Genomic DNA, 71,768 nt, shown 5'->3' on the forward strand with positions numbered 1-71,768 from the left:
AAGTTTTTGACAGGGATGGAAATGGACGTGTTGACAAAGATGAGGTGACACACATACTTCAAGTAAGTAGAAGACATTTGTCATCTGTTTAACAGAAGAAAATGTTTTATTCGTATATCAAATCTAATTTTTTTATATACATACTTATGCATACCGTCTCTGTCCACAGATCATCTCTAAAATAAAAAAACACGAAAATCCCCCCTGTGCTACTCCTGAACAGATTTGTCATCGAATATTTGAACTTGTGGACAAGAACAATGATGGTACAGTTTCCTTACGTTGCACAAAATTCTCAGGATGATTGTCTCTGCTGTACTGCAGCACAATGCAAGAGCACATTGACAGTGAGCCGGGATACAGATTTGCACCCCAAGACTGATGAAATCAACATTTTTTAAATGAATCTATAAAATGCTGCTGTGATGCTTCACAACCAATCCTTCGTTCCTGTTTTTTCATACACAGGCCAAATTTCGCTGGATGAGTTTATGGAGGGGGCGCAGCAAGACTCCTGGGTCATGGAGCAGCTCAGGCTGGACGTGAGGCCAACCGGCTGGTTCATTGAGCACCAGACACAGAAATGTTAGGAAGAAAAAGGACATTTGAGACGGGGGGTCACGGGGTAAATAAGCGGGGTGAACTGTCTAAGCAGGATTCTCCAAAAGCTTATGCACCTTGTGAAGGTCTGGGAACAGATCAGCACTCCTCCTGCCTTTGGTGAATGAATGTCAGAAGGTGCACTGTGCATGTGTTCTAGGGTTATGGTTGAGGCCTGGTGTTGTGTGACCTTAAGTGCTTTTGTGTTAGAGGACTAATGTTTGATTTGATGTTTTTGTTCAGTTTTGAAACACTTTGAAATAAAGCATATCCTTCATTTATATAATCTTTCCTGTGTCCTTCATTCATCTCCTGTCTACATCCTTTTTTGATGAAAGATTGTATGTAGATTTGTGAATAATTAATATTTTTGGCTGCATGATTTTTCAGTAACACATAATAAAAGCATCTGCTATACACATAAAATTTTAGGATTTTATGTGTATAGCAAGGATTTGTAAAATTTACAAATCCTTGACATGGACTTGGTGGCTAGACCCTGAATAGACCCCATTAATGACCCTTTTGAGACGTATTGATGAAATGTTAGAGTGAGATGCCACCTACTGGTTGTGCCTTTTTGTGCCATTGAGATACTGCTCTTTTCTTTGAACATAGTGGGGGGAAAATAAGTATTTAAAAAAAAAAAAAAAAAGATTTACAAAGACTGGAGAGATCTGTAATTGTAATCATAAATAAACCTCAGCTCTGAAACAGAAACAAAAATTACTTGTTTTATGAAGTAGATTGTGTATTTCACATAACAGAACAGTAGATCTTATTATTTGGTACAAGTCTGAAGACTGGGAATCTTCAGACATTGGTACAAAACAGTTACAGAGGTCAGATATTTCCTGTATTTGACCAGGTTTGCACACTGTGGCCAATCCTTCTTACAGAGCTCCAGCTCCCTCCATGGATTTTCTATTGGCTAGGCTAATGGGTTTTATAGTCTCTCCTTATCTGCCCCGGCTGTGTGTTTCAGGTCATTGTCATGCTGGAAGTCTCGATCACAACCCATGTTCCCATCCATCCTGTTCCCATGTCAGAAAAGCAGCCCCAATTCAAATCCGCTGACAGACCGGCTGCTCCACATTGATGACCCCTAATAGGATCAGCTAAAGGAAGAACACTATGTGGTGATGTTGATGGGATTTTGAGATGCTGTGCCACAATATCATATCTAAAAAAGCAGAGGTAACAATTGCTGCTGATGTCAGGCCAGCATATCAGGAGAATCCTCCGCAAACGTGCTGCTGAAGGTGAACAATCATTTTCAATGCAAATAGGTACCAACTGCTGCATCCCAGATATCACCAGACAAGAGTTTGCTTTTGTTTGTTACCTATCACATGCGCTCATAATGTCAAGTTGATCAGTGTCAGTCTGATCCTGGCATAAAACAAGCATGATTAAACAAACGCCATCTCTGTGTGTTTGCCCTGCTCTGGGCAAGTCCCTGCCCTAAGCCCAGGGTCCCAGTGTGGGCTCGGGTGGCCACAACCCTGATTAGGAACACACTGTTACGTAAGTGAGTGTGAGTGACCCCACTGTAAATATAAAATGCATTGCAATGGACACATTTCTTGCTTTAATAAGAGGCATTTATTAAAAACTGTGTACAAAAACACAATTGCATACCAACCTACACCAAACACTGACAAGCAAGTATGTAACCCCCCATTCTCCATGGATGCAGTCCATGTTCCACGGTCCAGGCAGCTATCAGGAACATTTGTCCATGTTGCATAATACGCAGAGGACCGGTGGTTCGGTACTCTTACACACACACTCACTCACTGTGGGATAAAATGTCATCCTTTTGCAAGTAAGAGTCTAGAATAGTCAACATGGCCCTGTTTATTGTGTGAGCAGGATTGTCTCTGGGTAAAATAGTAATGGGTGAGTCTTGAGAAGATAAGATCTAAAACACTGAACGCATGCACCAATTAGAAGAACGCTGCATATTCAACACACACACACACACACACACACACACACACACAATCACTCACAAATAATTCTGTATGGAAAGCATGGTCTGCATTATTGCTGTCCTTGTGTTTAAAAAACCTGGAGAGGAAGCGATCTCAAATGCAAAAAAAAAAAAAAAAAAAATTGTTTTAAAATTGTCACATAACATGCATACAAGGGTGATTATGTGCACCGTAATCTGAAACCTTGGAATGGGCGTTCACATGACAGAGGTAACAAATACAGCCTGGTTTAAAGTGCTTTTTTTTGCCCAAAATACTGTGATGAGTTGAAAGTCAATACTCAGTTCATTTGCAGGTCCAAAATGATCCAAAATTCCGGACTGGAATAAGTATTTAAAAGGAGGCCCTTCCCCCACCCTGGTGTGGGCAGAGCATGAGGGCAAAGCAGCTTCATGTCCGTAGTCAAACTCAGTGTTACTCAAAACTCTTGGGCCCTGATGGGTTTGTTGGGTCGTGTCACTCCTCTAGTCTTCGTTATACCATCATCCACTGGGAAGTTACCCAGAACAGGTGTTCATTTAGGACAATGCAGAAGATGACTTGGGCACAGGTGGTGGGAGTCCTACATACCCCAGAGCACACAGCAGGGGTGGGGTCAGACGGTCAGCTTCATTCGTCCTGCAAAAAATAAATAATTAAACAATACATTTTGTAGGCAATGACCAGTTGCACTCACTTTACATAATCCAATCAAGTGTCAATATAGAAGTTCAACTTGTGGAAAAACCTCAAATTTACATTTTTTGTATTTTATATATGACATACTGTTTTATTGCTTTGGCATATTGACATTGTTTTGCATAGGAGGAGAAAAATAAATAGGAATATTTTTAAAATGTTGCCCACCCCTCAAAAAAAAACAAAAACAAAAAAAAAACCCTACAGTCATGAAAAAATTCATAATTACAAGCAAAACAAGCATGTTAAGACAACAGGACAATTCTCAGTGTTAAACCGCTAAATAAGCTTTCATGGCAAATTAATAAGGTTTCTTTGCTAGGCAGACAGTGTTAATGTATAAACTTAGACCCAAGCCTAGAGGGCTGCACTAGATGTTAAAAGTTATTTTGAGGAATATTCCAGCTTGCAAGACCAAAGAGCAATTGCTGCAGAGTGTGAGAAATTATTCAGAATTCAACATTCAAAAAGCTGAATTCCATTGTTCTGTACATCACGCACACAGCTCAGCATCCGCCCCATAAAACAAGAGCGCACAGCCATTCAGCAGCAGAGGTGAGAGGTGAAAACACACACACACACACACACACACACACACACACACACACACACACGCACACACACGACATGAGCACTAACACAAAATACATGAAACCACCTAACTGGTGTAGACAACCGGCTTCATAAACACATTTCAACTGTCCATTCATAGGCAGTCAGACAGAGTGTCATACATTATTATTATTATTCAGAATTCAACATTCCAAAAGCTGAATTCCATTGTTCTGTGCATCACGCACACAGCTCAGCATCCACCCCATAAAACACAAGAGAGCACAGCCATTCAGCAGCAGAGGTGAGAGGTGAAACACACACACACACACACACACACACACACACACACACACACACACACACAGGTTCTCTCTGAAAGCTTTTCTGAGGGTTAGGCAGTGCGTTAGATGGGTGGGCTTCAACCAGGTGACACGGAAGGGGCACCATGCCATGCTGAAGCGTTTCCATGCGAAGCGACCAACCAATCACATAAAACCCCACCTACCTGCCCACCGTCCCCAACCAATGGGCTGCTTCTGTCTACCTGTCTATCTGCAAACCAACCAATCATAAAGTCACAACACAAAGCACAAGAGCAAGGACTAGGGAAGAGGACTTGGGTGCAAAGCCATCGGAAGGTTATTTTTGTGTGTGTGTGTGTGTGTGTGTGTGTGTGTATGGTGAGTAACTGAGTGTGTTAATCAGACATGTGAGGGTTTTTTTCTTTTGTTGTTGTCCCACGTTTCCTCACCTGTGGCCAACTGGCTCTGGGATCGGCGGCGAGTGCTGGTTGTTTTAGTGGTGGTGGAGAGGGTGGAGCCTGCACTGCTGGCCCTAGAGATGGGCAATGGTACTGGTGTGACTGGGGGAGAGTCAAACTGTTCATAAAAAAAAAAAAAAAAAAACAAAAAAAAAAACATGGAGACACGTTTGGTTTTGGATTCAGGTTTTTATATTTTATTGTTGCAGTAATCACGACAAAAAGAAAAATTGTAGCATAAATGTGGCCTCTACATAAGCGTGTGCATGAGCTTACCTCCACACTGTCATGAGTAGGTGAAGACGATGTTGAAGAGTTTTCTGTCTGCTTCCGTGAACAGCCACCAGGGCCCAACTCTATGGTGCGAACACGCTGTGCAAATTTCAGCGAACAGACAGACTCACTTACGTTACTGTCCAGAGGAGACACCTGGAAGGGCAAAAAAACATGACTTATAAGACACTACCACGAAGACAAAGAACACAACACTACTACTGCCATTATTGTCATAGCATATCATATACCACATACACTCATTGTTGCTACTTGTCTGCCTGGTTTGTCTAGTTTGTCTCGACAGGCACTATTTTATGTCAGCGTACAATGTCCCTTGGCATGTTTTTGTGTTGTGTGTTATTCCATGTCTTTTTGCACACTGTGAATCTCCAAAGCTTCAAAATCTCGTCTTTCTGAGTACTTGTATATAGTGAGGTGACAATAAAGTGGATTTGAAAGAGACGTTGAAGTGACATTTCTGAGTGTGTGTTTGTGTATGTAACAGAAAGCTATAAATTCCAATTCCACTTGACCACTAGATGGTATCAAAGACTGCTTCCATGAGCTGCTAAAAGCAGATGAGTTGAGATTTAAAAACTCAAGACGGCCAATATTAAAATGAATACATATACTGCATGAATACATAGCATATATTAAAATCACTTTCATATAATGCTTGCTTTATTACCTAGTTTTTTATTTCTATTATATTTGTGCAATGTTGTAAAATGTCAGACTATGGTAAATAACACGTTTGCAGTTCTGGTTCTTTGTCTACTGACCTGCACCATCATGAGTGTCTTGCTGTCCCCACTCAGGGAGTCCTGCAGCAGGTAGGTGAGGCGGGAGTTGCGGAAGGGCACATGGGATTGACGAGAGCGTAGCGCGTTGATGACGTCGCCCAGTGCCGACAGGGATTTGTTGATGCACTGTGCCTCCCGCAGGCGACTGCCCTCTGCACCAGATTTGGCGATCCGCTCCGACCCAGCCAGATCCACCAAATTCAGCTTCCCTGTAATCAATATTACTTATTCATTTTCTTTTTTTAATTAGGATAGTCCCAAATGTATGCAGAGCACAGAAACAAGGCAGCTTTTTCTCATAAAAGCAGGCATTGAGTCTGCAGAATTGTTTATGCAGCAAAGACTGAACCATTTGTACCATTTAAAACTAAAAGGTGGCAGAGGGTTTTTACCTGTGGTCCGATGGCCGGTGGAGGAATTGTACCCTGCAACGGTGATGATGAGGAGGGCGTGCGAGCGGGAACTGTGCTCGTTCAGATTGGTGCACGCAGTGGCTCGGTTCATGTGGCCCAGCTCAAACACCTGCAATGACCAGCAGGATTTTTGAGAACTACTTTGAACACAACAAGATCGTCAGGTTGCAGCCCTCCTATGAATGCAGCATTGTTCAAGTGGAAAATGCAAAGAGTATTAATACCAATTAATCTGAAGGGATTATTCTGTATGCAATCACCGGTGTATTCCGAAACGTACACAGTGCACGTGCTGGCTTTACCACATGTGCGAAACCCACACACACATTCACACAAACACAGTCCAAAATCTCTGGCTAATCCACTTTAGTCGCAGCACCCTCCCATTGTGCACACTTTATTAGTTTTAAAAATTAAAAATCTCACCTTGTTAATGTCCTCCACACTCTCCACAGTGAACTCTGTCAGTCCTGGCACGTACAGCTGCCCGCTGCCATCAGGACACATCTTAATGTCCAGCTTCTCGTTAAGATTTTCCCCCAGCAGGTTCCTGAGCGAAGCAAGGAACAAGGTTCTCTCATTAACGCACATACGCCCAAATTTCAACTGTCACATCTGGATTAAAAGCTCTTTACAGCCATACACAAAAAGCCTCCAGTGTGAACTCTCCGTTCCATCATCTGGGGGAACAGAGGGGATTATTGGCCATGCAGATGTGCTGCACTTACATCAAGCAAAGATAAACAAAAACGCAAGCGTTTTTGATAGAGAAAAGTGCTGCAGATGGTTGGAGTTATTAAGCAAAATCTCTTTTTAAATAAGTGCTGACCTACACAGCTTAGAACACACAAAGCAATTGGATCCAAAGTACACGCTCTCATTGGTCAGCACCCAGTACAAAGAATGGTGTGAGGTCAACATACAGAGTGCACTCTGTCGATTTAATGAGCTCCCAGCACGAGCTCGGAGTGTCACAGGAATAACAGTGTGGTTCTTGAGGATGAGCATGAATAACTGTACTCTCACCTTAACGTCTCATTGTAGATCTCCACCATGCTGACTGTGATGTTGTAGTCCCAATCAGGTTTCTTCTCAGATACCTCAGAAAAAAGCAGCCGCAGCGCGCGCTGGTTAATACCAGGGTCCTCTGGCACGCCCTACAGAAAAAAAAGCAGGGGGATGTTTCAGACGCACTACACAAGTGTCCAATTCACTAGAATCAGAATGAAAGCATCTTTGGTTTGTTAGCAGACATGGTCCTGAGATGACTAATGAGATGTTTGTGACATCCACTGATGGCCCCATGTATAAAGGGTATAATGAGTCCCTTCTTGTTTGTTTATTTATTTCTCTACATTATGTAATGTGACATTAGTAAACTCAACACACTAAGTCTATTTTGTTCAATTTACATGTACAGCATTTACCAGACACCCTTATCCAGAGTGACTTACAATCAGTGGTTACAGGGACAGTCCCCCTGAAGCAAATTAGGGTTAAGAGTCTTGCTCAGAGACAGAATGATAGTAAGTGGGGATGGACTTTTTGGTCTTCTGGTTAATGGGGTACTACCACCCCCTTTCCATCCATGAGGGTAATATGAGGGTACCTCCATTGTGTAGGTCTTCCCTGATCCTGTCTGTCCATAAGCAAATATGCACACATTATAGCCATCAATGCAGGAAGTGACCAGAGACTGAACCTCCTGGAACACCTGTCCACAAACACAAAGACCAGATGAGTGGATATTCCAGAGTTTCAAATCTGGCTTTTTAGACCAGCACTCACCTCCTCCTGCGTTGCCTGTGGGGGAAACACTTTGTCCAGTTCAAAAGTCATAAGCTTGCTTTTGTTGGACAGGTAAAGAATAGCATCATCATCTGGGTCAAAGGTCACCATATTTTTCACCTCTGTACCATCCATCTCATCCTGACGAACAGGCCGCACTCGGCAAAATACCCTGATGTTTCCTAAGAGGCACATACAACATTTGTCAAATTCTTGAACCGCACCTTTATCCACCTTTGCTCTAAGGCAGCATTTCCCAGAATGCCTCAGTGTCTCACCTTTGAGTCTCACAAGCTCATTGTGACATTTTTTCCGCAGATTCATTTCTCGCTTGTATTTGCGTAGCAGCTCTTGATTGGCGGTGCTCACCTCACCAATCACCTGGCAGATCTGTGGGAAAGCAGATGCACAGTGAGGTAATATATGTTTAAAAAACTGATTCCTACCATCTACATCAGCCATGGGTTCTACTCACCTCCTGCTTGGCCTCAGCGATGGCCTTCTCCAGCATGTAGGGGAAGTCTTGCACCTGCCTTTTTAAGCAGTTGTAGTCACAGGTGAGGGTTCGCAGGGCTGGCTGCAAGGTTAACAGGTTCATGCGAACACCTATCCAGACAGATTTAGAGATTAGGGATATGCACAGATTCAACTAATTTGTATTTGTGTGTCTGTGAAGGCAGTTTAAAAAAAAAAAAAAAAGATGGTCTTCAGATTGTGGTTTCGTGACATTTTTTGTATGCTTGCACATAGTCAATAGTAATTTTGCACATGTTGAATATTCAGTTATATTAAATGAAGATATTTTTCAGTAAAAACAAGTACGACCCTTTTTAATGTCAATATTATCAAGTAAAACATGTTACTGAATGAACATACAATATAGTGAAAATTAATTGACTGAATTAATGTTTGCACTGTTTGAGGAGTTGGGGGGAGGTTTTGGAATGATTTGTGGGCTGGGCCCAAAGCAGATAATACTATCAAATGCTATCAAAAGCATTTCTTGACAATGACCATAATGGGGCAAATTACTGTTACTGTGGCTCATTCTCATGCCCAACCCAAAATACGTCAGCATTTCCATTTGAATGAGACGATCCTGCCTCTGCTCTCCTTTCAGCACTGTTTGGGAATGTGTAAGATTACATATCAGGCCACCCTCACATCTAGTTTTCCAGTGCACAGAATGAATAACCCTACATAAAGTAAATCATATGCTTTAATGTGATGTCAAGTCACCATTTTAACAGGCTTTGTATTGTCCTTGGTTTTTAGCTTTTCACTTTTTAGCTGTTTATTTTTCACTAGAACCAGTAGTAAGAAAGTCCCTCAAAGATATTTATTTCATGCATTAAAAATGGAAGATAACTCGCTGTGTCTGATCATTGATTAACTTTCCTGGAATCACAACACTTGACAAAATTTGCCTCATTAACCACAGCCATGCTGTCAGACAGACTTGCTCACCTGCCAGGTTCTCATGGACGGCCTTCATTTCGCTTTCGGCCCTGATGAAAGCCTCCTCGATCACTCTGTTCTTCTCCTCCTCCAGGCTCTGCATCTCTGCCTCCAGCTGGCCCTGTGCTCTCTCCATCTCGCCCTCATAAATCAGGATCTGTCCCAAAAAAACACATACACGTGTCAAAAGTCAGGCTGGATACAAGTATAGGCTCTCACACACAAAAGAAACAATTCAGAGGATTAGGATCGCAGACTAACCTTTTTGCCCACTATGCTCTGGCTTGTACCAAAAGATCTTTCAACTACACACCATGACGCTAAATAAGAACTTAGTATGCTCTGATGTTAATACAGTGGCAGTAAATGCAGCTGTCTATCTCTCATAGTGAAGCACACAGGGAACAAACACTGGTGGGGTGTTGGTGGAATCAGTACACAAGAAGCTCTGTGGTAACACTACATCTAAGGGACTATGCAATTTCCACACTAAACTAGACCATTTAAAACCAACATTTTGGGATCCAAAGATGGAAAATGCTTTTATCCAAAATGACAAATCATGAAACAATGATCTAAAAAAAAAAAAAAAAAAAAAAAAAAAAAAAAAAAAAAAGGTGTTTATTAACATTTACTGCAGCTGTACAGCTTTTTTTACTACACTGCCGCATCTTTGATCCCTCATCTTTGACCTCTGTAAGCTCCAGAGCAAAACAGCCAACCTTTGACAGTCTACAGATGACCTCAGCATTGCCCCTGCCGAAGGCCTTGGAGAGCAGGCCGCACAGTCGGCCTCGGTCAGCCCTTAGCTGCAACGCAAGTGGAGAGAGTGGTTAACCGGGCCCGGGCCACCAATGAGCTACCACAGGGAAGGGGAGAACCAACCACATCACTACAAAAGGACACGGGAGGACCAACCAGACACAGTGTCGACCATGAGTCACAACACTCAGAAGCAGGACTAGCCAATCACTGAAGGCAACATGAATGCAATAAAAGGCAGGAGCAGTCACATCTCTTTAAACAAAAACTAGTTAATCTGCACAAAAATATTTTTACATCCCTGTATTAATTAGAAAGTGTCCTTCCTCACATTCCTGAAATAAAGCCCTTCAGACTAGAAACACAGTCCAATAAGGGACAAATCACCTAGGCCTAACACCATTACTACCGTTTCACCAGACAGGCACCAGTGGACTCGGCTTTGTGGCTTTGAAGGAGACTATACACACAACGGGTGCCTTTCAGAGAGTGTATCGGCTACAGGCCGTACCTGCTGCCGCAGCTGGCTGCAGGTCCTCTGGGAGTCGTGAAGCTGCTGTTCCAGCTCTCTCAGCAGCTGCCTCTGGACGTCCAGCTGCTCCTGCATGGCCTGGTTACATGCCTGGGCCTCCGCAAGAGCCTGCTTACACTGGGCAGACTCCACCTCCACCATCTTAGTCACATACTGAGGAGACAAGGTGGAGAGGAATCCATGGCGTTAGACTAGAATGTTATAGAAAACCACGCATGAAGTCTGCATGAATAATTAAACAGACACATACTGGACAAATTTTCTAGGGCAAGGGAACAAACCACAGGCTGTGCCCAATCACTGCACTTCTCAATAGGAGAAGAAAGGTTGAGTTGAGGGAAAGAATGAAGACTTATTATGAATCTAGGGCATAATAAATGTCCTTTTGAGGTGAACTCTTATTATAATGAAGTGTGATGCCTGAACAAGTTCTTCTGAAATCCATTTTTCTCTAGAGACACTTTTGTAACCTCCTCCTCATTTAAATGCCGAGCATTACGGTGAGCTGTTACGAGTGGAAGAGTGGCATGACACAGTAACATAACACAGAAAAACAGCTGACCTTGACCTGTGGAGGCATCGCAGCCTGGCGCTCGAGCTCCTGCTCGCATTCCCTCAGGCGGGAGGTCAGGTGTTGCTCCGTCTCCTGCCTCCGAAGTGAGGCCTCCTCCAGCTGATGTTCTAACTGAGCTGCCAGATCAGACTTCTCCTTAACCTGCAGCTCCAGCTGCTCTAGCTGACTCTCCCTCTCCCGGCACTCCTCCTCAAGGTGGGACAGCTGTCCCCGCAGTGCCTCCACATCCTGGGATGAGAAACGAAAGCAACTTAGTGTGTTCTACGTGAGTGAGTATGTGTTCACATGCGTGTGTGTTTTTATGGCTTGACTGACCTGACTGTTCAAACAGTTGCTGCAGGTGGATGGGGCTGGCGGTACTTGTCCAGCCCTCAGCTCCTGTTTGAGCCGATGGTTCTCTGTCTCCAGAAGCTCCAGCTGCTTCTCCAGGTCTGTCGCCCCCTAAAGAAGAGGAGGTGCAAACGATAAAGGAGATTCTGCACCAGTGAAACATTAAACACTGTAGAAACCAGGTCAAGATGAAGTCTTTAACCATCCAGCTATAATAAACCAGGTCAGGAGGATTCTCAGGGAACCGGAGCTGCTCTGATTTACTTTGACTAGAAACTATGATCTACGGTTGTCTTAAAATAAATAAACAAATAAATAAATAATAGACCAAGAAAGACAATGGCATGACACTGATTAGGAGGTCAGTGTGGTTATAAATACATTAATATGGTTCATGCTGTATCATTTACAGTGAAACTGTACTTCTCACTGCATTGAGAGAAGTACAGTATTGAAAAGACACATTACACACCAGCTCAGAGCGGAGTCTCTCCACCTCCTGGGTCTGGCCCAACAGTTTCTCCTCCAGCTCCCCGATCTGTGCAGAGAACCACGTTGAGAGATGTTAAGATCCGCACTGTATTTGATGGACGTTGTGGATGTGTAGCAGTGTGCAGCACAGCCACATTTGTACCTGTGTGCGTAACCTAGTGATGGTCAACCGGTCTCCTTCCAGACTGTTCCGTCCCTGTTCTAGATGACCTCTGACCTCGTGTGATGAGCTGTGCACCTCTGCCAGTGTTTGTGATCTAGTACGCAAATAAAATTCACCTAAAGTGCACAAATGGACAGAGTATTAGAAAAACTGGCTGAGAAAAACAAAAATCAGAGAATTTGATGTCCTGATTTCCCCACTTCCACCTGTGGCGATGTCTTCTGTCTGGTTTCCGTGGTTCTCCTGATGTCTTGGCTGCAGTCTGAGGTCCTGTGTCTGTCTGTGGTCTTGGGTGACCTTGTCTCTTTTCAGGCAGTGTGTGTTATGTGCACACTGGACAAGTAGCCGCTTACTGGCCTCCTCGTTGCGCAGGCGAGCCTGGAACTCACACACCCTCTCCTGAAGGGTCTACACACACACACACACACACACACACACACACACACACACACACACAGCGTGCTTTCATAAGTCTAAATTAAGATAAGTACAAGTACTGCTGCGATACTACAGTACACAGAGATACTACAAAAAGGTCAGACTCAACATGGCAGCAGGAACATAAAGGACAAGCAGAACTAAATTCAAGGCCAGGACTAAAAATCCTCTTTCAGAACAAGCTCTGATGGTGACAACAGTTCAGTGGGATAACGTTATCTCTAGCTAACTAACATCAAGGATTCTACAGCAGTGCCAGTACAGCAGCGCGTTTCAGCTTTACAGTGATGTGCTGTTGCATTTGTTCAAGTCCAGCATGGTTATATTTTTTATTTTCCTCTACGTTGTTTAATATGATTACGCTGGAAAAGACTGACAGGCACACCACTGCTAGCTGCTTAACATACAGCAAACACGAGTACGTTGAAACTTGAATTACATATGCAGACATCCAGGAACATGACCAGGTGACTTTCTGTGGTGGGCGAGTCAAATGAAGTGAGCAAAAAAGGGGCAGAGAGAATGAGTGAAATGAAAAGAAAAAATACACACATACTGAAAAAAATGGGGGAATAAAAACCAGAAGGATTTAGTTTAGCAGCAAAAAAAAAAAAAAAAAAAAAAAAAAAAAAAAAAAAACTAATTCAAATGCGGCAGCATGCTTTGGATTTGCATTGATTATGTCACAGAGGTCTCAGGGAAAAGGAAAATCTCAGGGTATTTTGATCCCTCATTCAGGCCACGTGTACACATGGCGTCTCTTAGTCAGGCGCAGGATGTTCCAGATCATGACACTCCCAGTCCAGCAGGCTCTGGCTGTGACCCATGGAATGCAGAAGGAACAGGAAACTCCAGTCTGCAGCCGGGATGGACGTTAATGCGGCTCAGTCAGGTGGGACATGAGGATGTGCATTTTTAACAGCCGTATGTGAACACAGCTTTGCCTAAAATTAGCTCTCAGAGTGTGAGAGTGAGTGTGCGAAAAGATAAAACCCGCAGTCAGAAGCTGTTATCTGCCTGACAAAAAAATGGAAGCAGTGCAGGAATCAAACAAAGCCACTTTACATACGACTTCTGCCCAACACCGCTACATTTTTCCCTTTACGCAGATGAACGAAAGAGAGAGGGAGGAGGACAAAAAAAAAAAAAAAAAAAAAAAAAACAACACACACCTCACTGACCTCAGCAACTTCTTGCTAAATTTCATGCAACAGTGACCATAAGGGTCACATAGCCTCAAACACACTAGTGCTGTAATCGCAATGATTAAAGTGGGTGGTTGGTCCCTGATTCCTGAGTCAGGATGGCAGGTCAGGAGGACTGGAAGGGAGGGTGGCAGGGTCTCACCTGTATGAGCAGCTGCTGATTGTCCGAGGATTGGGAGCTTGGCTCCGTGAGGTCGGAGGGCAAGCAGTGGCGATGGAAGACTGAGCTTTGCAAAGGCAGGAAGGAGGTGTCCTCCTCACCATCACTCATCAGGAAATCCACTGAGCTCGCTAGAAGGAAAATAAATAAATAAATAAATGAGCCTGCGCCTCCACCTCAGGCACACAGGTTCTTAAATACACATGGCGACGAACACACACACTCACAAAGTTGTGGTTACCCTACACGCTACCTGATCACACACCTACTATAAATCCAAGACCTCGAGAAACAGTGACTTCTAGAGAGCAGCAGGTTGAACTGTATAAACACACACAGCAGAGTTAGGGTCCTCTGGATACCATGGAAACAGCAAGATAACAGCTCTCTGGGTGACACATTAACCTTAAGTGTACGCACACAGTACACTAGAGGTAGTGTCTCCCAGACAATACAATCTCAGCAATGTGAGTTCTTAACAATAAAAAAAATAAAAAATTAAATTAAATTAAAAAAAAATTATGGAAAAGAGACAACCAGGTAAAGACACACAAGCAGAACAGATCTGGGAGGAGCAGGTGTGTCACTGTGGACAGGCCGAGAGTCGTACCTGAACAGCCGCTCAGAGGACGGCTTGTGCATCCGATGACACAGCAGAAACAGTCAAATCATGCGAGGCGAACGTGAGCGGCCCTGGACCGTCACCGTGTAATCACAGAGCAGAGGGCAGGATCGAGGCTCTCCGCCATCTCACTCCCTGTCACTTCATTTCCTCGCTACGGTCACACGGCCAAGCGTGTGTATGACTCCCTCGCCCTTCCCCTCTCCCTCTCTTTCTTTCACAGCGGCACAAAATTAGAGCCCTGCTCTCCCTTCGCCCCCTTGGGAAGTCAACATTAGCAGGAAAAAAAAAAAAAGAGTGTGAGTGAGTGTATACACACACACTGACAGAACAATAGTCCCACTGTTGGGAGAGCAAATTGCTACTTCTAAGCAGATTTACTGCACAGTACCTGCAGAAAACACAACACACTCATAGTTCAGCCAAACGAGACCAGCCACCAAGCAGGAACATGTCCCTCAAAGTTCCAGCCCTCGCGTTCACTTTTGCGTGAATATATACACGTGTGCACACACACACACACACACACACACAAATAGTCTCTCAAACTGTCATCAAAAGAATGTGGCAACACAGGTTTCCTAATGAGTCACGTGAGCACCTTACCGTCCAATGAGACGTCTTTCTTCCAGAGGTCCTGCAGGCAGGGGGCGTGGCCGAGGTCCCAGGTTTTACGTGTGCCAAACATGACCGCAGGGCCAAGCAGAGCGGACCGCTGGACCGGCTAAAGGGACAGCAGGGTAGAGAGAGAGAAAGAGAGGGAGAGAGAAGGAAAAGAGCGAGCGATTGAGGCAGGACGAGAGAGGATGGTGGATGTTAACCACCTTGTGTTTGCTACCACATTGTTTCCTAATGACACCTTCTAATGACAAATGAGTGCTTCAGATTTGCCCTGTCTTGTCACAAAATGACATGTTTGATATAGAGCTGCGCCATGATACGATGCTATGCAAGGGCCATGACCCACCCTCTTTATCAAAAGGGGATTGACCAGAACAATTTTCGGTCCATACAGAAAGTGAGCACGCCAATCAGACTATTAATGCGCTCTACAGACGTCTCAATCACACACACACACGCACACACACACACACACACACACACACACACACACACAGTCCTTCACAATAAAAATGCAGGAAACCTTCGACTAATTTCACCCATCATGCATCAGTCTGGATGTCCAGTGACAACCAACGGTCACCTGTAGAAACACTCATAGAGACAGCCTTCCAGGCTTACACACTCACACCCCCCAGTACCATGAGTGCTGAGCTCCGGCCGTCCAAGTGATTGAAGTACCGGTCGCGCTCATGGTCCAGGAAGCGCTTGTTGAAGAGCGAACCCATCCATCCCAGCATCTTTACCCACCCGACCCACCCTGGCCTCAGTCAGAACGCAGACGACCCAAGCGTCCCATGTTGATGTTGACTTGAATCTACCAGAGGACACACTTTCTCAGACCCGCCCCCGAGCCACATTAGCGCAGTCTGCACGAGTTTCACGTACCCATAATCCCTTAAGCCTGTCAGCAGATGGCCTTCGTCTCCCATCGCCTCTTCCTGTTACGAGCGGACAGGGCCTTCTCACTGCCCGGTCTCAAACTCTGAACACCACAACAAGCTATTCACCCACAACAAAAGATTAAATCAACCAACAGATGATTGGTTGGGTGTGCAGCAGTGATGTTGCTAGACAGAGATGAGAGGTTCTGGTGTCAGCCAATTACTAGAGAGAAGCGACACTTCTAATTTACATTCATTGCCACTAGGGGAAGCAAAGTGTGTCCATGGACTTAATATAAGACTATCAGGGTAATCGGCTTAATTAGGACATTCTAATAAATAAGGACAAACACAAAATAACGTATTGTATTTCTGACAATTATTTTATTCAAAATAACTGTCCAATGCATGCTTGCAATTTCTGCACAAATTAGTCATACACATATACACCTCAGGAGACTAGTAGAATCTCATTAGCCTAGTTTTGTTATCTCGTCCCTCACAGCCTTTTCTACATGAATCCTGGTTTCCTACAGCCTCTGCTCTGCTGTACTTGCTTCACGGTGACTGGCCTTCCCTGCTCGCTCGCCCACATGCTCGCTCGCTCGCTCGCCCACACACACACACACACACACACACACAGCACATATAAAAGCTGGCAGCTCTCGTCGTGCGGTGCTAACATGAAGACATGCAGAGTGGACGGTTGGAGGATGCTGTGCGTAAGCAGCAGCCTTGTCTCTTTAAACGTATAATGCGCTAAGCTCCGGGTGTGCACAGACACACGTGCAGCTCTCTCTCTCTCTCTTTCTCTCGGTGTGTGTACACCCTGCAGGAGGACAGCGGGTTAAGACCGCATGCAGCATGAAAAACCAGTCACCGCTACAAGCTACAAACACACGTCCACACACACACACACACACACACACACACAGCGCGAGTGGAAGCGGGACATGTGTGAAATGTGAGAGCTGCGTCGATGGGCGACGAGAGAGCTCTTGCTGACAAAAAGCATTTCATTACCCTCCCATCACGGTGAATAATTTAGTGACATGTGCAGTGTGTCCAGAGCCTCTTAGAGGAGGAAACTGCGGTCAGCCAGTCTGTCTGCGTGGCCATGTGCTGCTGTCTCGTTCGCGTACACGTACACAAAATGTGCTTTTCTATAGTATCTCTAATGCAAAATGTGTTCAGCATATTAACACTGCACTGTCCCCAACCACCCCACCAAGGTTAAACCTCTCCTGGCTACGCTGGCATAAACGCTGAGCTTTTTGTGTCAACATCTGCCGGCTCAGGAGCGTGACCGCAGACGAGAGGAGACGCGCCTCTGAAAGGACATGCAACAGCACATGGTGGGTGTGTGTACAGTAGACCAACCGCACGTTCTCCAGCACAGACAGACGTGGAGTACAGACACAAAGACCCCCTTCTACTCACCTCCCTCCCTGCAGTCGTGCAGCTCTGATCATCCCAGCATTGCTGCGGTACCCATCTTTACTGAGAACAAATGCCACTCGCACGCTCACACACACACACACACACACAGATTCAAGGACAACCACTGCTCTATGTGGCACCAGCTAGCCTCACACACACACACACACACACACACACACACAGGCACGCAGAGCACAGCTTGTTCCTCAACCACATACAGTGACACAAACAGTCTGCCTGTGCTCCGTTTCTTAGTAACAGTGGAATCTGAGCCAACACCATGCCCCCTCGACCCCCCCCCCCTCGACACTCCTCCTCCAATTCCGCGTCCCTCCCTCCCTCCCTCATTCTCTCGCCACCAGAGGAATAAATATTTCAGCCTCAAATGAAGCACAGGGCAGAAGCCCTCTCTTCCTGAGCCCCTGGTTACTAGTGACTGATGCTGCTGTGGGTGGGTGGGGGAGGCATTGAAGGAAGCTCCGCCCACCGACTGAAATAATAATAATCCTGACAATCTGAGAATGGTGCATTCTGTGTAGAGATGCATGGTACCCACATTGGCTCCGCCCTCTGCCTGAAATATTCATCTGTGCTCTGTGTGTGTGTGTGTGTGTGTGTGAGAGAGAGAGAGAGTGAGCAAGAGGAAGAGAATAGGGAGAGCAGGAGCTCCTCCCACTCTGTTCTGGCCCAGAAAAGAAGAGCATGGTGAAAGACGTGTCAAATACAGCACTGCAGCGAGCAGATGCCACCACTTTGAGTGTGACTTTGAACAAATCAGATGGCAAAGTTGGTAGAAAAGGTGCAACTAGGAACAGTTCACATTTAATAATACAAACAGCACTACTACCTTCAGCTAACTGACACTACTCTCATGTACAGACACTCAACACCAGATTAAGAACAAAGACTGGCTCTCTAATGCTGATACAGGTGTCATATATATATATATATATATAAATATATAAATAACAATCTTTAAATTAAGAGGTCAATGTAAAAGTTCTTCAGAATAGAACAAAACAATTAGGATGAGGCTGCGAAGAAAGCTCAGGGTGGCGTTAATAAACCAGTCTAAAATGAGTCACATTTCATTGTGGAATGATTACTTGTGAAAATGCAACAGACCCCACAGTTAATTTATCTGATGTCAGAAGTCTCCATGAAGCTCAGGAATGTGGTCCAGTCTTGATGGTGGTGTTGCACATCTATGAATAACCTTCAGACATGTTACCGTGGTACCTGTGCTATTATTCACATTCAACCCAAAGAGTTCAGGTGTACAGTCAGTGTCATTGTTACACGGCAGACATTGTAACATACAATGAGGTTGACACACAAGGGTGTCACAATAGGTGGCCTACAATCTGGGTGTGGCCAGGTGACTCTGAAATAGCAATTAAAGTGAATAATTGCAGGATGTTGATCTGTGCTTTATTTTAACAATGGGAGGTGGTTTGCAATTTGTGTGCGTGAGGCCATGAGGGGGAAGAGTGCAGGTCTGGGTTGTGAGCCACATGGCAGAACTGAATTAAAGTGGGATTACAGAGGCCGAGATGGATCATGATGGGGAGAAAGAGAGACATCTCAGATTAACCGAACACTCGTTATACAATCACTGATCCAGCGAACTGTGTCCGGGACTTTGGCAGGAATACCGAGAAACACCACAAACCATTACAACAAGGAACAAAAATGGAGGACCACACCAACTCGCTAAACTACATGAGTCACCATTACTGAGCAATGAGGCTAGTAAAGGCCCGAGGAATCCTTAGTCCATGGGAGGGTCCAAGTCCAAGAAATACAAGTCTCATGAGTGGAGTTCCACGTTTGGGACCAATGTTCCCTTTTCTTATGCAATAATAATAATAATGTAACAAATCTAAAAATTATCACCATGTGCTTAATAATAAAAAAAAAAAAAAAAAAAAGCAGTAGTTGATTAAAATATCTAAGTTATAATATAAGTCATACGTTATTAGATTTTATTTGGTTTAGAATTTAAAATGATAATTGAAACCTCATCATGAGATCTCAGTCTCATTCCAGCTCAGTACAGAACTATTTACCAGCCAGAAGACCACTTTCTTAAACACTTACTGCATGTTCCTATTTTCACTCCTTTCCCCTCACCTGAACCACCTTGTTGCAGTCGGGGACATTGTCCAGGTCGCCTGCCGACTTCACGCCTCTCTGTCTAGCCAAACAGCTGCAGACGTCTGCTTCAGCAGCAGAGTCTCCATGGCAGAAGACCTTGGCTCTCCGTCTCTGCCCAACTTTCGATGCTTCGTCGGGGGGCTGCCCCGGCCTTTCCTCTGCCTCTGGGGCATCAGAATCCAGGGTCCTGGATCTCTTAAACAGGCTGTGGATCGACAGCAGCACGAAGGTGCACAGAACGTACATGATCCCATCAGAGTGGGAGAGGGTCTCCACGTCCTCCCCAATGTGCTCAGTCACCAGAAAGAGACCACCCAACACACATTGTGAGGGTCTCAGCAAAAGAGTCCGTGAATCCGTTCTTGCCGTGAAATGTGAATTCAAAAGTTTTTCTTTTAGAAGATTTTTTTAAACCTCAAATTGTCCAGGACCCGTTAAACCAGCAATTTTACAATTAAAAAAGTCATCGTCCTAGAGCACCTTTACAATCCAAGAGAGCGTGTTGAACGTGTGCGTCCTGCTGAAGGGGGGGCACACACTGTCCTAATGCTCATTTACGGTAATCCCCAGGCTCTCTGCAAATGAGATGTCCTTCCCCCGCTCTCTCGCCTTCGTTCAATTTACCGCCGTGTGAAGGGTGCGAGGACACGCGGCGTTTATATACACACGCCCCTGCTCACCTGTGACTCACCCGAACCGCCAATCATCCTGTAAAACGCGGTCGCTAAAGTGGCGCACGTACAGCACTGCACGGCGTGGCTAAAGTTCAGAGCCTCTGCCCTCTTTCCAGAGAAGTTGAAAAGATAAAAGAAATAAAGATAAACACACAAACATGGCAACGAGCCACTGGTTGGACTTTTTTTATGGCGTCCTCTACTGCATTAAGTTCTCCATCGCATCACAAAATGTCCCGGTCCCATAACTCCAAGAAGAGGAGGGGGGGTTGGTCTCCACTCATCAGCACGCATCTTCAGAGAAAAATAAAATCCCGTTCATTCACTTGTACCTCTCCGCCACGGCCATCTGTCGCCTCAAAGCCCAGATACGTCCAACGCTGCGGCGCTGATGTAATATTTTCACGTGATTTTTTTTTTTTTTTTTTTTTTTAAATGGGAAATAAATAAAACTCAGTAAAGCTCCCGTTACATCTGCTGCTAGCTGCCGTGCGATTGGGTGCCACTGCTGAGAGCTGACCTCAATACTGCTGGTCGTGCCAGGCTTTCTGGTCACCTCGCTACGTGACAATATGGACTAAAGGCATGGCCATGGTGAGCCATGGGAACGTCTCACAGCGGGACGCCACCCTGCCAATCACCGCAATTCAGTGTTCACAACGGCCACTTTGTGTACGCCGGACCATGCTAAAAACATAGCTGAGGTCTTCAGCGCGGAGTCCTGGGGGAACAAAAGGGCCTTCCAGCTCATTACCCCATTTTGGAAAAGAAGGGCCCGGGCTGTGGAGGGGGGAGGCACCGCGGAGTTTCTATACCATGGGCTCACTGAACGGCAGATTTACACAATAAACTGCAAACTCAGAGCGCTAAATACAGACCAAAACAACCTCAAGGGTGGATCGCCCCAAAAAGATACAGAGTTAATATTACACAAAATGATGTGACGAGATTAGATAAGAGCAATAAACCCGCAACTGTTTTAAAGACTTTTGTAAGGCGGCAAATAGAATTGAATATGCTCATGAAAAATATATAACATGCAGCAATGTAAAAGCTGAATTGTTTTATATCCTACACAACTCTCTAAATTGATTGCCACTTTATTCCAGACAATAAAAATGCCAGTGGAACAGTAAAACTTAAATGCAAGATCCCTTGGATCCTTTGTACGTTTTCAGTGAACAATACAGACACCGGAGTAAATGTCAGGAAAACCTACCAAGACATTGGAATCAGAGCATCTTTAATTTATTCATTCAATTAAATAAAAAGTTGCTTCAAGAAAGGTTTTTAGTTTACTTTTGTGGCATTCGGCAGACGCCCTTTTGGCAGATGCCTGCTTAAGTTACCATCGATGAAGAGATCAATTCCGGTTCACTAGGAACCCAACTATGAAAAATCTATTTTATTCACTCTGTTGTAGATTCTGTACACAAGTTTGACAACAAGAAAGTTACAATTTAATCTAAATATTCTCTAAAGAGGAAGGTCTTGAGCTGCCGTGTGAAGGTGCTCAGTGACTGAGCTGTTCTGACCTCGAGGGGAAGTTCATTCCACCACCGAGGGGCCAATGATTAATTTCAGTCTCATTTTTAACATCATAAAAGGGGTGTGGGCACTGTTCATATACACAGTTATTGCAAGGAATCCAGCCCTTCACACAATGCCAGTGGGCTGCATATGTTCACGTATGAGTAGAGCAGTGACTAAAACTGTCCTGCTGTTCCACTTGTGCCACCTCCTCAGGGTCACAGCTGCCATGAATAGTAACACGCTCATAATATTTAGGCAACAGAGGGTCTGAGGTCAGAAACTGACCACTGCCAAAATGTTTACTGAAATTGTGCTAGCCATGCAACATAATACTGAACACATGAAGAAATAATCTCTATAGAAAACAGCACAAGTTAATAGATTACTAATATTGCCCGGCTATATGAAGCGCCAACAACACACAAACTACGGATCCCATAATGCAGTCCTTCAATAAACAATGGTGAGTAATTTAAGTGCGGATTACAGCAATAGTTTTTAGGTAGAGGAACGGTTCTTACAAACATTCTGCTGGTAAAAGTTGCATTACACACTATAACACACAGTCTTTGATGATGAGTTATTGAAGCAGATCTAAGCAACGTTTGAATGGAAATTGTGTACGATAAATTTCTCAAAATATGACCAGTAGTATCGTACTGCTGGTACGATACTTCAACATTTAGGATCTCATTCCTCAGAAGCTTGTAATGAAGTTGGACCTGCTGGGAATAAGCTCTCCACTCTGCAGCTGGATCTTGGACTTCCTAACAGACAGGCCTCAGGCTGTGTCTATAGGAAATAACACCTCCAAGGTCCTCAGACTGAGCACAGGTTCACCACAGGGATGCTGCTCAGCCCACTGCTGTTCACTCTGCTGACACACGACTGTGCTGCACAGTACAGTTCAAACCACATCAAGTTTGCAGATGACACAACAGTAGTTGGGTTCATCACCAACGACGATGAGTCTGCTTACAGAGAGGAGATAAAACATCTGGTGGATTGGTGCCGGAGCAACAACCTGATCAATCAATGTCACCAAGACCAAAGAGATGGTGGTCAACTTCAGGAAGAAACAGAATGTCCGCACCCCACTGCACATCGATGGATCCACTGTTGAAAGTTCCTGATTGTGCGCATGACAGACGACCTCTCGTGGAGCCTCAACAGCATCTCCACTACCAAGAAAGGCCAGCAGCATCTGCACTTAGTCAGGAAGATGAAGAAAGCAAACCTCCCTCCTCACATCATTCTACCAAGGAACCATTGAGAATGTTCTCTGCTGCTACATCACTGCCTGGTACATATATATTTTCTTTCATGACTGCACTATGTGAGAAACATTATTTCAAGACACGGTATAGAGTGTACACTGTTGTGCTGACAAACCAATCTGTAATCTTGGATCTGGCAACACTGGTATGTATTTCTAATCAGTGCTTATTTAAGCAGATGAGCATGTGATTACGATCTTGAACTACCTTGGTCTGCTTACAGGAGAAAAATGCAACTCCTTTCTTTAAGGGATTAACTATTAATACGGAACACACTCATTTACAGTGAGCGGGTGAGAGAGAAAGAACGTGCGTGTGTGTGTGTGTGTGTGTGTGTGTGTGTGTGTGTGTGGTGGGGGTATGCTATTTCTTATAGAGCACAGCACACACCCTTCCCCTTACTGCTCTCCAGAGCTATTTCTGGAGAAAATTACAGCATCAAGAAAAGAAGCTGGAAACAGAAACTAATTACAGGCTTGAGAAACACAGCAGTATTTCATGTCACAAGGACAGTAGGAGACCACAGTGTATGAGTAGCACATTCGACTATGAACCTGAAGGCCACAAAGTCACAGGTTCAAACCCCACTTACTACCATTGTGTCCCTGAGCATCTCCAGGAGCACTGTAACTACTGACGTTCCTCTGGATAAGGGCATCTGATACATGCGGTAAATATATATGTTTTACAGAGATCAAATTTAAGATGGCCAGATCATATATATTTAAATAAAATATTGCTTATTAATTTATACAAAACAATGACGTCTCTACAAGCACGCATGATCACTGTATTAAGTTTAAGCATTTAAAAAAAAAAAAAAAAAAAAAAGAACTCATCATATTCACACGTCATACCCACGTGGGCTCCAGGCTGCACGACGGGGCTGAAATGGAGCCGAACGGCGCCCCCTGCTGGACACGCAGGGAGTTTCCAGCGGCCATCCTCTGGTTCCAATCACCGGCCTGCTTCTCCATAACAAGCAAAACCACCGAGACTTCAAAAAGGTGCACATGACCCGGCCTCTCCCAGAGTCAACATGACGAGGAATGTTGCCCCATACCTACATTTTCAACCTATGTTAAAGCAGCCAGGAGCACGAACGGTCGACATGACTTTAAAAACACACACATACATGAATAATTTGCAAAAAACGCCGCTATTGTCCATCCGTGCACTGCTTTACTAGTACTACACAATAGCCTGAAAAGGTTCAGCAAGCGCATTGTCCCGGCAAATCATGTGTGAGCCCTCTGGCTGAATTTCCACTCCATTATACTTCTCTCCTTGCCATTAAAACACTGTATCTTTAGCTGGACAAAGCAACGCGTCGAAACCAAATTCCTCGTGCTTTAACATGCTTGGCTAATGACCCTGATATGTCAAAAGACCTAAAAAAAAAATAAATAAATGTTATTGTGACTAAATTAAGGATAGCTAGCAAACATGAGTTTCCAGGACCATTTTACATCCAGTTAGTGGAGGTAAAAAAAAAGAAAGGGCAAGGCAGGTTAAATGACTTCTAAAAAAACCCCAAAAAACTCTTATCTGTGTTTCGGAAATTAACTTTGGGTCAACACGGAGGCGCCCAGATGCCGAGCAATCCTGAGACCGGTCAGGAAGCGAAACTCGGGAATGTCCGCTCGGGAATGTCATTTCCGACACGGAGAAGCTTGAGGGGGGGGGCTGGACTGGGAACGCGGGTTCACCGAGGGTCCAACCCCCGAAATTCCCAAACACCCGTCACATTTCCTGTGGAGTTCTACAATGCTTTTCCCAAGTACTTTCGTGGTAAAAAAAAAAAAAAAAAAAAAAAAAGTCTTTTTTTTTCCCTCCGGCTTTATGATGGCAACGAGTCGAAGCTGTCGTGCATTTCCAAACCGCGACGATCAGCTGACCCACAGAATATATATTCCAACATTTTATCAGAAAAACGTGGAACCCCAACGCACCCCCGTAAATCACAGCTGTCTATTGAAAGGCGGTCGCGCCTTTCAGCCGCGTTCTCTCAGCCATTCTAGAATTCTTTTTTACCCCCCCGACACGCACATAAAAAGCCCGGTTTCAGCGACTCCGAAGCTGCTGGAAACGAGCAAAATAATAAAAAATAAAAATAAAGAAACGGCGGCCCGTCGTGTTCTGTTTTCTCTCTTTCATAAAAAAAAAGTCGGATGCGGGTCGGCGGCGTGTGACAGGTTACCGACGACCCTTCCCCGCGCCGACGCGTCCACGCAAATACTACTTATTTACGTCTTCTCACGCTTTTAAAACGTGTTCGTTGTGCAAGAAAAGCCGCGAACTTACTTTCGGAGCCGGTGCGTGTTGCTCGCCGAACTTTTCCTCCGACGCGCTTTTTCCACTCCGCCGACGTTTTCTTCCCGGCGTCCCGGGGTTATAAAGCAAGGTGAAGTAAAAAAAATAATAAAATAAAATAATAATAATAACCGCGTCCGCGCGTCGCGCCGTGCTGTACCGACGAGATAATTTCCCGTAGAAAAGTTTTTTTTTTTTCTTTTGCGTGGTTTTTAAACGCGAAAACAGCTGAAGAGGCGCCGGTGACGTCACGCCGCATCCAATTAAACGTGTGCGGGAGAGACCCCTCCTCTTCTCTCCCGCCTCTCCCTTCTTTCTTCACGTAATTACTCCTTCAAACTTTAATCCGTAAATATATATATATATAAAAGGACACAGCTAATTCTTCGTAGCGAGGAAACGTTGAACACAGTTGGCCTGTGCAATTCGACTGGGAGGTCACGATATTATCCACACAGCGTCTGAAATTACATTTTCTTTCACGAGGGAGTGGAGTGAAGTCGAATGATCGTGTTTTTTTGCCATCCGAAGAGGGAAAAAATCATTGAGCAGATGTAGTACATAACAAGGCAAACTCAACGAAATGACTGTATGAACGACTGGTTTATTAAAAAGTCCACGGAATCATGTCAAATGTCGAACCATTCAGTTCTATGCAGCTGAAGCATAAAATGGAGATTTTTCCATCAATTCAATTCAACGATACAGACAAAAGCATCTTTAATCCATAAATAAAATCAATATAATTTCCTATTGTAAATCTCAGCATACTGAACTCTGTCCATCACCAGGGTAAGGTTTTGGAGATTGAGACCACAATAGACACAACATTTTCTCTACATACTGGCAATTTAAGTAAAATTTTACACGTGAAGTGATAAAAACTACTCATTATGTAATGCCTTAAGAACTGAAATGTCCAAAATTCACACTGTGGTCTGTTCTGAACCCTTGTTTCTGAACTTACTGTTAACATCACATGGCTTCTGATTGTAGGTTTTCTCTGCATTGTTTCCAATTCCCATTCTTTTTTTTCTCCTTTCCTGCCTTTCTTTAGATGGAAGCAACAAAAAAAATGTAGGTTCAAGTAATCCGGTTCTCTTCCTCTATTTCCTACCCAAAGAAGACATGCTAGCAGACATACTCACAGTAGTTAGATATCTAGACCAAAACATTTCAATTTCATAAAAATCATCAAAATAAAAATATGATGTTCCTTTTATTGTTGCCAGAGAGTGTCCTCACGCAGACCTGTTGGCTTATTGCAAACTGACCTGGAAATGCAGGAGAAAAATCATTGTAAATGATCGGTACTTGTGTGGGGTCGGCGAAAGGGTGCACAAGGACAAACCACTGACATTGATTTGAACTCCATTTTAGTCTGGAAATTTCTGTCTCCGGATACGGCTGGGTCATTCAGTTTCCGTGGGAGATTAGTGCAAATCATGCTACATTTATTATACAGAACGCTTCATACATCAAACACCTGGAATATTACAATTAGGTCAAATTACTAGTACTCTTCATGCCTGTGTTTTAAATGTTTCTCACATATTCCGAAATCCACGAGAATAACATATCAAATTCCCAGAGTGCCTCATGGGACATGACCCCGGATTTGTGTTACTATTAGGTTTTAGTCCTTGGTATTCTTACAGAGCCAACAGAGCCAACAGAGCCAACAGAGCCAAAGGACCTTAGAGAACTTGTACGTTCACTTGTGCCAAGTTTAGGTCACCCACTTATTCTCTGCGTGCTTCACTATGTGCTGATTCAGCCCAAACATTCCTATTTGTGTCTGAATGTCTTATAAAGTGGAAAGCACTATACAGGATTAATAAAGTTTTCTGATTCTGATTCAACAGACAGCAATGCATAGCTGAAGTTTGCAGGTTTTGTTCAGCAGTGTTCGCAAAGGGTGATCAAAGCTCCTTTACAAAGCTCCATTATTGTTTTCTGGAAGAAAACTGAATCTGAACTGAGTATTCCAAGGCCTTGGAACCGCCCCATGAGGTTCTGTGTTGCATCGAGCAGCTTTTGTGTAAATGCTGAAATCCTGTAACGGTTGCATATTACATTGAACAAAGTGTGTATCTTACAGCTCTATACATTCAAATGTACGCATGTATATATAGGTATTCTTCTACAAATAATACACCAGTAGTAAAGTGGCTGAGGCCACTCATCGCTAGAAGAAAACACAGAGCAGCAGACCTGGAGATAAAGGCCCGATAAAGCCAGAAGGAAAAAGGGCCTGTACAATTCTAACGTGGAAATATAGGGGCAATGTCAATGATCTGGGGATCTGGCTGGGCAGGTTGTGGTAGAACATTCCTCTCATCTTTTCAAGGGCATTTCCAGACCTCGTCTCTTCGATTACTTGTCCGGTGGAGCCTCGGTTTCCGCATGGACTTCCCCCTCGGCATGGCCCAGCTCAACCGTAAGGATCTCCTCGCCCTGATGGCGGGGGGTCATGCGGATGATCATGGTGCTGTCGGTGGTTTCAGACACCATGTCTTCATCCTCCTGTACCAGTGGGCGGGGTATGGGGGATCGGCGGTGCACAGGAGAGGGCGGAGGCATGGGGGAGGTGGAGCCAGAGGGCTGAGGAGAGGAGGTGAGTATATGTGAGCTGACGACAAACCCAATTTCCAAAGCCTATGCAACACGAGTGTGCGTATGTGTGTTTTTGCTTGTGTGTGTTTAGGAGGACATGTGAGTGAGTTGCATTGTGTTGTTCGTACCTCTAACAGGGGTCCCGCCTTATATGTCTCCTTCAGCTTGGCAAAGGTACCCTTGATGCCCGATTTTTCTGTGACCTCCAGGGCGGCTTTGAAGAGTTTAGGCGTCTCTGGCCTTGGCGGGATCACCTCTGCCGCGTCTTTGGCTGCACCCTGACCCTCCTCAGGCTTCTTATCCTTGGTCAGCATCTTCCTGAGACCGACAGAGAAGAAGGCATGCTTACTCATCCAGCAGGCACAGGCTGCTCAAACCAGTTTCTGTGCTTGCACAGACGCATAATGTGCCATCGTGTAAGAAGATAATTGAGGATTTAACACAGTAGACATTAGTAGCCATGGTCAGCAATAACACACAAACCCAGCAACACACACGCAAAAAAAAAAAAAAACAGCTCACACACTGCAAGGCTCTTGGTGAATTGGATCCCTGGGTAAGCAGCTGCCTGAATCATGAGACATGTCTAACTTCCCTCATTAACTCCTGTCTTGATAGCACAAAGCCCCAACTGAGCTCCAGAGCGGAGGCACAAAGAGAGAGGCTGAGGCAAGGCAAGATGGGATAGAGCTAGGTGATTTGGTGCACCATGTGACCGGTCACATGACTGTGAGATCTGGAGGTGTGACGTTGAGCATTACAGAGGATGAGTCCGAGTGGCTGGTGTGTAGACGGTGTGATTCACTCTAGGATTTGTGTGTGTGTGTGTGTGTGTGTGTGTCTGTGTGTGTGCGTTAAGGGTTAGCTAGGGCTCTAGGTAAAGGTCCAAGGCCCTCCCCCTCACTTGGCCTTCTTGCGCAGTAGCTTCTGCGACTCGGGGTAGTGCACCAGGATTGCCGCCAAGTCCTTCTTATCCAGGATGAAAAGGTTAGCGAAGCCGTGAGCCACGACGTTAGCCGTGCGCCTGTTCCCTCCTCCCACGGCCAGTAAGCTAGAACAGGCACAAGGATTTCCTGATGTCATGAACACGATACAAACACTGTATAATGATACATGCTAAATGATGTTTGGAGAGACCTAAGCATATTTTTGGTTGAAGAGAAGCTGGACAAACAATACAAAATTGGCCAGAATTCAATATGACATCTCAAGTCTACTTACAAAATGTTTTATGTTGCGCCATCTAGTGGTGTTGCATTTTTTGTCTACTCCTTGGATGTAAGACGATGCCACTTTTTTCTGTCCGACGTATTTTGATAGGAAATGTGTTATGTCATATATTGGTAATTCAATATGAATGACCAAAATTCAATATGACATCTTAATTTCTATATCAATTACAACTCTAGTTACAAAATGTTTTATGTTGCGCCATCTAGTGGTTTTGCATTTTTTGTCTACTCTTTGGATGTAAGACGATGACACTTTTTCTGTCCAGCGTATTTTGATAAGAAATGTGTTATGTCATATATTGGTAATATAAATTGGTAATATAAATTACCAATATATGGTAATTTAGAGGTTTTGACTTCTTGCATGAGCTCACCTAATTTCTCCAAACACAGAGCCTGCCCTTAGAGTAACAAACACTGTCTTCCCATCGGGGCCGCCCACCACTTGTACCTCTCCGGCTTTGATGATGTACATTTCTCGCCCAATCTCACCCTAGTTCACATGAACAGACAATGTGAGCCTCGGGTGAGACTTAAACTAATGGAGTAATCTCAGAATGAAACAGAGAAAACAGGCCATGTCTACCTTTTTACAGACGTAATCCCCTGGGAGATAGACCACAGACTTGAGCCTAATTAGCATGTCAAAGATCATCTGCCTGTCACAGCCCTGATGAAGAGGAGCAGAGGTGAGGGAGTAGGCATTCGGGCCAGCTGGGTCTCACAAGCTGCTTTATATTTTGTGGTGTGAAGATTCATCACCTGAAAGAGGGCCACTTTACTGATGATGCTGTAGTTCACATCCACTGCAATGTCAAGCCGCATTTTGTCTGGCAGCTGGTTGAGCAGCTCTCGCTCATCTAGAGGGCACGGAAGGAGAGGTGAACATTAGACAGAGTAATGCAGCAATTTTTTTGCACCACTGGGTGGATGCTGAAAAGTGGACTTACCCAGCATGCCCTGGGACTGCCAGGTGTAATCATACCAGATCTTGACCCGGTTCTGGACCTCTCGTGGGATGCGATAGGTACTCATGTACTTTATGGTGCTGTCCATACAGGCCCGGTAGTATGACTGGCCAGCAGTAGCCGCTCCAATAACATCTCTCATCTACAATGATCACATGAACACAGAAGATCTGACAAAACAGGCTACATCCTCAAATTATGCTTTTTTGTGATTTTCCCCAAATCCTCATTTAGACCTAATTTTGTAATTTACACACCAGTTAACAGAACAGTTATGATCATTTAGTTACATTAAACTAAACAGTAGTACTGAAATAACCAACCTGACCAATCATGATGGAGAACGCAAAGACACCCACAAAGTAGTTGACCAGCTGAAATGTTATTTCAAAAACCGTGGTGGGATCTGGTAAACCACCAATAGTAATCAGGGTCTTCACAGCAAAATAGTAACAGCGGATATAGCTGTAGAAAAGAACAGAAAAGAGTGGGATCTCAAAGAGAAAAATGCTTTCCTCACTATAGCTGCTGAAATGAACATGACCTGAACATTCACAGAGTATCATAATCTCAGAATGTAGGCTTCTTATTCTGTTGCATTGCATTTGCTGCTCACCTGTTACCTTTACCATTATACACCCACTTGGTGGAGCCCAAACCTTCATAGTCAGAACCCCAGTAAAAAAGGCAAGCATTGCAATGCAGGGAGTACAGCAGGTAGGCCGTAGTCCTGATCACTCTGTCAGAAAGGAGAAAAACAGAAAAGGACAATTAAAAAATCTGTATTATTTTTAGACAAAATGTCCAGTCTGTAACCTGTTCTTGTGTCACCTGTAAATGTAGGCTTTGCTCATCACCGCTTCCAAACGATCGTTAAACTCAAAAAATGCCATGTACTGTCCAAGAATGATGAGATGAACAATCAATCACTATTGATCATGTAATTTTCCAGACAGATCCAGACAGTAAATGAATAATTATGAAACAAATACCTTAAGCAGGCGAGGGAAGCGCAGGAGGGAATTGACACCAGTTTTAAAGTACAAAATGTCCAAGGGCAGAAGACTGAGTACATCCATCTGAAGCATTCGAAGAGCATGCAGAAATCATTAGAGAAGTTCCACTCATGCTCCTATGTGCGTTGGCTGTCTTTCTCACCTTGAATCGCTGGGTACTCATGTAGTTCTCTCTCATGTCTTTTTTGTCACACTGAAAAGTGTTAAAAATTTAATGGGACATAGTATATTAACAGACTACATTCAACTTAAGTATTGTAAGGTCACTAGCTGAACACACCACGATATCTCCTCCACGAACAAACTGCAGTCTGGGCTGAAAGATGACGATGTCTATAATGTAGATGGCATCACAAAAGTAGTCTGCAAGGAGCCACCAGTGGATGTTTTCTGGAGTCTGATATGGGAATGCCCAGCGAACTGGGATGAGCCAAACATTCCAGTTCCAGGCACACGTCACGAAAAACAGCCACAAAACGTAAATCAAATCTGTGGGTCACATTCAGATAAATAAAAAAATTATGTCATTTTCTGATGAGCACAGCATTAAGGTCAAAATATGTAAAGTTATTGAAGAATATTTCTTTCAGGGATCGTACACCATGACATTATGATATTATGAAGACTTGTTATGGACTTGTTGTGGGAACTTATTTAGACTCACTGGTAAAGGGGTCGATACTTGATGGGAAGCGGTAGTCCACGATAGCTCGAAGCCAACCTGGCATTTCAGGAATTTGGGATTTTTTGATGGCATAGCCCCAGATTTCAAACAACGGTGGTTCTTCTTCCTCAGCCGGTGGTGCTTCTTCTTCTTTCTTCTCTTCAGGTGGTGGGGGAGGAGGTGCCCCAGGAGCAGCAGGCTTCTTAACTGGAGCTACAGATAAAATAAAGGAAAAGAAATGAGAGCAGCATCACAGGCTTCTACAACGGATTCCCCATACCAACACAAACAGTGCATGAAACATGGAATGGATGAATGGATGATTGATGGATAAACGGCTGCTGGTGGAGTTTGGGTTGGGTGAGTTGGAACTCACAGGATGAAGGACTCTCCTCTTCTGACTCATCGGGATCTATGAGTCTGTCTTTGGCACGACCCGTCCTCTGTTTAAACAGCTGGACCAGGTCTTGCAGGCGCTCGCTGACCACTATACTCTTTTGGCTGGCCGCAGAAGTGGGGCGCTCCATCCTGTTGGACACATGGTCACATTTTCAGATCATATTTAAATCATGTCAGTCTATAAAAATACACTGTTATACCCTCTTATCCCAGAATTAGATGTTCAGGATTATGCCATGGCTAGTGTGGTAATGCACCACTTGAGCTCCAGGAAGCTCCAGGAAATGTTACCCAGTATCTCTGTTTAGATAAATTGCTTTCACAAAAACATGCCAATCCTATTTCCTCGATATTAAGAAACCAGAACGGCTATGGGAATCAGTTTAGGTTTGCTGTTTACGGTTGATCTACACTGGCTATGGTGCGCACAAAAGCTCACCCATCTGTTCCAGTGGGCATGCCAGGCACAACGAGGCTCAGGAGATCAGAGCCTGGAGGGATGATGACCTGTGGGACACCGGGACCCTCTCCAGCCTCTCCACATTCGAAATCCTCCACATTCTCCACATTGACTATTGGCTTCTCATAGATGGTCTCTAGGAGGCACATCAGCACATTGTGTCACATACTGTAGATATAGCAGTAAAGCTGCTCACTTAAAGCCATAACTCGTCAACAGTTAGCACCATGTATTTAACGTTTTAGTAATTATGGAATTGGTGCCACCAACAGGCCCCATGGATGCTTTAAAATACACAGACAGTAAACATCCACAGCACAACACGAAACAACACAGCACTCCACAGGACAGGACAGCCACCATCGAGGCCAGGCCTCCACAGAGCGCTCAGTTCACCTGGGTGATGGGAAGTTGAATGGCTGTCAGCAGGGTGCAGGCTGGCTTTAGGACTGTAAGTGTGGAAAGATGGGGTCCCTAACCCTAAAAGGTGGTTGGTGGAGAGTGGAGAGGGGGGTCCCAGGGCTTTTATCTTTTTTTTTCTTTCTAACTCCAGGTTGGGGCTCTGCTGTTTAGGCATGCTGCTGGGGTCTGAGGATGTTGAGGCTGTAGATGATGTTATAACAGCACTCTTGAGCATGCTTGGGCAGCTGGGAGATCTCCTGGGTTAGCACAGCCAGGTCAGGGGTTAGGGAGGGCAACTTGGGGGCGCTGACATTGCTTTGCTTCAGCAGCAGGTTGAAGCGATCAAGGCACAGGGTGGCATAGGGGATGCGCAGGAACCAAGTCTTTACTGCAGAACAGTTCGCAGGTGCTGCAGGAGAGATGTTGCATCACTACAATTCACATTCATTTGCAAAAGATCAGGATATGAAACAATAAATTAAAGATGAGAAATTAAAGACTTGCCAGTTTCAGTCCTGAGAATATACAGGTACTGACTGGGAACTAAAAACCTTCATTTAACACAGTAACATTTTAGCCTTCGACCAGCCCATGATGTATGCACTAACCTCCGCACCCTTCCTCAACACTCTCTTCTTCCTGTGATGAGACATGAAATATGTATTTGGTTAGATGCAAATGTCACATCATGTCTTTTTTCACAATGATGTGGTGAAGGTATTGACCTTGTCTTCAGAAGACTGACAAGGTTCTTCGCTGCCAGGGCCAGGCTGGTTGGTGACCGGTTCCTGCTCCTCGCTACGGGGTTCTGGAGAAGGAACCCTTTCTGGAAGGCTGTCTATGGGTGCTTTATCCTCAGTGGGTCCCACATCTAACAAACATCTAAACAAGAAAGTATAATGGATTGTGTCGCACGCATATTAATTTTTTTTAATAGAGTATTAGAGTATCCAATAAGTGTCCGGTGCACAGAATATCACTTTCCAGAATCTAACAAAAAGAAAAAAGTTACCACAATGACATGCAAACGAATGAATATGAAGGAAAGATTTAAATGATTATGAGTCATAGCTAAAATAGGTAATAATGTGATAACCCAAAGAATATATTACTAAATATTCCACATCAGTACCCACCCTTGCGGTCTTGCTCGCTGAGACCTGCATTTTAGATTTTGGACCCCTGAGTCCAGATCAAGTTGGTCTTCAGGCCACATGGATCATTACATTAAGCCTAATAGCTGAGGATTTAATTAGAAATTATATTATTTAATTTAATTATCCTACTTTTATCAATACTCAGGTCCTCCAGGCTCTCCATGATCTTCAGGATGTGGTGATTGGATAAAAGGAGAGTACACGGTGCAGTTTCACATACATGTTAGTAGGTTTAGATAATTGCAAAATAAATAGATAAGATCTTTCCATTCTTTTGCTCTGGGGTCATATTAACACACTGCAAAGCAATGGAAGGTCAACTGCCACTCTGCTCCCAGGTGACAAAAAGTATAGACATATAATGCCCACTGTAACACGTATTTAATGCAAAAGCAATTTTATTGTGCGGGTTCATTCAAACAGACATTAGTTTTAAACCTGAAATCTGCAGTGCCGTATCAACAATCCTATGTGTACTGAAGGCCTTGTCCAACATCATTTCAGCCACAAAGATGACTTACCTCTTGATTATTTCAGCTCTTTTTAATCAAGTTGAAAAAAAGAGGAAAAAAACTATGTTAAAGGATATTTAAAAGCAGATTGTCTAAAGTAGAGCATGCATAACCTTAGACTAAGCATCCTTGAGGATCTCAGGAAAGGTGACGGTGCCCATGGCATGATAATCTATTTAAAACATATTCTGTTCTGTGTCTCAAAGTGAATGTTTTCAGAAACATTCCACATTATACAGGCATTCCTGAAATCCTGGGGAAAAGCTTTAGCTGTCGTCAAGCAGGCATCACCTACAGAGCGATGATAAAGTATTTTTTTATAGAAGTTCATGTAAAAGCTGGCTTCTCAGCAGCATCTCTGAAGCCTACAGGCGCGGGTTCCTTCCTGCAGGCGAAGCGCCCTGCTGAACTCTTACTCAACGATCTTATTCTCCCCACTGTCCTCCTCACTCTCCTCATGAAGCATCTGCAACCTGTACGGCAGGCCAGAAAGGACAAACAGAGCCTCAGCCCTCATGTCGTTTTCCAGGTCAGAGGTCGAAGAAGAGCACAGCTGGCAGAGCTCAGCGCAGAAATACAGGAAGCAAGCTGAAGCTGCCCAAACCCACCCCACACACACACACACACACACACACACAGACTCATCCGTAAAAGAAAAGCTTTAAATAAGCAGCGTGGGTGGAGACTTACTCTGGGTCTTCTTCGTTCTCTTCTTCTTGAATGTTGGGCAGTCTGTCAGAGGGGGGCAAAGGTGAAAACAAATGTAACCAGAAGGTTTTAGGGTCTTATTACTGTGTGTGTCTGAGAAGGCTGATACATTCATGAATGTGAAATAATAAACAAAATAACTTATTGTTGGCAGATAAAGAATTTATTGAACATTTGCTTTTTTTAATCTTTGTTGGTGCATATAATATGAAAATTTACATTGTAATTTTTTGGGGTATTTTCATTCACTTTTTTAACCACTGATGTTATTAATATATCCTTTGTTATTTTTATCATTATTATTACCATTATTATCCTGTGTAATTATGAGAAGGACTTACTGCTCTGTGTTATCTGGTTCTGGCATTCTGAGTTCTGTAGGCTTCTGCGCACCCTGCTCTTCTTCCAGCTGTCTGACGGCCAGCTCCGCAGCCTGCAGGGCCATCTCCTCTTCCATGCGGGCGGCTTCCAGCCTCTCCTGCTGCAGCCTGTTAGGACACACCACCACATTATCTTCAACTCCTGGTTCTTCTCCATTCAATGCCTGTTTTGGGACTTGTCAAGAGAGACAGAGCGCAGGTTGTCTTCACCTCTCCTCCAGTGTGACCAGAGCAGCCTCCTCAGCCTCTTTCTTAATACTTTCAATAAGTGGTGTCCACCTCTCTGTCTGGGTCTCAGCATCCTCCTGTATCATGACTGCCAGTGTGTCCAGGACAGGCACGCACTCTGGCTCCGCCCCCGCATCATGCTCAGCGTTGTTCTCCCAGTCCGAGTCCACCTCCTCCAGGACCATTTCACTAGGGTCCTGCAGGATACAAACTGCACAGGGTACAGGGGGCTCAATTTTGGCCAAGGAGGATTTTTCCACACACAATTCTGGTAATTCAGGTGCTGGTTTAAACAGATGCTTAGTGCTATTCTCTTCACTGCTCAGATGAGTATCTTCAGAAAACAGAAATGTGTCAGTATGTAATAGTAAGTAAAAATAATTTCCTGAGAAATGTGCATGTGGTGTTCAAATTCTACATCAACTGGAAAACTGCAATATGGTATAAACTGGTTAAATTGGCTTTTGTTAAGAAGGCTATAAACATTTGCATCATATTTATTAAGAATAAATGAATACACCTCTCAATTAAAACATTGTATGTTCACATGTTTGATGAATTTATCCATACACCCAGGCTTAATATTGTTTTTATTTAGCTTTAATTTATTCATTAATGTTGTCTTAGTTGCAACAAAACCTTTCAATTCCAAAGAAAAACAAAAGCTGCAAGTGTTCATATTTTTATTTATTATTTATCAAATTACAACAATTTCTGAACTACATCTTTATTTTCAAGCCTTGAAGATGTAAGAACAACAGATTTGAACTGTAAAACAGGGCAGAATTTTACAAAAAAGGTTTTGTCAGTGCAAAAACAAATAGCTGCCTGGGCTGTAACGGCAATAGCTTTAGAAGCAGAGCAAGAACACAACAATCAAAACCCTCATTCATGATTAACCTTTGCCCTGTAAAATCTGAATAAGAAAAAAGTGTGGCAAGTGTAGCCTAGCAGCGCAGTTAAAGGCCCTTGGATGAAACTGAATGGACTTTTGTGTTTATGAAGTTCGAGAAATGTCTCTTAGCACAATCTTTTGTAAGTTGCACTACAGTTGCACATTCCCTATTAAATTATTGTTAAGTGATAATGAACAGTGCGCTAGTGCACGTTTGCTCTGTTCAAAAGTATTCAAAAGAGCGATATGGCACCATCTAGTGGCCTTTGTCTGCTATTGCTTATGCGAACTTAATCTCAACCGGTAAAAAGCACAGTAAACCGGCAGCATGCAAAAAGCTGAGTAACAAGCATAGTGCAAATATCAAAGCATATATATATTAAAACCATTCCACAAGAAATAAAACTATTATTCAATAGAAGTCCTGCTGTCTGTTTCAAAACACAATACAAGTCGGCATTACTTCATGTGCACGCAGCAATTTTTATGACCACATGTTGTTATGCATGATGCATTGCTTTGCAACAGAAAGCTGACTTTTTGTCTATTCGAGATGGTTATAATGAGCGACTCTCCCAGTTCTTCCACTCCTTATGTTTAAGGGGCTTTAACAGCATTTTGCCCTGGAACAGAAGGAGAAGAAGGGCTGAGTTAGAGTCTGTCTAACACCTCAGCTCCCCTGGGCCAAAAAAATAGTGTAAGCTTGCACCACCGTGGTCCACAGCTAAATCTGCTAAATCCATCTAAATCACGTATTTCAAAGTAGCTTATCTGATCCTTACTGTACTTTCTGACAAGTTCTGTACCCGATCCTTATTTTTACTCCACAGGCGTGTAACATTTTGACTTTATTGATGTTGATTGGTTGATATTTATGGCTTTGGCTCTGCGCTTGTAACTGAAAATTTGAGTCCTATATATTTGTTCGTGACAGGAGAAAAACAAGTGGACCAACATATTTTGACACCTCTGAGTGAAGATAATGAAAATGAAAGTGTGATTAATTAAATGTATAAATATATAGAGCAACTTACTGTTTTGAACAGCATCGATGCTTTCCTACAAATAAATTAAGACAACACACCTTACATTAATATTGTTATCCATGTTTGTGGAATTTCTATGGGTGAATGCACAGGATAGCTACACTCACCACTGTGTCCTTGGGTTTGGTTACAGGTTGAGGGATCATGCGGCCCAATCCCGAAAAGATCCATCCCACCACACTAAAAAGAAATTAAAATTATACAAACTGATGGGGGAGCTTGTGCAGTATTTTACAGGAGCTCCATCATACCTACTAGAAACATCTGCATAAATGTTCCAGCCAGAATTAGAAATAATAGGTACTCTGCTGCATCTTAAACTCACTCAATTCAGAAAAAACAACAGCAGGGTCGAAGTAAATTTAGTACTGTCTTCCCACATTTTCATAATTGCTTACTACTTAAAGTTCTAATGTATTGCATTCATCGTTTTTTTTTTCTCTCTTCCATATTATACAAGTTTATTTTCCTCATATTTTGAGGAAAAATAAATGGCAGTAATTATATATATATTGTAATTCATGCCTTGTAATGAACATTGTTTTGTTCTGTAATTTCCCGTCTCTACAGATACTAAAACACGCAGTCGAGTGTGATGGACTAATGTCGGATGAGATCTGCCTACATCACCAAGCAATCAGATCAGTACGGGACTTTGGAAGTCATTAGGGGATTCAGACCACAGGCCAAAACAGTAAGCAAAGCCAATTATCTAACTAAACAGAGTTAGAAAGCATCCTCATTGGCCATTCTCCAGGGTCAGAGATGTGGGTAATCTTCGCTTTGGACTGAATAAGCCCAGCTGTCATTTCTCTTACTTCGAGGCCTTGGATTCCTCTTCCGGTTTTTGTTGTTCAGGTGGAGATGAGATAGCTATGGTACAGGGAGAAACATTAAAAACATTAAACATGTACATGAACTGTAACACTTACTAAGCACAGTGGATGTCACTGTGGTTGTTATTATGCCATAATAGTGTACCTGGATCCTTCTTGACTGAGGGCTCTGGGGTCGGTGCTGGATGGCCATCAACAGGATGAGGAACAACCTTTTCAATCCCTTGCTTTAACCACTCAATCACCCTGTGAGGCAGACAAGATGTTGAGACAAGAGGAAAAGGAAAGGGGAGAGATGGACACGGAGGGAAGTAGTGATGAACCTTGGAGGAAAGGACTTGTCTTCTTCGTGGTGCTCGTCGTCTGAGATGATCTCCACAACTGGGATGTTGGGTAGAGGCTCAGCATCTTCAGAGAAGTAAAATGAACACAGCCATCACCATCTTCTCCAGAATTATAAAAGTAATATATATTAATCATTAAAATCAAATTCAACTTTACAATAGAGCAAACTCTGCATTAATGATTGATGATTAGTATATAGTATTTATAGAATATGAAAAAATGAACACTCACCAGGAACATCTTTCATTTCCTGCACCTGTGTAGAGAAAGAGAGAGTGACCTTCACAGCAACAGTCAGAATACACACACACACACACGTTGTAAACACACTTCTGTGATGCAGAACTAGATTTAATATCTGGTCCAACAAAGCAGAGCAGGGCAACTGTCATTCAAAAAAGCGGGGCGTTAAACAGGCTTGATTCAAATTGGAGGCAGTCAGAAGTGAAGCTCATTTGAGCGCAGACCTCCAGGCCTCTGCCCAGAGGCCGAGCATTAAGAGCAGGCCCTGCCGAAGCCTTAAGGCACAGCAGTGAGAAGCGGGCCGAGGGCAGGGCATCTTTCAAAGAGGAAGAGTTTCCTTTGAGATCCACTACTGGGGGTCTTAGACCACTTCTGTATCATTCACACATATAAGCCAAATAGCTTTTTCAATACTCTGTCAACTGGTTTGCTTTATAAAACCATTCATACTTGTACATGAGCCTACGTAGGTGTGCAAAGGCACTTTAGGCCATTTGGCAACTATTTTAGTAATTTTTTTTTATTCAATTCTAATTTTGATTCATAGTTCTAAATGTACTTGTTTCAGTCATGGTTTGCTTTTTTAGGTCAGCTTACTGTTACATTTGACATTGCTTTCAATAACTAACACAAGCCAAGTGAGCCATGAGAAAAGTCAATGTCATCTTTTGACATTTTAAAGTAGAAAATATTTTGTTTGACAGAATTGTTCATTATGGATCTCAAGCGAAAACTTGAACAGCACAGCAGCAAGGATGGGCTGTTCATCACTCCCACTGTACTTACAGCAGGCTCCACTTTAATTTCCACAACTGCAACAACCTACATGAGAAACCCATTAAACCAACAGCATGAGGCATATTAAGAGGTAAATAGCAGCGTTTTCTGTCATCAATTTGTGATGCACAAATACAATATTTTATTGCATGGTTATTGGATGTCAGTGGTAGAGTGAAAGAAAGCACTAGTCAAAGTAACTCATTTCACAATAATTATTAAACTATTGACTATCTCCACAAAAAGGTATCTAGATGGAAGATCTAGATTTACAATTTAGTGCAGGGTTCTTTAGCTCTTCTTAAGTCAGCTTTGATGTATAAATATATATCAGAATCAGTCATTAACAAATTAGCTGTCAAATAGAAATGAAGACAAGGCCCAGAGTTGAAGAACCCTGATTTAGTGGCTGGGATGGCTGCTGTTACCTCCGTGGTTTCCTCAGAGTGCGGAGCCTCTTTGTACTTCTCGTCTGGCTGGGGAACGACTTTTCCCAGGCCCTGCACGATCCAGCCAATGACTCGAGGGCCCTGCCTGAGAGAACATCAGCCTCAGAGTCTCAGCAGCGGTTGTGCAGCGTGTGATCAGCAGGGGGCAGCAGCAGGCAGGTAGGAAATGGGTTTTTGTTTTAAAAGAATTAATCAAAACCAAAGGAATGTGTCACTGGGTGGGAGCGGCCCATGATTGCCTTTTTTCTTACAACACAGTTCTTAATTTGACCAAATTGACACATAATTGACATCTGGCCTGAGCAAATATCCCACACACTTCAAATTGTGTTTAGTAATTTGAAGTCGTTTACATTCGACTTAATATGTTCTCCTGTAGAACAGATTGGCAGTTCCTCAGTAGCTGTGGGTGAGCATCTACTCAAAATGCATTGGCTCATTTAATCCTTTCAAAGGATCAATAAATCACGTTGGTTTCTTGATTCCTAAGCCTCATTAAAGTGACAAAATAACGTTTCAGTGTAGTCTTATTTCCAGGTCAAATTGAGACCCTTTTAGATGTCATTTAAATGCATGAGCTGAAGGACGCTGAGACAGAAAATGCATTGGCAGGAATGTGGAAAGATGCTGTTGTTAGTGGAATGCAGCTAAAGGAGACCTGCTCATTCCAGAAATGAAATGCAACATAATGATCAGTTCGAAGGGAAGCTTGAGGTTTCCTGATGACCGCTGCTACAGTCACTGTAACTACAACATTCATTTAACATGAATTTGTGGGATTGTGGCCTTTCAGCCCCAATGCATTTTCATTTAGTTTGTCTTAATTTAAATGTGAATGTGTTGAGACAATCCTTGGATGTGTAAAGCATTGTGGCACGCTAGACTTTGCAAAGCGCGGCATTTGCTTAATAAAGTAATTCATTAGCATGCTAAGCCGCCATCATTATGTCACAGAGAAGCGCAGCGCAGCGGTTCATTAGCATGCTTTGCTCTGTTTTGCAAGGGGTTATGGCTACCGCCGGCCACCTTAATTAGCGTAAGCGGGTGTCTACTCACTCGTCCCCCTCCTTTCTGAGGTCAGTGACAGCATACACAAATACAACATGTCAGACACCTATCATGCACACATATTTACTAATGATGAGACAATCTACAGTAATTACTGCAGACTTACCTGATTTCTGCCTCATCCTGGAAGAAAAGATGAAATAATGCTCATTTCATTTATTTTAGGATAGTTTAATTCTCAAACAGAAAAAAAAAAGTGTTGAACACTTCTAACTCATTACTCATCATGTACCTTGACCTCCGAGTTTGCCCTTTCATGTCTAGGTGAGGGTTGGGGTAGTGCATTTGTGAGCCCATGGGAAATCCATGTCATCACTCCAGACTGGGAACTGTAGAAGGGGGAGAAGAAGAGAGCGAGGCGGGATTGATTGGCTCAAGCAGACTGTTCTGCCTTCTGGTTAGGTCAACAGGACGCAACATGAGAGGAGGAACATGCACACACACTAATGGAGTGAATGTAGCATCGCCTGAACTTAGCCACTCTGTCCAAATGTTGTAACATAATCTTTGCTTTAGAACTGCATTGATGTCAACAAATCGCTTACCTGCCGTCCTCTAGAAGTGGAGCATCTTGCTTGAGTTGTTCAGCTTGTGGGGCTGTGAAAATATGTTTTCACCATCATTTTGCTGCCAATATTTACAACAACTATGCGAAATAATATAAAAATTGTGTTTTGCTGTTGCTCTTCCATATCTATCGAATTACCTTCTTTCTTTTCTTCTTCCTTAGGTGTTTCCTTTTTATCCTGCTGTGGTAGGAAAATGCACAGTATGATAATTAATACATTTACATTTTTTTGTACAGACATCCCACATTATGTTATTCATAATAGTTCATAGTGGGGGCTGTAAATGATAAAACTTCCTTGTTATATGCCGGTGGGGCAGTTTAAAGGGTTTAAATGACATTTAAAGATTTCATTATATTAATCTTTACCGCTTGAAAGTATACATATATTGAGTGTGCATTTCCCCAAATCCGTTCCCCCGAAACATACCTTAACCTCAGGGTTCGCCCTCTCTATCTTGGGACTCCCCATCGGCTGGGGTAGGGCATTTGAGAGACCCTGAGAGATCCATGTCAACACCCCAGGCTGCACACTTTAAACAAGGTAATAGGAACAGTGAATTAAGAGGGAGAATAAGAGGTGTCGATGGTGTCTGAGTTTATGATTGGGGCTAAAAACCATTAAATGGCCTACCTGCCATCCTCAGCAGCCTGGGCTTCCTGTTTGGGTTTTTCAGCTGGTGGGGCTGTTAATGACATGATTTATCAGCTAAGGAAAAATATCTCTGCTATTTATTTAGAAATAGATCAATCAAATTCTAGTATTACCTTTTTTTTCTTCGGCCTTGGGGACTTCCTTCTTCTCTTCCTTTAACAGTCACAAATGCATTGCTATTTATGAAGGCTTTGTTATAAATGATAGAATTTTTCACATATTAAGTAAAGTGGCGACCCTAAAGTAGTTGAACAATTTCAGTACCACAAAGACATAATTTACCATCGATAATAAGGTAAAAGCGGCCATTGTCAGCACCCGTGGTATCGAGGGAAACGAATGAATGATCTACTGGCAGAGCATTTTTTGAAATGGGAGCATATACCTTGACTTCAGAGTTTGCTCTTTCAACCTTTGGCTGGGGTAGAGCATGTGAGAGCCCATGAGAAATCCATGTCAGCACTCCACCCTGAGCACTTTACAACAAAAGGATGATCAGAAAGAGACAGCATCAGTGGTTAAAAGGCAGTGTGAGGAATAGCAGACGGATGGACAGATGTCGGTAAGTCTATCTGTTAGTTCTAAAGCTGTGCTGGGTTCCTCAGGCAGCCTGTACTATCATCTGTGGTAGGTCAGTTTAAAATAGCTAAAAAACCTACAAGAAATATTGGAACCATCCAAAAAGTCACCAATTTAGACACATATGGCCAAAATTTAACTGTCATGACTTCTGCAATACTACTACTACTACTACAATACCTATTCAGGACAAGATGGCAATCTGGCATGAGGCAGACCCAGATGGATGCATCTTGTGGTAAAAATACGTCACCTAACCTAACCTAACTAACTTTTACCATTCTGCCCAACTTTAGCTGTCGGTTTATATGGTTCTGAAAGTGAGGAGCAACCCTAGCTGGAAAAGTCATTCTTGTCATGCATATGCCAGAACTAGAACAGCCTCATACCTTTCAACCTATCAAAAGTTAAGATTAAATATTATGGTAGTAACAACTCAATATTTTTCGGGGCCTGTCCTCACTGTCTCTTGGTGAACCTACATTGTGAGGGGCAAGTTAATAACAACTTAACGACCATATGAATAAATCTGTAAATACAGAAATTACAGAAATGATCCGCTCATGCTAACTTTCAGTATTATTTAATCTTAATGAAATTTAGTACTACAGAACAACTTTTGCCTACCTTTTGTCCTCAGAAGCATCACGTTTGGTCTTGTCACCTTGTGGAACTGTTAAAATAGAGTTATTAATAGAGCATATCTGCATTACTGCATGATGCTTCTCTTCTGTGTTTTACCTTCTTCTTTAGGTGTTTCTTTCTTCTCCTGCTGAGACAGGAAATAATGATTACTGCCATAGAACAAACACTCACAGTCTAACAAACACTCTCAGTTGTATTTCGCTCTGTTCTGTAGGTATTTTATATATGTAAAATATAAAAATAAAAGTTATTCTTTTTTACAATGATCTTCTGGCAACATTATCTACCTACGTATTTAGCAACAAGCACACTTGTATTTTTAACATCTTACTTGTGCTGCCGGCTGTTCTTCGCCCAGATTCCCAGGGGGCTGGGGGGGCTGCGGAACCACTTTCACCACCCAGCTGAACATCCTTCGAAATCGCAGCACAAAGCACAGCGAGCACTAAGGTCAACTTTCAGACATGAGTGTGCGGCTTTAAATATTTACGAGGCTAGAATCTTTTAAATACACCTAGACATGTGAATAAGTAATGTTGTAATGTTCTGTCTGGTTGTGGGGTTGGAGGGGTATGTAGGCATGTTTAGAGGGCTGCTGGCCCTAATCAGTAATGCCTTTGACCCTAATCTCTCCTGGCCAGTGGAACGATAATAGATTTTACAGGTGAGTTTGTCTGTGTGTGAGAGGAACTTGGAGCTGTTTACAAGAGCCTAGGCTTCTCCTCCATCTTTTACCTGCACATATATGTCTAGTTGAAAAACTGGGGATAGGAAAAAAAATTGTAGTTCAGTAGATTAATACATGGGATGTTACATTAAAGACATGGACGTTTTTGAAATGCTCAGCAAAAAAAGGAAACTAACAGTAAAAGTGGAATGAATGGCAACACATTTCTGGAAAAATAAGGAATGCGGTTTACCTGGACTCTCAGAGGGAGGCCCTCATTCCAGAGGCAGGCTGTTGGAGAGGAGGTGAAGCCGGTGGAGATGTGGAGGGATTAGTGAAGAGGAGGCTCAGCTAACCGGATTACAGGATGAAGAAGAGCGTTTGCTCACTGGACAGGGAGGGCTGGACCCACCCCATATAAGCTCTGTAGAAACCTCTCACAGAGCTCATCGCTAAAAACCTGGGCACCCTAACCATTACTCAGCCCAGTGTCTGCAAGGCCTGATTTAAGATGGAATAACCGCAGTCAAACCTGGTATACTTAATTCATATTCTCAGAACACTGTCTTGTCTGTGATGGTTGTCATGTCACCGGGATTGTCGTCAACTGTTTCTGTTCATATAAATGTATCCTGGTTGTGTTGTGTCCTCATGCGGACATTGCCTTTTAGATCTTGGGCCCAGGTATGATGTATTTTTACGTTTTTGTATTAAACCCCTACTTCTGTTGAGTTGTGTGAATGCGTCCTTCCCTGTGCTGCCATGGTCCTGACAATTTCACAATCCTGTTACCAATCTTGCCTGATAGTCCTTCACTTTTTTAACGAATCCTGTTTTAATCCAATTCTTCTGTTTCCTGACTAAAGTGCAACTGGTGCATTCATTTCTTGCAATTTTCAGTAACATACTGATATGTACTATGTTTGAAAATCTTTTTTTTTTTTTTGCGTAATTTCATTTGCACCGATGGATGAAACATGTCACTGCACTGCACAGAACATGATGGCAAATAAATAAATAAAACATAATTGGTTTCTGGTTGACTCATATGCTGGATGATCTAAAAAAATGCAGCTAGAACATTTCCTGTGATAGAGCTCCCTGGTCCTGAGGTCACAGTCTGAATAAGCAAACAGTAATTTTTCTCCCTCACCTTTCATCTTTCCTGTTTCCTGGACATAAGACCCAGCATGCAGTCAGACATCAGACTAAAACCAGTACTGACGGGTGGGGAGAGCTCTCTGCAATTCAGCATGTAGCTATGGAGATATGCCGCGATCTGGATTTAGGCGTGTGTGTGTTTATGCATAAAAGCAGTGATGCAGCATGGGTCAAGGACATCAAGAACAAAACCGATATAGCAGTGCAGGTGACAATGTGATGCACATAGACCACAGTCAAGGAATTAAGGCAAAATATATGTAGATGTAGTGTGGTGTTGCGAATGTCAGATTGACTACTTCTCCCAACAGAATGCTTGAGTTAAAATGTGAATAGTATGTTCAGTATATATAACATATAACATTTGTAATATCCGCTAACACCACGGTAGTTAAAAACAGGTGGGAATGAAGGTGGAAGGGAGGAGAGGGGACAGGAGTGGTTTTAAATCCTCCGGAGTGAGGGAGTAAAGTGCTTGAGACCTGGAGGTTATCCATATTGGCCGCTCCCACTTTAAACTTTGTTCAAACAAACATCAGTAACGTTAATTAATTAATCTGAGTGTAATTACACACCAAAAGGACCGTGGCAAGAAGTCCTATCTTGTTTCTTTCTGACATAATTGATGTGGCTTTAACATTCATTGCCTGTGGTAGATCTATTATGGCGCCCCCTGAAACCCTGTGTTCCTTCATGAGTGTCAGGCGCAGGTGACGGACTCAGGTAGAGGTCTGAGAGATTACGAATTAACAAGGCCAGCCAGGCTAATTCCAGAGTCAGCAGAGACAGGATTGATCATCCATCGGTCCTGACAGTGATGACAGCTCCTAGTGTTGGAAAATATGCAGCAGGACACACAGGCTGCAAACAGACAAAGACTGAAAACCATTCACTTAGCTGGGCTGACCTTGCTGCTCACTCTACCCACTCAAGATGATGTTAAAACAGACAAGGGAGCATGAAGGGAAGAGCAGACGGCTTAAGGCATGCAATAGGTCTTCTAGTCTCGGTCACATTTATTTACTTTTCAATGTCTAATGTATTGTGAGTCTGTAAAAAAAACTCTCCCTCTGACACGCAAACACACAAAAGGCAAGGGCACAAACACTCTGCCATCGGCACACACTATCCCATTATGAGATAAGGTCATGTAAGCCTCTGACGAGGATATCTGCGCAAGAAGAACAACAGACAATGAAACTTAGTCACAAGGTGGCAGCGATGACAACTTGTGTGGACATTGACGCATTGATGCAAGAGGAGGTGGTGGCCTAGTGGCCAAGGAAGCAGACTCGAAACTGAAAGGTTGCGGCTGCTTATTAAGGGTGATAGAGTAAATGCAGTTTGTTTAGTGTGCTGTGCTTGCTGTGCGTCACAATGAAAAGAAAATCACTTTTACTGTTTACTGTATTTTTGATGTAGCTGGATTGTACACACAGGTCAGTTGTAATTGAAAAAGGAAGTCACTTCTTCTAAAGTCATGAAGAACAGGAAAGTTTGTGTCTCATTATAATAAGTCCCATTGTAGGCTCTTCAGTCTGTTTTTAAGTAGCTATTAAAACACTTCTATCTCTTGTAAATGAAGTAATTGCTCACTAATGAAAATTCTTCAGGGAAATTAAAGCCTCAGTAATGAACTGCCTTCTGGGTTTGTAATGGGATTTTAATGAAATGTAGACTTTAATACTTACCTTTAAAAGCTCATCTCTCTAACCAGATTTCCAGAAGGCTACTCTTAACATGATCCAATCTGTGTGTGCTGTAAGGAAATTGGACAAAATTTGACAGGTCCATCAATCCTTCTGGGTGGACAAAATGTGATTTACAAACACCATGCAGTAACATTTTAGCCCAGTCACCACATGGCACCTCATACAATACGAATGTCATAAAAATCAATATACTGATTAATGATTAGCATGATTAGAATCACATCATTACAATTTGCCAGCATTGGACTCCTTTTCATTCCCCTGGCCTTCCTTGTAATGCATACTGTAACAGTAGGAGACCTTGAGGAGGCAATAAAATATCTTATTTATCATCTGACAACTCACTGGCATGTTCACAATCAGGCAGCGCCATACCTTATAAGGCAGTGAATAACATTCTTTGCAGCCTGCACTATACAGGGATCATGTCATTACTTCAACATAAAAGTCATCCGCTGTTTAGAACATTTCTCATTTCCTTCACTATCCTTGCCTCACAGCGTGTAAATTTGTCTGTGTAAGCATTGGGCTTGCATTTATATATATAAAAAAATGTGTATGTGGGTGTGTGTGTTTGTGTATATACAGTGGGTACAAAAATATGCAGACCCCCCTGAAATTTCCACTATTTGTTACATTGCAGCCATTGGCTAAAGTCGTTTAAGTTTACTGTTCCATCATTAATGTACACACGGCCCCCTAACAGAAAAACACAGAATTGTTGACATTCATGCACAGATCTGAAAAAGGTAAAAAAAAAATCTGCTGCACTTGAGCTCCGTAGATACAGTTGGGAGATGGGAGAAAGTTGTAGAAAGTCAGCCATCACTGCAGCCCTCCACCAGTCGAGGTTTTATGGCCCGACTGAAGCCTCTCCTCAGTGCAAGACACATGAAAAAACACCTGAAGGACACCAAGATGGTGATAAGTAAGATTCTCTGGTCTGCTGAGACCAAGCTAGAACTTTTTGGCCTTGATGTGGCATGTTTGGAGAAATCATGGCAGTGGCAGCATCAGGCTGTCGGGGTGTTTTTCAGCTGCAAGGGCTGGAACGACTGGTGGAAATCGAGGGAAAGGTGAATGTGACCAAGTACAGGGATATCTTGGACGAAAACCTTCTCCAGGGTGCTCAGGACCTCAGACTGGGCTGAAGGTTTACCTTTAAACAAGAGAAGGACCCTAAGCACATGGTTAAAATAATGAAGGAGTGGCTTCACAACAACTCTGCGGTTGTTCTTGAATGACCCAGCTAGAGCCCAATTTAGCAACTCTGGAGAAACCTCTGGAGAGACCTAAAAATGGCTGTCCACCAACATTTACCAAACAACCTGCCAGAACTGGAGAGGTTCTGCAAGGAACAATGGCACAGGATCCCAAAATACTGGTGTGCATCTTTCCCAAAAAGGCTGTATTAGATCAAAAGGGTGCTTCTACTAAATACAGACCAAAGGGTCTGAATACTTAAAACCATGTGAAATTTCAGTTTTTCTTTGTTAATAAATCTGGAAAATGTCAACAATTCTGTGTTTTTCTGTCAATATGGGGTGCTGTGTACACATTAATGAGGAAAAAAATTAACTTAAACTGTTTCAGCAAATGGCCACAAAAATTTAAGGGGGTCTGAATACTTTCCGTACCCACTGTATATTGTACTACATGTGTGCATGTACCAAGAACTGTACCATCTACCTATAAGTACCATCCGACCTCTACAACTAATACAAAATGCAGCAGCACGACTGATCTTCAACCTTACCAAATTCTCCCACACCACCCCTCTGCTACGTTCCCTCCACTGGCTCCCAGTAGCTGCACTCTTCAGATTCAAAATACTGATGCTGGCCTACAAAGCCAAACATGGAGTAGCACCATCCTACCTCACAGCCCTTATTACACCTCGCACTGCACCTCGTATACTCCGAGCCTCCAGTACTGCTCGCCTGGTCCCTCCATCTCTGAAGGTAAAAGGAAGACATTCATCTAGACTCTTCTCCGTCTTGACCCCTCGGTGGTGGAATGAACTTCCCCTTGAGGTCAGAACAGCTCAGTCACTGAGCACATTCAAACGGCAGCTCAACACCTTCCTCTTTAAAGAATATTTAGTTTAACTTGTAACCTTCTTATTGTCTAAATTATGTACAGAATCTATAACAAGAGTGAATAAAAAGATTGTATTCATAGTTGGGGGTTCTAGTAAACCAGAAATGATAACTTCATCGATGGTAACATGAAAGCCGCTCTGTAAGTAGCTCTGGATAAGGGCATATGCCAAATGGCTTAAATGTAAATGTAAAATGTATGACAAAAACTTGCGAGGTATTTTCCAAAATAAAGTCAGTGTGATTCAGATACTGTTATTCATGCTTCAACAAATAACTTCATTTGCATTTCTTTCTTTCTAGATATTTTACGTGCTTTATCATTGTTCATATCTCAGCTTTCCCTTTCTTCATCTCTTTGTAAATTAGATCAGCACCCGGCAGCGTTCTTCCCCATACGCCATTACTTGTAGTTCAGAGAGTAAATAGCTTCCTGCCAACATCCATTTCTTTGCTAATCTCCTTTACAACCAAACACATTATCCTCTCTTCGTAAAAAAAAAAAAAAGATAAAAAGACGGCGATATAACATCAACATGTGATTTGGGCAAGTGCAGAGGAAATAATGAGAGGTGCTTTCACAGAGTTTTGCATCAGGGTCACCTCCAGCCCTGGCATGTTTCATGACCTCAGGACACACAGTAAAGCCCTCAGCCTATCCCACATCATTCTCTCACTCTGCCTCTTTTCATGTCACAGTTCCACTAAGATTTAGGTCACAGTATCAAGTGTCTTCAACTCCTTCCTACGTCCTCCTTAAACCTCAGCTCCTATTCATTATTCTATAGGGAAAATGGAATACATGAAATGTATGTATCCTGTATTAAAATATATATATTAATTTCTTTCATGGGTTGTCATCAACAAGCTTTTTTTAAAAAAAACCTTATTAATTAGCTCTATTAATTATTCCAGTGTCTGCCAACCATTAGGGTCTTTGGATCTTGCTTGCAATAAGATGATTTAAAAAAAAAAAAAAATTGGACCTACTGTGCCACAGATAATTAATGATGAATTTCTCTAAAGGGACATAGAAATCATAAGGAAAAGGAGGGACAGTAGAGAGGTGGCATCTGCACACTTCACATGGAGTCACAAAGGACCAAGCATGAAACGATTTACTTCATTTTTATTTTGTGGGAGGACTGTATGCATATGATGAATAAATGAAACAAACATTATTCGTAGATGTGAAATAGATCTGGGAGAGATAAGCACTGATTCTCTATAAAATCAAGCATTCCAAAACAATAAGAATTATAGAAGCTTGGTTAACCGACGATTTAGGTTTCATTTGGTTCCTTGTTCCGCCTGTTGGGCAAATGAAGAGATGCAGAGCACAAAGCAATGGAATCTCAATAAGCCTAATTAAGACATGTTACTTTTTGTTCCCCTTCTCCTGGTCTCTCCAACACTAAAATCAATCAGCATCCTTTCCCCGTGCCTCGGGAAGAAAGCGAATTTAATGGCGAGCATTACTGCTGACATGGGTGGGATTAGAATGAAAAAAAGGCTTTTTAACACAAATGGCAAAGTAATTAATTTTCTCTCTAATAGGTGTTTGAAGGTTTGTGGATGTTTGTGTGTGTGTGCGGGGGTGGACAGATTCCCTCAGACCTGTGTGTATTAATTCATGAAGGACACTTCTGTATTTAAATCCTTTTGAATGAAATTGGCCAAAATGAGCCACTCCAATGATGCTCAGGCAGAGTTATTAATCAATTATGAATCCAACTTGGCCAGAAGGACATTAACCACACATGCCGGACCTTGTTGCCAATGTCAAAGCAATAAAGATTGCGGCACAAAATTGTGGGGAGTACAATGTGTGGGAACTGTTCTAATAACATTTATACGTGGTCACCTTCAGTTAAATTTTCTTTCTATTGTTTTACCTAATTATGCTCATGTATACGTACTGTATGAATAAAAAACATCATAAAAAGTTCAATGTTCTCAATTAATAATCATGTATTAAAAATGTACCAATAATTAAAATTATCATGTGAGTAGTCATTGTATTAAGAAAATACTGATACGTTGAAGATAACTTGACCGTAATAGGTAGCATTTTAATTTTTGACGTGTCGTGCCATTAGCGATTCGGTGATGTCCTAATTCACACTGACAGATTTATTTGTGCTGCTTCACCACTTGTTGATTCTTTATTCTCAGATGCAATCAGGCAATGTTGGGATGCTCATCGCTTAATTGGATGCTTTTTTTATGCTCATGACTCCTGTTTTCCCTTCAAGTAAAAGCTTACATCTGTTTGCTCTGTATTACATCAGAAGCACAAGAGAAGATGGCACCGCAAAATTTGCCTGGCAGGCTGTCAGGGGGTTGGCGGTCTGTAATGTGAGCAGAAACCTTTTTTTTACTTTTTTTTTTTACTTTTATCTCAACAGGAATCTATATCAGAGGCCACAAACAAATGTGTGAAGAAATGTGAGCTTGCAGTGCAGGGTTTCTGTTGTCAAGCACGGTGCGTTTGGCAATTAGAAACAATTCAGGCTACTGCAGAGGATCTAAATGGAAATAAACAGAAACACAAAGGTCATGATTCTGAAAGTTAAATTCTGAAATATATCTGTAATGGGGCAGTGGTGGCCTAGTAAGAAACGGAGCTGTAATGGGAAGGTTGTCGGTTTGAATCCCCACACATTGCTTCCTGGGCGCCTGTCATGGCTGCCAACTCCTCACCCTTGGTTTTTTAAACGTTTTACAATCACTTCACTTTCAGTTATTCAGAAAAAGATTTTAAATGGACAAAAACGAAAGGTTATTCTAAAACTGTTTTTGTACAAAGAGTATGCTCTTTGTTTTATTTTATATTTTTTAAGACAAGCCAGCAAATACGGATGAAAGAATCATTAAGAGGCTTGAGCCATTTGGCCAGAAGACTGGGGTTTATCAGTCTGTGCCTCTGTGAGTTTGTGTGTAAGTGAGACACTTGTGTCAACCAGTGAGTAAGAGGGCTGCATTTTAACCACCAGAACATAGGGGGCACCACTAGCCAAGGAACTGTTGACATGTGTCGTGCGACTTGTCCCCTTGAAGTGTTTTATAAGGAGGATTAACACATTTTCAACAACTTGGTAAGAGATTAAAAATTAAATATTACTATATTACTCAGACATGTTCTGACAGAACTCCAGTAATTAGAAGAATTTCACAAAATGATGTAGGTGAACCTTCATTTCACCGTAATGTTAATTACTATTTGTTATGAGAGCCGGTTCATTCTGGACCTTAGTAGAGACGCAGCTTTGTAGATGTGGACAATGTTCTGAGAGCACTCCCGGCTCATGCTGAGAGCAGTCAGCATTAAGGATCATGGAGGCCTGGACGGGACAGGCCATGTTTCATTTTTTTAAAAAGACACTGGCACTAACATCTTAAGCATCTGACCTTGAATCCCCAAAGGAGCTAACCTAATGAGCTCACCTAAGTTTGCAAACAGGAAGACATTTCCCTCAGAGGTCGGAGGTGGCAGTGGGATTTGGAAGGCTTGCAAGAAGATTTATGTCTAAATGTGACGCATTGTGCAGTAGAGTGCTGCAGGAGAGAGACAGACTAGAAAAGATCTACATCAAGTAAAGTTGATTAGCCTTTTTTAACCATTCTGACTGCCAATCTTCAGACAGGGTTTGTTCAAATGTAGCATGAAATGTATAGACATCTAGTAAAATAAGATCTTACAGAGAGCTGTGCTGTCATCCTGCATGCCTCTTCTTAGGAAGAGGGAACAACTGTGAATGCTCACAGAATTTTGATAAACTCAAGACTGTCGATAAAGCTGTCTTGCACAAACACCAAAGAACAAAAGCAATGAATGACCAGCGGTGACCCTTAGTGAGCGTGAAGTGATACACAGCACATTGTGATACACAGCACAACACACGGTGACACAATGAAATGTGTCCTCTGCTTTTAACCATCACCCTTGGTGAGCAGTGGGCAGCCATGACAGGCGCCCGGGGAGCAGTCTGTGGGGACTGTGCTTTGCTCAGTGGCAACCTGGCGGATCAGGATTCGATTACGGGGCCGCTTCCTTAACCACTGGGCACAAAATATATTTTTAAATGATTTGAGTAAGAATTGCAAATGGTCTGTTAATGTCTCCAGTAAGTGAGTGTGCGGCTCTCTTGCAAAGAAACTCAATATTTTAATTTTTTAAATGTAAAATATCAACTCTGATGTACAGAATATGCAGAAATTTCGACTTTAGCTTTGTAAAGAGAACCAGAATAAGTAAAGCCGTTAATTTTCACATCTAAAGCGAAGGAATATTGTAACTGATGAAATTCTGCTAATTAAAATAAGTGAGATTTAACTGAGCATGCAGCTTCTGTGTGGTAATTGAACATAATGGACAACTGCAGACTCAGCGGACAAATGCGGCTGTCAGAACAGGATAATATGCCTTTTCCATCAAAGCAGTCGGAGGTCAGGAAAGGATCTATCGTAATGTGTTCTGCCCTTCGGATCTTATCAGAACTTGCACCAGCAGTGTAGCAGATAACGCAACAGACTAACATGTGGACCGGTGAATGAAGCATTTTCCTACAGAGTGAGGAGGAATGAGTTGTTTAAAAAAGACTTTGTACCTAAACACCCCATTAGATTATGCTACGTCCCCCTCACTCAATCCTTCCGCTGTCAGCTTCATGAATTTTCCATTTGGGATAGAGACTGATAATGGATTTCCTTTCTTTTTCTTATTTTTACATGATGTAGGGATTTCAACGCATCTGTTGCAAAAGTAAAGAGCTAAATTTACTTAATGAGCAGCTTTTGCATTCAGCCACGTAACCACATCTCATTAAAAACAGTAGAATTACAGAATTAATAAACTAATTTTTGTTAAAAAGATGCCTGACTGGCTAGTTAATTATATTACATGTACCAGATATCCTTGACTGACTGACACCCAAGTGCTGTTGCTCTCTGGGTGGATTATTCATTTTCATTTGAGCCAAAATGGAGTTAGTTTGCCCTTCCCAAGTTTCCCAAGTCAGGCTGTTGCCAGAGATTGCTGGGGGTCAATGTTATTACCTTGGCCCTGTTGGTAGGGTGGCCTCTACCTAGAATAAACTTTGCCGGCAAAGGAGCTTATCTTCCAAAAAACTGTCCAGAATGTGGGCAAGGACACTGGATGCTGAAATGTAGTGACCGTGGCTAATTTAAAAAAAATGGGCAAAGAAAACTCCAGAATAACATTCTAGTCACATATGCATTAACACACTGTTCCCCTGACAATAGACAAAAAATGACCATGTGGTTTTAAAAGCATTCTCACATTATGACACCACATTTTGGCAAAGCTCAGGAAGCCCCAATGTGACAGATGGTTATATCTTGATCTGTAAGTAACTGTCAGAAGGTTAGGTAGTACTTTTCAACAGGACGAAGGTAACAGATGGTCCAACACCATGAGAAACAAGAAGGGCACTGTCACTCCTATGGTGAATGTAAAAATTGCTGACAGCAGTGGCCAAACTTGAAAAAAAGTTGCTGTGCTTAGTGGTGAAGGCAGTTCCGACTTACATTTACATTTACAGCATTTATCAGACGCCCTTATCCAGAGCGACTTACAATCAGTAGTTACAGGGGACAGTCCCCCTGGAGCAACATAGGGTTAAGTGTCTTGCTCAGGGACATAATGGTAGTAAGTGGGATTTGAACCCGGGTCTTCTGGTTCATAGGCGAGTGTGTTACCCACTGGCCACTACCACCCCGACTTCCTGTCTCAGTGGTTTCACAAACTTCACACACATTGAACAAAAAAAACGCTCCATGATCTATGTTGATTACCACCTCATGAACCAATAGGCATCATTACCTCATGGCTTTATGATGTTAGTTGCATTTTGCAACCATCTTCACGTGCCCTGCACATCGATTCATATGAGCATTGTGAATTTCCTTTATGAACCATTAGTACCAATTATATAACAAAATGTTGTGCAGCATGTTCTTGACAATGACTTTTCTTAACTTTTTACCAGAGTGTGTCTCCTAAATTATGTAGAGGAGGTACTAGCAGCTGTCTCCCTAGGCAAACAAGTAGAGAAGTCATCACTTGTTGTTGAGAGAGTTTCATATTTTCACTTTCAGACAACAAACTTCGCCAAGGGAGCCCAACATTCACTTGGATTTCATAATGGTAGCAATCAAATCTTTTTTTCACCATGACACATCCTCCCCATCCCAGCCAGTAGGAGGAACCTGTTTGTGGTTAAGCTACTTACTCCAGATCTTAAGTTTCGTATTTGTAGTTTGCACGAATCCCAAAATACCCTTCCCTGTCTGCGCACTGCTAACTCATCCTGCCTGTAGAACAAAACAGATTTTCTTTCCTAAATGACTCATATAAAATTCACATAATATATGTAGCTCATTTTTTCCACTCCATTTTTTATGAAGCATCATGTTTACTTGACATAATGAAGGTAATTGAGGGAATTTGATTCTATTCAACTCTATTTTATTTTAGCCAAATTTTATTTTCCACCATCAAACTTGCATGAGCATTGCGTTCCACAAACACACAGGTCAGTGCTTATGAAACGGCTCAGCGGCTCCAGGCAAATGAAATATCAATGTGCATATTACCGATCAACATATTACTTTGTCAATAAAGCAAGTTGGTGTGTTAAAATAAGATGATGCAGAATTTGGATCTGGCTAAAACAGCCCATATCCAATCCAATCTTCATTTTGGAGACCAGTTTCTTCTACTAAGTTATGTTTGTCAGTGGTTCTGCGGTTTGCCTATTCAACTATCTGACAAGTTTTTGCATTAATCCCAAGCCATTAGGGTATTGGCACATTTTAGGATCTTGGCTTGAAAAGATAATTGTTTAAGCACACGGAAAACAGTAATTTTTTTTTTGGTAATTTACTCTGATTTCTAATAATTAATTTCAAGAGTTTTATATATTTTTTTATTGTGTCTGGTGAATGGAAGTGGGATGTAATGGAAAAGATCAATTCCTCTGGCAACCAATTGCTTTATCGACCCACACTCACTGATGCTTTATCCCCTTACAAAAGTACACAACTAATTTAAGGCCATCCCACACACAACTGTGCTCCATCCAAAACAAAATGTCAATGTGTTTTATTCTCCTTAAACCACGGTAAACACAGACGGGGGGACTCGGAATACACTGCGGCTTTATTCAGTCATTACAGGCTGGGGTCATTCTGTCTGTGGACGTAATGATCGGAGTCACTTAACACTGATCACTGCAAACAGGTTTAACTTCACTTGAGGAGAACCCAGGCGGGTTATAGGTATTGATGAGTTTAAGCAAAGGAAAAGCAAAAAAAAAGTGTTCTACATTGTCACGTCCCCGTCTAGGGGTCAGGAAACATGACAACAAACGAGGGGAATGTGTGCAGTGGGAAGACACAGATACCAAACCCCAGTGAAATATTGTGCTTTTATTTACAGTGAGTAGTGAACAACAAACCAAACCAAAAGTGCTATATACAACAACTACACAACAATTCACAGGAGGACAATACACCTTGAAAGGAGAGACAAAACAAATACACCACAAAGCCACAACTAACCACACTAATCACTAACACACAACAAAGGCTTATCCAACTCTAACACAATCCAAAAACTCCAACTCCAAAACTCTCCTCTCACTACCTTCTCCTCCGGCTCCACAACAATGAGCCTTACCCTGTTGCAAACCGTCTGTATGAAAGCATCCAATCATCTCTTTCTGGTTTTGGCAGATATTGTAGAACAGTGCAGACACACCAGCACACAAATATAAATGCTGAACATCACACGAACAGGCAATATAAAGCCTACAAATGGCTATTAATCAGCTTTAAAACTTGCAACTTCATGCCTTTATTGTTGTCATGGTAACTTCTTTAGAGATCTAAAGCCCATTCATGCTTCCTTTTATGGAAGGGAAGTCAGTTTCATGCTTTTCAACAAGTGCAATCCACAGAATTCCATATGTAATTTACATTGCTATCCGTGTTAAGCAATGCAACCACCAAAGCGCAGCTCAGAGTCCAAAGTTTCAAACCTTCTGAGGTGATTGTTGTAGGAATTATTAATAATATGTTTATTAAAAATAAAGGTAAAACTGGCCAAGTCTGGCCCACACTTTCCATTGGCACTGCTTTGTTCTACTATGTTTCACATCCACTTTCTTAAAATGTGTACAAATAAATGGGTTTTTATTTGCTGTTTAGGTGTGAACTCCTGATTTGCATTCAATAGTGTGACATCTGATCCAAAAGTAGTTAAAAGGAGTTTTCCCAAACTCAAACTGGAAAATTCCAGGGTTAATCACAACATTGGACTCTGTACTGGACCTGTAGTGGTACAAGACTCCAAATTAGTGTAATCCGTTGAGCCATTTGTTTCTAGGAAGAAAGTCTTTCACATCCCCCGACCCTCACAGGTTTGTGTGCCGATTAACACATTCGGCCATAACCATTTATTGTGATCTGTTTAGAAAAACCAGACAAGGAACAGAGAAAAAGAAAAAGCAAGGTCTGCATGTGGAAGAACCTGAAGTCAGGAGAGAAAAGAAGTGGTGGAGTGTATGAGTGGAGAGTGGCTTCTCCGCTCGCCTCTGAGGTGGTTATTCTTCACATCACGAGCTCTTTCATTACTGCCTCAACATTTCAAAAACTCCCCGAAGGAAAGCCCTTTCAAGTGCTCGCAATAACATCGCAGGGAACGACAAGGAAATGTTTGGATTTTTACCTTGCTGGTTTTTATAGTGTTTGGAATTTATATATGAAAGGTAGAATTTATTAAATACAAAGATCATAAAAATTGCAGTCTTGCTGTCAGCATTATCAGCAGCTGCATTTTTTTTTTTTAATTGACACCTGATATAACACAAAGGAGGATTAGTTTTCAGGTGTCCTGTTTTGACTGTTGCATGAATGGGGCTGGTGCTGGACATTCGCATCAGCAGCTGGATGCGGGACCCTCGTGATGAGAGGTGACATGGCAGGGGCCGTCAGCATGTAAGCTGCCTTGTGTTGTACAGTCTTTCATCAGGTCCCCACTGGGAAGTGCATTAGACCCCTGCCGCAGCAGCAACAGGTGTCATGAATACACGCAACCCCGACATCTTTCTGCTTTAATCCTCAGTTTCACACTAATGCCAGCCGATATGATCTTGTGGTGTGGTCTCGCTAATACACATTTAAGGGTTTGAACTGAGGGTGGGCTAGACTTAATTTCATCTATCCTGTGGTGATTGACTGAATAAAAAATTCTGTCAGAATGAATGTGCTCACATGAGGAGACAATGTCCTTCCTGAGATTTTCTGCACCTTGCAAAAAGGCAAAGTTCTCATGAACGAATTTGTCATTAAACTTACAAGTATTCTGCTCCCATGTTGCACATTGGAGTGTTCGTGGTGTAACAAGAAATTGATAATTAAGTGATGCAAATGATATTTTATATGTTTCCTGGCCCAGAGAAAAACATGGATGGTAAATGTCCAGGCTAAAATGTCGTTGTTGAATGATGAAGTTCCCCGTCTTGTGTTTGCTGATGTTGCTGATCCTGCAGAAAAAAAAAATTATCCGATGCTGGTTTGTTTTATCTTATGTCAGCATGCAAAAAATCCTACTAGTATTGATCTGAAAGCAGAGAAATAAAATCCAATTTAGCAATTTTGTCTGTAAACTCATGATACTGATGTATGCTGGAGGAAAAAGTGACTTTTTGTGTATGTTACAGTAGGTTAGGTGCACTGTAAGTGTTTCTATTGTGCATGCGCTGCACATAAATCATATGATCTTTTAGCATCGAGGAGCTTAGCATCACAGACCCAGTCGTATTTGCTCGCAATCCAGTAGCGGCCTGCTGTGCACATGTCCTCATGCACTTGTCTCTTTGCCCAAAGCCCTCCCATTAATCATATGGCTGCATGTCTGGGCTTCAGCTCATTTTAATTCATTCAATCAAAATCCATTACAGCTGTGCAGCTTTGAATCAATTACATCAGCGTGGACATAAAGGAAAAAAAAACTGTACAATAGCTAATGCAGGTTGGACGCTTGGAGTTCCTGTAGACAACATAATCAACATTACCATCATTTCTCTCTGACATGGTAGTGAAAACATATCATCTATGACACATGGTTTTAGTAACATTTCTGCTGCTAAACCTTGACGTTTGACCATCAATATGCCTGACTGAATGAGCGAAGCTGAAGAGGCATTCCTGATATATTGTGACATGAAGATTACTCTCAGTGTGAGATTACATTGAGGAGTATATGACATCATCCTAAGAGATCGTCCATTTCCTATTGGCTTTAATATTTGACCTTTTACCTTTAACATATATGATTCCAAATAGAATATAACAAATTTTCATTAAAAAGATTCCCTCAAATAGTTCAAGAATTGTATCGTGCTCACAGGAGTGGGGGCAGACAGACAGACATAATGCCCCTGGCCATCACATCACCCGAGGCATAAAAGGATCTGGACTAAGATAAATGGACAGGAACATACCATACATGTCATATATTATTAGAGGGCAGCAGAATAAGAACATTAGCTGATGAAATATAGGAAAAAGTAAAAAGTGAGTGATGATCAAAGGGATGGTTTGGGGTGTTCAATTGTTCAATTTTTGTTCTGTCTGGGGCCTGAGGCGAGCAGCATCAGTTAGGTTCCTCTGGTTTCCCTGGCTGGTGATCATTATCATTCTGATTACTGTCATCAGCATGGGGGTCTAATGACGGCCAACTAATCTGCATTCTGCATTGCAGAGGCAGGCCTGCCATCCTGGATTTAAAAGTAAATATTAATGGCCCTGGGTTTCTTTCATATTCACAGACTTAGGCACATGTAAAAACAAGCAATTAAAAATATGCAAAGTATTTTTATAAATATTTTTTTTTGGCAACTGTGGCCTTAGCATACATAAAACTTCAGATTATTTCATTTGCCCCTTACCACCTGCCATCTAAAAATTCCTATAATTCTAAAAATGATTAAAAAGGTTATAGCATGGTACAAATAAATGCAGGCATTTAATAAAGAGCATTCAAGTTTGTTCTAGACCTGATATCTCAAAACAGATTTTCTGATCACAACAAGATGAGATCTTCGATCCAAAGATCTTAGCCCCAAGATCTGGCTATGGCTGAGCTCTTTGCCTTCCTTTACCTGTGAGTCAGGTGGGAACCAGTATATATTACAATTCCTGGGAGAAGTGAAACCAAGGTCTCAATATAGATTCGTGGCCCAGACTGGAAGATCTGTCTGATGTTCTGAATGCTGTGATTATATGTATATATATATATGGTAAGTTACATTTTACAATTGTTAAGTGTCAGTATTTGCACTGGTCAATTAAACAGCGTGATTGCCTGGTGCAAGAATCTGGCCACACATCCTGCTGCTCTGCTGCAGTACCAGCTTTTCACTAGCTTTCCACAGGCACCTCTTGGTGTAGATGCCCTGCAGGGTAGGAAGTTCACCTCCAATGATTTTTTTCAGAAGACCGCACTCCACTCTGCAGAGCTCTACTGTAGTAGGTGGTGCTGCTTCTGGCAGGATGCTCTCGTTACAGAACGATAACTGCTCCAACACAACCGAAGAGCTGAAGCACAGGGGCTGTGTCCGCTGATGGACGGGGCAATTTTAGCAGGAGGCTGCTCGAACTCCATCCCTCCATGTTGCTGGCCAATGTGCTTGATGAGTGTTATTATGACCATGACTGTAAATGTTCCTTTTGTTCACCTTTTCCCAAATTCGGATCTTTTAGAAAATGTTTTCCAGATTTCCCAGCTAAGCGCATATAATTAGCCCTAATTGAGGGATTGTATTGGGATGCATGACTAATGATATATAATAGGAATATAATGGGTCTGTTGACACAAAAACACTCACATAGAAGAAAGGATCTTGCTACACATCACACAAAGTTCTCTTTAAAAGTAAAAAATGTTTTTTTTCTGTTTTTTTTTTCTGTTCGCTGTACATAAAAATGTTTAGGGACCATATCAGTCTCCCAGCTTTGATCCAGACAGGACCGGAGCCAACATTCTTATCCACCAGCTCAACCCGTCCCTACCAAACCAAAGGGCAAAGCAATTTCCAACCTGACGGTCCCAGGGTGAGGAAGCCATCAGGGCACATGCCAGTCATCCCTCACGTGGCCCACATCTGCCATCTGTCATCCTCCTGTCCCAAACTAAAACCGAAGCCTGTGACCCTGACCGCAGCCCATGTCATATCCTGGATTAAGCACCAAGATGCACACGTTTTTGTGTTTTTTTGGGGGGGGGGGTTTAAGGACAGATGTAACAGGCATCACCATGGCGACAGCTGAAAAGTCATTTGGGATTAACAGGTGGACAGACTGAATGGCTGATCCTGGTAACAAATATCGTACATCCTCAGAACAGAACAAGAACACGGAACAGAAGCCATGAAGGTGAAAAAACAAGAGACCATTGTGTCAAGCGGACGAATACCAGCCGTGCCACAGCAAATGCAACACACATCGTATGTCTCACCACCTCTCTTCAATTTCACATTCAGATCATGACACAAATATGTCCACAGTTCTCTATTCAAATGCTTTTAAAATGGAAAAAAAAAACTGAAAGCACAGGATTTTCTATTGTCCGACTCGCCTTTTGTTGAGAAAGGAGCCATGCTTCTCCCCTAGGCCAACTGAACCCTGTAATGATCATTGCTCATCGTTTAGTCTGCCTGGAGATTTGGGGAGAAAAAGTTCAACGGATGACTGAACAGCTTGTGGCTGTCGAGCCCAAAACGGTCTGCAGTGGGATCTGCACAATTAGCCAGTCTGGACTAATCTATTTCACCTCGTCTCTGAGGAACACACACTCTGGCAGACAGAGGGGTCGGACTCAGGGCGTCGCAGGTTTGTCCTCCAAGACTGTCAGCGCTCTCACATGCAGGCACAGTCGTAAAAGGCCATTTACTCATGCTGCCAGCTGTTCTTTTTCTGACATGTAGACCTCTAGCTGTACCTCAAGACATTCACAGACATCTTGCAGGACCCCCGGGTGCCTCACTGGTGAACTCTGTGCCCTCCACCCCTTCTCTTTCCTGCAGGAAAAACTCAAATGTTGGTTTGACAGTTGCAACCTGTTCAGAAGACATCTTTGGGTATCAGTTTACCTTCATATTCTCATCAACATGGTGTCTTAACATACTTATATATATATAAATTCTGTGATTATGTAATAACAACATTAAAAGGCCATTACCACAAGTTGATAGGTGTCTTGAAACATATTTCTGAAATGCATGAGCTGTACATTTAATCAGCCATAGCAGGACTCAAGCATTTACCTAATCAGCAGTCATCAGGCATTCAATATGTCATAGATTTTTTTTTATTACAGATCGCCACCATAATGATATAATGCATGGGCAACTAATGATAGTGTTTTTCAATCTTCAAGTAATTCTCCACATTGATCATAGAATAGTGATTAAATGTGGCTTCTGAAGCAGTCTGAAGCTCCAAGAGGGTGTGCAAGACCGTCTGTACTAATTGTTGTAATTTTGTCTCTAATATTAAAAACATTGAGTTAAAGGTTGAGATTAAAGGTTATTAGGACAAATAATTAAAGACAGTGTGGACATTTGATATGGATTCTGTGCTGTTTTTTCTTTCTTTACTTTACTTTACTTTACTTTACTTAGCATCTTCTCATTCTGCCTGTTTGAGTATTTTACTTGTATTTGGTTATTGGTGATGTTTTGCTATTATTTATGAAAATTACATGCATTTTCTGCATCACAGAGTTTGTTTTGTCTTCCCTACAGAATGTTCCACATTTTCACAGATTGAGGACACAAGGCACGAAAACATAAATGGGGACCCAAGGGCAAAAACCAAACCCAGTGTTCACTATGTTGACTCAGACAACAGATACTAGACCGACACCCGGCAAGGTCTAAAGACATAAGGCAGATTCATGTACACATGAGGAAACTACTACTAAACACACATAAGAGAAGCAGTCAAATAGTGGGAACCTAGTGGCCAAGGCCTGGTGGACCATTTAAGAACCTCTTCAATACATTAATGTTGATAAATGTGAACACCCAGTCACTTAACCGTTCCTCGTGGGCAAACAGACAGGACTTTAAAGTCTAGATATATGTCACATGAACCAGAAAAAAGGTGTGTGTCTGTGTGTGTGTAATCCTAAATGACTTAAAGTGAAATGAGCTGACAAAAATTGGAAAAACTATGAAGCAACGCAGCAGGCAGAAGAATGATCTGTGCCATGAGCTCCAGGCCTTGGTCTGTGCTGGATGCTTTTCATCCGATTGTCCTCTCCAAAGGAGACAGGCAGATATCGTCTGTTACCGTGGTGACAGCACAGTGTGTCTCTGCGTGGCGAGGTCAAGTTTGTGCATGTGCCCCTTAGGTGGATATGTCTGCCGTCGGGTAAGAAATCCTAAAAGGAAAACAGCAAGGTTGGCCCAATGTCTTTAATTTTCCTAATTTCCAGATGCGCCCACATCATTGTCAACTTATTAATAAGGCAAATAATTTCACACCTGTGGCACTGGGGCAAGGCTTGGCCTAGATTTCAGATCTCACTAGTCAGTGCAATTAACTCCGACATCAGTGCAGATGGAGGCTCGACAACATGGCGGCTCATTGTCACTTTGAAGAGATGGGTTCTCATCATTACTGACACTACTGAAGACCGTGGAGGATCTATGAAAATCCAAATGTGTGTGTCTGTGAGTGTGTGTGCCTGCGCATGCAACTGTATTTTCACAGTTCAGTAAATGGCAGCACGGTTTGACATCTGCTACCCTGCAGGCTAATCACGTATATTATTACTAAGTGTTTGTTTTACCAAGGCAGCGTTTCGCATTGCTGGGTTAAAAAAAAAATAGAAAATTAGCAGTTGTTAAATACCAGATTTTTGCAAAAATTAAGCTGAATGTTCAAAACATTAGAGCTTTGGTGCAGTAAAACTGAAAAAATGAATGGTGTCAGAATGGAAAAGCACCAGGCTGGCACGGAACCTGAAGCAATGCACAATTAATTCTTCATTAAAGAGGCAGCACTAACAATATCCACACAGTTGCAATATCTACTTAACAAAATTCCACTCCTGGCACCCATTATATGCATTATTATGAACACAGTTTGTGCTAAATTGCTTGACAATCAGTATTAATGCTGCTTGACCTTGACTTAGTTAATACTGAATGAATTTATGAAAAATTAAAAAAGCTTCTATATTTTCTGTAGGAACCACTTCAGCTGACCACATGACCACATGAATGGTGAAAGTTTGTCTGCGAGGTTTGACCTCTTACTCACCAGCAGTAGGCATCGCTTGACTGCACCTCCTGAGAACATCAATATCACATGAAATGTATAAAATGTCAACCACGCTTCCACCCCATGTTATCGGAGGCACAGCATTTGTCTGCCTCACGTTGGCTTATCGCCTTACAGGTGGGATCAGAAGTCGCTATTAAACTCTACCATCCTATTTCAAAATCAAACATGAGACAGCTTGAATGTACGACACTCTTGGCATCCTTCCTTCCAAACAGCTATAAGTTAAGTCAACTGATGAAAGCCGGCAATGAAATGTCACTCAAAATCCGGGGCAAATTGTTTAATGGTTATTCTTCAAAATAACCAGCTTGTTAACTAAACATGAAATGTATTCTGTGAAAAGTCCTCATCAGGCTGCAAATACTAAGTGCAACAGCATTTATCAGGGCTGTCATGAGGTACAAACAGCATGGTGCTTTTCCACAGTGGAGGACTCGTCTGAAGAACGTTCCTCTGATTGAAAAGTAAGACAGTAATAATAGATCACAGAACCTAAACAACATGCATTATGCAAGTGGACTAAAACCGAATAAAGTATGCAAATATATATATATATGAAAATAAGTTATACCTAATGCAAAGTGAAATATTGTGCACAGGTAGGAAAGATTAGAGCAGATTTTATAATAATGATTGGCACATTTGACTTTCCGAGGCACCGATTTCAACAAATTCTGTTAAATGTAAAAGAAGCTTTGTCTACATGTGGAACGACTGATAAGCAAAGTTGAAATAATGAAGTTTCTCAATGTTTGACCTGTAGATAGCCTTTTCATCCTTCTTTACTTGGCGAAGTTTTGCATTATATCTATCGATAAGGCGTTCTGAATGATTGCGTTATTTTGTACCAAGATATGACCAGTTTTATCAAAAGGAGGCAGGAAATCAGAAGTAAAAGAAACTTTTGGAGTGGCATACTAAAATGACGTGACTACTATAATGAAACTCATTGATGCTAGTAAAACTGACCATATTACAAATTCATAGAATCATAGAATTCATTTTTGAAAGTGAAAATGTCTCAGAACATTATCTGCAGACGTCATTGCAACACTACTTATATTTTGTAATTTTTTTAATTGTGCACTGGCTAAGTGAGTAAGACTTAAAGTTATACTTACGCTTCTTTGACAGAGTGCATTTTTGCAAGATCATGGGAGTAAGGTGAAAAGAACATTTTTTATTATGCATTCATTTACATTTTTCTGGATTAAGTACAGCACATTGCTAGGTCTTTTACTGCTCTGACAAAAAGGTCATTTTGTGAAAGCATCTCACAGCAGTTACTCACCGCACCATCTGGACACCAAAAGCTGTCACTGACACTCCACCGGAGAGGAATAATAACCAAAGAACCAGCCTCGTTGCTGATATTTAAGCCACATTGACTACTTTCTGAAGCCTTATCTGCTGCTGGACCAAATGTCACTAACTGGATGGGAAGCATCTGAGTTGCAGCGTAAGATCTTCAGCTGTCAGCTCAGCTTTTGCAGAAGATACAGATTTCTCGTCTAAATGCCAGATGAAAGTGTCTCACTAATCGATCATCATGTTGAAAGTGCAAATAGTTGTTTATGATGGGTTGTTTGAGATGGATCATTAGGAAAAAAATTAATTCAGCAAGTACGTCACAATGGAATCAGTGAGTCACAGCACCAGAAAAAAAAAAAACTTGACCAAGAACCAAATATCAAGCCAGAATTACAGACACAAACTACAGACACAAAATAAAAGACATAGAGACTCATAGGAAGGGGCTTCTAAAGGGAAATTCAAGAAGGCTGCTAGCCTCACATGATACAAGTGAAATTTCTATCCACCAGTCCATCACAGGGCAGATGAAACAGAAACCTTCACCCAAAAATGTATATACGTAGAAAAGTACTACTGGACTGTTACGACAGTTTTGTTGGAAATGGTAAGGACATCTGTACTCGGTTACCCTTGTGTAATTGTGTGTTGTTGTTTGAGCATGTTTTGTGAATATGGATTGGCATTACATAGACTAGGATAAAGTGTAAATTTACACATTGAGGTTGATGCAAAATTAATTTTCTTTTTGATTCGATAACCTATTTTTGCAAATGATAGAAATATTTCAGCTGTAGTTCTCACTGGTCTGTAATGTTCTATATTCTTGGACGAATGCTACATCTTTTAATATTCAGCAGACTGCACTGACACTGTAGTATCAGAATTCTCTGGATTATGATAAAGTCCAGGTGCCATGGAATGTTTCTATATGTGGATTAGCTGACAGTGCCTGCATAAAGGGATGATCATCAATAGTGTAATAATTAGTATTCCCAAAGTTTCCTTTAAGCTATTTTTTAAATATATATATAAAATAATGATGCCATTTGTCATTTGGGAATGTCGTCCTCAATGTGAGTAGCAGGTTTTAGTACAAGTCTAACAGTGAGAAGGGGATGTTTGCTTAAGATGAGACAAATGCAAATGGTGCCGAGGGGAGAATATTATGTTAGACGGGCAAGTTATTAATGTGAGGGAGAAAATGTCACAGCCTGGCAAAGTCTCCCGGCACAGGCGAGGTAAACAACATTTCAGCAGCCCTTACTCAGTGACCCCGGGCATAAAATATTTCTTTTTATGCATGTGAATACACATGCGTATCTGCTTGTGTGCGTGGCAGCTTGTGTGTGTGTGTCAGTGCCTTTGACACAGAGAGAGAAAGAGAGACAATTTTACTACGGCACAAGCAGCTCTAGGTATACATGTGGGTTTGCTTCTAGAGATCCAGGCCCTGGTGGAAACTTAAGAACAATGATGGCAGAGCTGCCCTAGGCACTGAGAGAAGACCTTCCCTCCACAGGCTCAGTCACAGACCTGAAAATACGAACACTCATAAATATATGAGTTTTATGGAAATTACAGTGTGTTACTACTTCTTTCATTTATTCAAATATCGACCTCACATGGGAAATGGAATATTTTTTTAATTTGGTTTCATATATTCGAAAGATAATAATGCCAAGTTTGGGCAGAAAAGTTGTGAGGCAGTTGTGAGAGGGTGCCAGAAAGATGTAAGAGTGCTTCCTGATGGAACATCGCTGGATGTACACACTGCAGATGATGTTATGGTAGATGCTGGGAACCACAGATGGCTTTAGCTGTGACAGGAACAGGCTGTTACCCACATGGTGCCTCTGTAGGCTCAGTCATCTTAGTCATCCCCCTGGCAGGCTGAGAAACTCCCAGCCCAAGATGTCTGGCCAAAACCCACAGGTGGAAGCGTTCACATCAAAGGCAAACACCCATTATTACGTATCAGCAGCTGAGTCTGAATATAAAGCATGACAGCTCCTGGATCCATGACAATCCGGTACACACACTCCTGCCAGGATCCAAACCGGCTGTGTGCTTTCAGACAGGTGGCCCGGAATGATGATAGCAGATTTGTATGGCATGACTGAAATGTGTTATTGTCGCTTGATTCATCACCGACAAATAGATAAATAATCATAGAGACACAAAAGGACCTCAGGAAGTCTGGTTCACAGTATTCGATCTGCAGATGATTATATATAATCATACCAGTGGGTTCTAGAAAACACAACGAGGTTTGATGGAACTATAAGACCAGATGATCCACCACAGGTAGCAAGATGCTACATCTGGAGCTGAAATATGGACAAGTGAAGGATAAAAAATATGGATTGAGACTGACCGTGAAGATGGATGTGGAAGAAAATGTCAGGAGCAAGATGGAGAAATGAATGGAGGATGGGATAAAAACACAGGATAAGTCGATCACTTTATTTTATTCACTGAATTTAACATTATAGCCAAGCAACAGCTGAAGACACTGGCACTACTGTATTTTTTTTATTATGTTTGGTGGCACAGGCGCCTGTATGTGACATGTGGATCTTCATTATCTCCACGTCTCTCTCTCATCACTCGGTCAGTCTGGTCTGCTGTGGTTTTCTCTGCGCTGTATGAGTAAAACTGGAGGTTTCGTGCATGTTTCTGTTGCGCAGAAACGATGCATCTTCAATTAGATTTTTTCAAACATGGTTGATTGTTTAATGAAATACAAATATGATTCTCATTTGATTATTACGTCCTGTAATCACAATAATTAGTCAAAACCGATTTCATCTGAGAGCTTTGCTTGTGTGCTAAGCCCAGTAAAAGAGGATAAACTACCCTTTCATTAGCTATGAACCACCAGGCAGCTTGACTGCAGTGTGAAGCACTGTCTATTCAAACCCCAATAACACTTCAGCGTGAATCATTGCCATTGTTTCCCTAATACATTCGTGCAGAGTCCAAAACATTCTCTCAGCCCCCTGTGGGAGCACTCGTACTCTCAAACATTCAAATATGCAGCCATATGCTGAACACAATCAAAGCACTGAAACCCATCACACTGCTACGGCTATTGTGTACTAAAATAAAATCAAATAAATAAAATGTGCATAAAAAAAATGAAACTGCTTTAAAACAGCAGCACGTTTCCCTGTCTCGCTGCAGGGAGGGGCGTTAGGCTTTCGACACCTGGCAGTTCTGAATGAATTTCCAATGCCCAAGTGCATGGCCAGAATGGATGAACTTCATTTTCTTTCCTCCACTGACATTAACATCAATGAATATTAACATTTCATTCACTCTGACCCATCTGGTACGCCTGTGAGCCAGACATGCATGAAGCATGAAAAAGGTTGTAGTAGCCTTGTGGGTAAGACACTTGCCTACAAACCACTTACTACCATTGTGTCCCTGAGCAAGACACTTAACCCTAATTTGCTCCAGAGGGACTGTCCCTGTAACTACTGATTGTAAATCACTCTGGATAAGGGCATCTGATAAATTTCATGAATGTAAATGGGAAAAAAAGAACAAACTAAAGAGAAAAATCAATCATCAATATATCAGATTTTTTGAGCGTTTGCATGGCACATTCATCAGGAATCAGCACAACGGACAGCGGCGCATTATTATTCACTCACTACATGCTTTTAAGGCAAGAAGTGCAATAACCCGAGAGAATCTGAATGTAACTGAGAGCTCAAGAGCAAGAGAGAATCGTTGAAATACTCCAGAGCCTCTAGAGAAAGCAGCTTTCATACCTTCCCATGAAAAGCAGGGGCCAAAAAACAGAATGCACAGACAGAATGTCAGACTTTCCATAACAAAGAACGCCGAAGAAGGCTGATGCTGGAACATTAAAACATAAGCAAACACTCCTGCTTCAAACAGTCCACACACAGGAGAACACAATAGAGCACAGATGCAGACCCATACTGATAAAAAAAATATCAAATGGTCTCCTTACTAAGAACTTACTTTTTTGTCTTATGAAATTGCGAAGAATTGTGTTAATCTATTTTCTGGTGTGTTTAAGAGCTGACACATTTTAATTATAACTAGTTAAATTTAATACAATTTAAAACACTAATTGTAACAAAAGAAGTCAGACAAGTAAGAAACTTGCTGAGAACACCTGGGCTGGTTGAGTAACACATAAACTGTGAATTATCACACTGAATCAGTTATCCAATCAGGAATGAAAATAAACATTTTAACGAAAGTCCAAATTTGCTCTTAGAAGAGCAATTTTTTTAATAAAACTCATAGATCACATATTATTATTGGTTCTTTGTTATGTGTAAAGCGTGTGTCAATAATTGAAGCTGAAGTTTAATTTGAGCTTTATTGTGATTTCAACTACAAGCTCTTGCAGAGTCTGGCAGTGAGGGCCCGAATGCTTCGGTACCTTTTTCCGGATGGCAGGAGGGTGAAGAGTGCATATGAAGGGTGTCTAGGAGAGGTTCTCCTCTAGGTGAACTTTGTGTTCTTGACGATCTCCACACAAGAGTGTTCAGTGGAGAGTGGTCCCACTGTTCTCTTCTGAAGTCGTGAATCATCTCCTTCATTTTGTCCACGTTCAGAAACTGATTGTTGACCTTTCATCTTTTTTATTAGTATAAATGTATCTTAGCTGTGTCCGGTCCTCTTTGGTCATTTGAATTTTACCTGTGGTTAATGTGTAGAGTCTGTGTGACGGTCCCTGTATCCTGTTAATGTTATTAAATCCCTGTGTTGCTCATGCGTTTGCATCCTTCTTTCCCTGCCTTGTGAATATTATGGTTAAAACAAATATTGAAGTGCGCTTAGTCTAAATATAAACATACTGATATCATTGCAATTTGTAATGATTATGAAGATGTTCTGAGTCAGTAAAAGCCATGTACCTGCTGTGTAGGAAATGAAAACAGAAAGTATATCATGCAATTAGGATCATGGTATTTCTTCCCATTGAATACCAGAGTAGGTAATGAATTTTGAAAAAGATATGCATGAGAAATTGGCTAATGAACTTTGTCAGTGTCCATATCGTGCCACAATATATGAAGAGAATAATTGAAGTT

At 42.2% G+C, this 71,768-nt stretch overlaps 3 protein-coding genes across 21 annotated transcripts in view; 1 reads left to right on the plus strand and 2 right to left on the minus strand.

Annotated features, from left to right (window-relative positions):
- LOC114765808 (guanylyl cyclase-activating protein 2-like) overlaps positions 1–881 on the plus strand; it is a 1,822-nt gene extending 941 nt beyond the window's left edge. Inside the window, exons 2-4 of the mRNA XM_028956271.1 lie at positions 1–62; positions 170–266; positions 469–881. The exon at positions 1–62 is cut by the window's left edge and continues 88 nt beyond it. Of these exons, the coding sequence (XP_028812104.1) occupies positions 1–62; positions 170–266; positions 469–590 (281 nt within the window). The 3' untranslated portion in view covers positions 591–881. The remainder of the gene's footprint in view (positions 63–169; positions 267–468) is intronic.
- Positions 882–2,182: 1,301 nt separating this feature from the next.
- kifc3 (kinesin family member C3) lies at positions 2,183–20,561 on the minus strand. Of its 9 annotated transcripts, none has more exons than XM_028956262.1 (24): positions 19,685–20,561; positions 15,213–15,330; positions 13,967–14,115; positions 13,059–13,094; positions 12,388–12,589; positions 12,161–12,297; positions 11,999–12,064; positions 11,512–11,637; positions 11,185–11,424; positions 10,602–10,775; positions 10,051–10,137; positions 9,338–9,485; positions 8,346–8,476; positions 8,149–8,260; positions 7,871–8,052; positions 7,692–7,796; positions 7,109–7,239; positions 6,509–6,632; positions 6,062–6,191; positions 5,649–5,878; positions 4,867–5,019; positions 4,582–4,708; positions 4,336–4,382; positions 2,183–3,215 (listed from the first exon to the last, which is right to left on the minus strand). In XM_028956262.1, exons 1-24 carry the CDS (start codon positions 19,952–19,954, stop codon positions 3,207–3,209), a joined length of 3,234 nt encoding a protein of 1,077 aa, XP_028812095.1. In that variant the 5' UTR covers positions 19,955–20,561; the 3' UTR covers positions 2,183–3,206. The 9 variants fall into 9 exon arrangements, with proteins under 9 accessions (XP_028812095.1, XP_028812101.1, XP_028812102.1 ...); XM_028956268.1 differs by lacking the exon at positions 19,685–20,561 and adding an exon at positions 17,552–17,787; XM_028956269.1 differs by lacking the exon at positions 19,685–20,561 and adding an exon at positions 16,116–16,222.
- A 5,528-nt stretch (positions 20,562–26,089) lies between these two features.
- Positions 26,090–45,400, minus strand: cngb1a (cyclic nucleotide gated channel subunit beta 1a). 11 transcript variants are annotated; one of them, XM_028956026.1, is made up of 45 exons: positions 45,274–45,385; positions 45,089–45,114; positions 44,685–44,766; positions 44,450–44,477; positions 44,336–44,381; positions 43,515–43,605; positions 43,243–43,282; positions 43,109–43,160; positions 42,905–43,007; positions 42,613–42,655; positions 42,452–42,503; positions 42,139–42,235; positions 42,013–42,029; positions 41,895–41,909; positions 40,818–40,923; positions 40,399–40,434; positions 39,601–39,649; positions 39,348–39,432; positions 39,170–39,270; positions 39,007–39,061; positions 38,296–38,368; positions 38,177–38,201; positions 36,230–36,458; positions 35,981–36,127; positions 35,622–35,663; positions 35,348–35,404; positions 34,941–34,958; positions 33,988–34,144; positions 33,871–33,901; positions 32,840–32,996; positions 32,378–32,529; positions 32,002–32,214; positions 31,618–31,826; positions 31,480–31,530; positions 31,314–31,400; positions 31,153–31,217; positions 30,938–31,060; positions 30,645–30,786; positions 30,304–30,463; positions 30,116–30,213; positions 29,940–30,023; positions 29,728–29,846; positions 29,026–29,172; positions 28,250–28,439; positions 26,090–28,109 (listed from the first exon to the last, which is right to left on the minus strand). In XM_028956026.1, the coding sequence occupies exons 2-45, from the start codon at positions 45,094–45,096 to the stop codon at positions 27,882–27,884; spliced, it is 4,110 nt and encodes a 1,369-aa protein (XP_028811859.1). In that variant the 5' UTR covers positions 45,097–45,114; positions 45,274–45,385; the 3' UTR covers positions 26,090–27,881. The 11 variants fall into 11 exon arrangements, with proteins under 11 accessions (XP_028811859.1, XP_028811860.1, XP_028811864.1 ...); XM_028956027.1 differs by having other exon boundaries at positions 42,613–42,652; positions 44,450–44,480; XM_028956031.1 differs by having other exon boundaries at positions 39,601–39,625; positions 44,450–44,480.
- Positions 45,401–71,768: the final 26,368 nt, after the last annotated feature.

Source organism: Denticeps clupeoides, chromosome 16 (genome assembly GCF_900700375.1).
Source record: "Denticeps clupeoides chromosome 16, fDenClu1.1, whole genome shotgun sequence".
NCBI lineage: Eukaryota > Metazoa > Chordata > Actinopteri > Clupeiformes > Denticipitidae > Denticeps > Denticeps clupeoides.

What these genes read in the sequence shown, in the direction of transcription:
- cngb1a (XM_028956025.1), bottom strand. An exon ending in AGAGGAGAGTCCTTCATCCT is followed by an intron (nt 32,215 to 32,377) that starts GTGAGTTCCAAC and finishes TTTTATCTGTAG; the next exon opens with CTCCAGTTAAGAAGCCTGCT. An exon ending in TGAGTACCCAGCGATTCAAG is followed by an intron (nt 31,401 to 31,479) that starts GTGAGAAAGACA and finishes CGAATGCTTCAG; the next exon opens with ATGGATGTACTCAGTCTTCT.
- kifc3 (XM_028956262.1), bottom strand. Translation starts at nt 19,954, where the DNA reads ATGTACGTTCTGTGCACCTTCGTGCTGCTGTCGATCCACAGCCTGTTT. An exon ending in ACTGCAACAAGGTGGTTCAG is followed by an intron (nt 15,331 to 19,684) that starts GTGAGGGGAAAG and finishes CTGTCCCTTTAG; the next exon opens with CCGGTCCAGCGGTCCGCTCT. An exon ending in CACAGGCAACGCAGGAGGAG is followed by an intron (nt 7,797 to 7,870) that starts GTGAGTGCTGGT and finishes GTTTGTGGACAG; the next exon opens with GTGTTCCAGGAGGTTCAGTC.